Source organism: Arachis stenosperma, chromosome 2 (assembly GCF_014773155.1).
Source record: "Arachis stenosperma cultivar V10309 chromosome 2, arast.V10309.gnm1.PFL2, whole genome shotgun sequence".
Classification (NCBI taxonomy): domain Eukaryota; kingdom Viridiplantae; phylum Streptophyta; class Magnoliopsida; order Fabales; family Fabaceae; genus Arachis; species Arachis stenosperma.
In genome coordinates this window covers 10752267-10822214 of record NC_080378.1, presented here as the reverse complement: position 1 = coordinate 10822214, position 69948 = coordinate 10752267, and the positions used below count along the sequence as shown (strand labels likewise).

Genomic DNA, 69948 nt, shown 5'->3' with positions numbered 1-69948 from the left:
AGAATCTTGATCTTAATTAATATTATATAGCATTATTTATTTTTTTTATAATCCGTTGACTTTGTTCACATGATGAAAACGGAAAAACAGGATCTTGATCTTAATTAATATTATATATATAGCATTATTTATTTTTTTATAGTTTGTTGACTTTGTTCACATGAAGAATCCAAAGCCCACTGTTACCGACCAACCTTTGCACAATGCAATTAATACCACCATCAGAGCTTAGCTCTTTTTTCATCCACCTTTCAATAAGGTGCTGCCCACTTCTCTCTCTGATTTTGAAGCTGTCCATTTACAGTATTTGCTTACAATTCTATAGCTCTTGTCGTTTTGTGTAGCCAAGTAATGTTAGCTTTGGTGTGAGCTGGTAGTTGAAGAGATCTAAAGAGTGGGCCATAGGTTTTTGTTTATGGTATTTGGGCTAGATACTTCTGTTTGAAAAACACTCTCTTTTTGAGGCGTATATGGAATAATGGACTGCACTCAATTGATATGTTTTAGTGTAATTTTTTATAATATAGATTATAATTCTATTAAAAAAATAAATTAAATAAAAAATTAATTATAAATAATAATAAAATTATGAACATTGAATTTTAAATTAATATTAAGAATAAGATTATTAAGAATATTAGAATAAGAGTACGATGTGTAAAAAATATTAAAGTAATATTTAATATTTAAAAAATGTAACATATTTGATTAAATATTCTTTTATATATATATATATATATATATATATATATATATAAAATTATATTTTTTTATTTTTATTTAAAAATACATTTTATCTATTTTTATATGTTATTTTTATTTTAGTAAATAAATATTAATTTTATTATAAAATTAACTAATAAGATGTATTTAAATATCTAAATTAAAATAATAGGATAATATAAAAAAATTTTAAGTTGTCTATTTTAGTAATTTTTTATCTAAAAATATTTTTGAATGGTATAAGCCAAACAATATTTATTTTACTATAATCCATTTTGATACAAAAATTACCAAACATAAATCACTTTAACATAAATTTACTTTTGATCAAAATCAAGTTTGCAAAATCAATTTTATACAAATTGTCATTTGCAAACTGTAATCTAAATACACACTTAGTGATAGGGCAAGTTGACATTTGTGTGTGAAATTATTTTTGAAATTTTGGGTCAAAAATATTTTATCTGAAATGGAATAATAATAATAATAATAATAATAATAATAATAGTAGTAGTAGTAGTAGTAGTAGTAGTAGTAGTAGTAGTAGTAGTAGTAGTAGTAAAATGTTTTAGTAAATATGTATAAAATTTTCTTATAATAGAAAATATTAATTTCAAGACTTTAATTTGTCCATTTCAGGAGTAATACTTCAATTCGTTTTTTAATAAAATTTTTATTCCAAAAAAAAAAAAAGAGTCTGACAACTTGGTTTTTAATGTTTTTAGAATAATAGATAAATTTGGACATTTGTATTTTAATAAGAAATTATTTATTTACTAATTATGTTTAAGAAATATAGTGTCCTCTTATAAGTATTATTTGTTAAGTTTGCAGACAATTTTATTTTACAAGCACATTCTGTAAAAATAAGTAAAAAAGCAGTATTATATGTTATGAAGAGTAAGATTTTAAAATTTTAAATTAACAATGGTTGAGTGGAACATAAATGATTCATTTTGCTGTATAATAATTAATTAAAAATTTAACTTAGTATGATTAGCGATATATTATTTATTTTTAAGCTTTTATATTGATAATTGTCTTTGATTTATGAGGAAATTAATAGTAATTTGATTTTTGGTGAGAGTTTATAAATTATATTGGTCGTTTATCCATTATTTGCAAAAAAATATTATCACAAAATTATTGATTTTTTTTATTATTTAACTTAGAACAGGTTAATCAAAATACAAAATGTAGGATATAAATATCTAAAAAAATATATATAAAAAACTTATGGATTATACAACACAGGTAAATTTATAAGAAGATGAAGTATAGAATATGACGGTGTATTTTGGTTGTTAACTTGTTATTGATGTGTGTTATTTATGCAAAAACAGAAACATTGATTTCTGTTAAGAGATTAAAGTAGTCAATAAAAAAAAAATTTTCATTAATAAGTAGAAACATAACACGATTGAAATGAAGAAACAAACATGATAAAAGAAGCTTTATGGCTAAGATGAGCCTAAGGTGAAGAAACGTATTGCTTAGTGGGGTCGTAGGAAGTATCAAGGTATTCACACTTTTCTTCCAATTCAGCAACCCAGACAATACAAGCATTGTTAGCCTCTTGCAGAATTATTGCACAGAGGTAGTTGTAGTCCCTAATTTTCTCATATGTCATGTGAAGGACGGTATCGAACATGCGATAGGTTGCGTCTTGTCTTGCATCCCGCTCGACTAAAGAGTATCTTCTCTTTGCATGGAGATGGATTTCGATTGGATGGTTTGGGAGCACAACTTGAAAGCCGTAGAAATTAAAGGTCCGTCATCTTGGGTTAAGGTTTCATTTCAATAGAAAATAAGCATCACAATTGTCGCGTCATAAAAAATTTTGAGGAGCCAATTCTTCATGCTATTGTTGATGGCAAATGCCGAACTTGTAGCCTGGTTTACTAGAACTGTGTCAAAGCCTAAAAGATGTGCTCATTGTTGTTGACTATATGTATAATATAACAATGATGATGAAGACAGCGAGTTTAAAATGAATTTCATTTAGTAAGTCGAAAAATGTAAGAAATTATTTATTGTGCTATTCTAGTGTAAGTTGTCATAAAGGTAAGAGCATTGTAGAAATTTAGACTTAGAAATCTAAATATGTTGCATGTGAGAGGAAGATAAGGACTTAGACATATAGTGATATGAAGAGTTAAGAAGATAGCAGCACAACTTAAGGAATCACATGAAAGCAGCACATACAGAGACTACTCACAGTAGGATATTAGAGCACGGTGGCCGTGTGCGGTTTTCCTTGTCCTCGGTTGTGGCGGCGGTGATGAAGAGGGCGAGTTCAAAATGAACTGCATTTGGTAAGTTGAAATATGTAAAAAATAATTTGTTGTGCTATCCTAGTGTAAGTTTCTTTAAAGGTAGGAGCATTGTAGAAATTTAGATTTAGAAACTTGAATGTGTTGCATGTGAAAGGAAGATAAGGACTTAGACATATAGTGATATGAAGAGTTAGGAAGGTAGCAGCACAACCTAAGGAACCACATGAAAACAGAGCATGCAGAGACTATTCACAGCAGGATATTGGAACATGGTGGCCGTGTGGGGTTTTCCTTGTCCTCGGTTGTGGTGGCAGCGATGAAGAGGGCGAGTTCAAAATGAACTACATTTAGTAAGTTGAAATATGTAAGAAATGATTTATTGTGCTATCATAATGTAAGTTGCCCTAAAGGTAGGAGCATTGTGAAAATTTAGACTTAGAAATCTGAATGTGTTGCATGTGAGAGGAAGATAACGACTTAGACATATAGTGATATGAAGAGTTAGGAATGTAGCAGCACAACCAGTGACGGATCCAAAAAATTTTGATAGTGGGGGCAAAATATATATAACATTATAATAATTTTTATAATAAAAATATTACGTTTACATAAAAAATTAGCTATCAAATTATCTATTATAAATTTGTATATAAATACATATATCATTTAACTTATTTTTAATATGTATTTTGTATTTCAAAATTTATATTTTAAGATTTATTCTGTACAAGTGATTATTTTAGAGTTAAACCCCAAAATAGTCCCTGAGATTGACGTCGTGTACTAAAATTGTCCCTGAGATTCCAATTGCACCAATTACGTCCCTGAGATTGAGAAAAGTGCACTATATTAGTCCCTGACCCATTTTCCCTTAACGACGTGATGACATGGCTGGATGACGTGGACAGTAAGTGACACATGTCACTCCATGATTTGGCCACGTATAATGATATGATGATGTGGTGACTAGTGACACGTGGCATGCTAATGTGGATAGTTGTGCCACGTGTCACAATGTTATTTGGCCACGTGTCCGTTTGTACCACGTGTCGCAACAGTATTCGTCCACGTGTCATCCATTATGTCATCGTTGTAGATACACCAAATTAGTCCCTCACTTTGCATTAAGTGACTCATTTTAGTCCCTGAAATCGAATGTCGTGCACCAAACTAGTCCCTTCACCAATTTTTTCTCATTTTTTCTATAAATTCAAAATTCTCAATATTTTTTAATGCATTAATTTCAATTCTATTTTTTCACATGTTATTCAAATAAAAGTGTTTTTATAAAATATTTTTTCTCTTGCGAATACCCTAATCGCCGACTTGGAGTTGACGTGAAGGCATTTCAAACACCTTTACTACTATCTCTGACCTCTTTCAGAGTTTTTATAAAATATTTTTTTCCCTTGCGGATACCCCTAACCGACGTCTTGGAGTTGACGTGAAGGCATTTCAAGCTTCCCTCATACCATCTCCGACCTCTTTCGTTTAGACTGCAGAGGTCGGAGATGATAGTGAGAGTGTTTGAAGTACCTTCAATCTAGCTCATTTACACATAACGAAATGTGTATTTCATAAGAATAAAAAAATGTATATTTTAATTATTGATTTCTTGTTAAAAGCACATATTTTTTTATGAAAAAAAAATGTGTCCAATCAATCATATAATTATTTTTTTATAATAACATACTTATATATTACAAAATTTACCAATGTTAAATTATTAAAAAAATTATATAATTAAAACTAAAATTTTAAATTTTTTTATGAAAGCACTTGTATTTAAACGATATATGAAAAAATAGAATTGAAATTAGTGTATCTAAGATATTGAAAATTTTAAATTTAAAAAATATGAGAAAAATTGGTGAAAGGACTAGTTTGGTGCACGACATTCAATTTCATGGAATAATATGAATCACTTAATGCAAAGTGAGGGACTAATTTAGTGCATCTACAACGATGACATAATGGATGACACGTGGACGAATACTGTTGCGACACATGGCACAAACGGACACGTGGCCAAATAACATTGTGACATGTGGCACAACTATCCGCATCAGCATGCCACGTGTCATTGGTCACCACATCATATCATTACACGTGGCCAAATTATAGAGTGACACGTGTCACTTACCGTCTACGTCATCAAGCCATGTCATCACGTCGTTAATGAAAAATGGGTCAGGGACTAATATGGTGCACTTTTTTCAATCTCAGAGACGTAATTAGTGCAATTGAAATTTTAGGGACGATTTTAGTGCACGAGACCAATCTCAGGGACCATTTTGGGGTTTAACTCGATTATTTTATGTATACGTAGCATAATTGTTGTTTTCATTATATTTTGTTATTGTGAAATATGATTAGGTTTCAAAATATCTAATTACAAATTAAAATACTAAAATAGTAATTTAAATAATAACATATAATTTAAAATTTAATTTTTTATATTTCATATTTTGAAACCTTGACAATATAATTAAAATGTCTTTTTTTTTGTATATGTCGTTAAACAATCATTTAAAACTCAACTTTCATACAAATTAGCTCTTGATGATATTCATAGTTGAAAAAGTTCATTCAATTAATGTAGTTATTATGAAAAAAACTAAAGCTAATTTTAAAAGAAGAAACACAAATGGATAGATAATATTCTTTCGAGTCGATCTCTAAAAAAGAACACCAATCTTATCTTATTTAAATTTAAACATTGATCATTATAATGGACCTCTAATATGAAGTTTTCAAATTGGCTATTAAGTGTCGAAAGTTGAATAAAAAATTATTGTGGGGTCAAATTTAATAATTTAGTGGAGAAAAATAAATATTATTATTATATACTACTCAATAAAATTCCAAATTATAGTGGGGACGCTTGCCCCCACACCCACATGAGTGGATTCGTCCCTAAGTACAACCTAAGAAATCACATGAAAGCAAAGCATGCAGAGACTACTCACAGTAGGATATTGGAGCACAGTGGCCGTGTGGGATGTCCCTTGTCCTCGGTTGTGGTGGCGGTGATGAAGATGGTGAGTTCAAAATGAACTACATTTAGTAAGTCGAAATATGTAAAAAATAATTTGTTGTGCTATCCTAGTGTAAGTTGCCCTAAAGTTAGGAGCATTGTAAAAATTTAGACTTAGAAACCTGAATGTGTTGCATGTGAGAGGAAGATAAGGACTTAGACATATAGTGATATGAAGAGTTAGGAAGGTAGCAACACAACCTAAAGAACCACATGAATGCAGAGCATGCAAAGACTACTCATAGCAGGATATTAGAGCACGGTGACCATGTGGGGTTTCCCTTGTCTTCGGTTGTAGTGGCGGTGATGAAGAGGGCGAGTTTAAAATGAACTACATTTAGTAAGTCGAAATATGTAAGAAATGATTTATTGTGCTATCCTAGTGTAAGTTGCCCTAAAGGTAGGAGCATTGTGAAAATTTAGACTTAGAAACATGAATCTGTTGCATACGAGAGGAAGATAAAGACTTAGACATATAGTGACATAAAGAGTCAGAAAGGTAGCAACACAACCTAAGAAACCATAGGAAAGTAGAGCATGCGTGCAAAGACTATTTACTGCATGATATTGGAGCATGGCGGCCGTGTGAGATTTCCCTTGTCCTCGTTTGTGGTGGCGGCGACATCTCCTTCAGGATAGTCGCTACTATTTTAACAATCTCTTCGTTTTCTACTATGAAAGTATCGATTCTTGTTTGGGACACCTTAAGCTTAACCCACACCATCTTCTCATTTTTTTGCAATCTTGCAACCTTGTCATCCATTTGTCTTTCTCATTTTCTCCAATTTTTCCAAAAAAAATAGCATAGAAGAGTTGTCTATTTGTCTTTGGCGGGCTAGCTCATTCTATCACTTTTTGGACAGATAGCTTGCTGTGAAACTGATAACATATAGTGATTTTTATTTTTATGCATTTTTGTTTTAACTAATTAGCTTTAGTGAAAGAATTTGAATATTAAATTAAGTTAATACTAATAGAATATTCAATTTTTCTACTAGAATACAAGAAATTTTGTAATATGTTGATTAATTTTCTATTTTATTAATCTATTACAGATTTCATGATAAAAAATCAATAATTTTGTGATAATATTATTTGTAAATAATGCATAAATCAATAATAAAACTATTTAGCTCTTACCAAAAAGTTAAATTACTACTAATTTCATCGTAAATCAAGTGAATAATAGACTATTTATCAATATAAAAAATTAGAAATAAGATACAATTACTCAACTGTTGGTCATATTAAATTAATTTTTTAAATAATTATTGGACATTAAAATAAGACATTCATATTTCACTTAACTATTATTAATTTAAAATGTTAAAAATCTTGTTTTCTATAAGACATGATACTTTTTTCCTTTAATTGTGAGGAAGTGTCAACCGTGTCAGATTAATGCCAACTTTCACGTCGCTCCCTCAGAAGAATTAATTAGTATAACTTCTTCATGACCTTTTGCAAAATGGAGACTGGACCTACTTGAGCCTTTTCCTCAAGTGCCTAGACAAGTTAAATATCTCATAGTGGAAGTAGACTATTTCACAAAATGGATTGAAGCAGAGCCTTTAGCCACCATCACAGCACAAAGAAGTCGGAAGTTCCTTTATAAGAATATCATTACTAGGTTTGGAGTCCCTAACTCCATCACCACAGATAATGGTACTCAATTTACCGACTCTACATTCAGAAACTTGGTATCTAGCATGAAGATCAAGCATCCGTTCACCTCGGTCGAGCACCCTCAAGCAAATGGGCAAGTTGAGGCTGCTAACAAGGTTACATTAGCAGGGTTTAAGAAAATACTTCAAGAAGCAAATGGAGCTTGTGCTGAAAAGCTCCCCCAAGTATTATGGGCCTATCGAACCACACCTCATTCCACTACTGGAGAGACACCCTTTCGACTCGCCTACAGCATAGAAGCCATGATCCCTTTAGAGATCAACAAGCAAAGTCCAAGGGTGAGATTTTACGACGAGGTCGGCAACGTTCAAGCGCAAAAAGAAGAACTTGAGTTACTTCTCGAAGTCTGGGAACAAGCCCAAATACGAGAAGCAGCATTAAAGCAAAGGATGACGAACATATACAACAAAAAAGTCATTCGAAGAAGCTTCACCTCAGAGAACTTGGTTCTTATCAGAAATGACATCGGCGTAAACAAGTCAGGTGAAGGGAAGCTTGCTGCAAATTGGAAAGGACCCTACAAGATAATTGAAGTCTTAGGAAAAGGGTAGTATAAGGTGTCCGACCTAGAAGGATCAAAGCTTCCCAGACCATGGCACGCTTGCAATATGAAGAGATATTACAGCTAGAAGCGAACCTCGCTCCCTGATGTACTCTTTTTCCCGACTTCATGGTTTTTTCCCAAAAAGGAATTTTCCTGGAGGGGATTTTAACGAGGCATCACAGCAAGGATTAGGGGGCAGCAATTCCCACCCCTTAGTAGCAAAAGCATCTTTATAAATCCATACTACATTTAATAATAATATCTCTCTTTATATTATCTTCTTTCTCTTTAAAATTTCCATTTTCCATTATTACGATACGCACTGACTTAAACTCAAAAAAGCGCAAGAATCCGTTGACCGACCTACATGGTCGGCAAGATAAAGTGATGAGGCACAAGTTAGTGTAAAGAGGTTATAAAAGACGATTATGGCAAGCTCGGACACGATATAGCTTACGACTTACAAGTCGGAAAGCCCGAGCAGAGTAAAATGCATCGCAAGAACAACCTAAGTTATATAAACGATTCAACAGACAAAGCAAAATTGAACGTACAAGGTTAGCGTAATGGAAAACAAAGAGATGTGAGAGTTCCTTAGGGAATCAACGACAAAAGCTTTTCATAAATACTTTGCTAAAGAAAAAGATTACTTAGCAAAAAGGTTTTCTCATAACTTAAAAGGCTTTACATAGTAAAAGCTTTCTGTCCAAAAATCGAAACAAAGGTTTTTTCAAAAAAACCTTGTAAAGGCCTTAAATCATTCAACAAAAGTTCTCAAATAAACACAGCATCATCACATAAACAATAAAACGATTACTTTGTTAAAGGTCCTGCCCAAAAAAGGACGAGAAACAAAAATTGTTGTTAAAGGCACTATAAAAAGGACCCAATGTTAAGGAACCTCAAGCAAAGTATACAAATAAATATAAAAAGAGTTCATAAAAAGGACCCACAAGCCGGGCCTTAAAATAGTTTCAATCACTTCGGATCAAGAAGGGGGTTCAAATCATCACCAAGAGAGGAAGTCGGAGCTGCAGCCGTGGAAGTCAGAGGAGTCGGAAGCATCTCTTCGGAAATAGTGGTCGGAGCTTCGCCTGGATGAAAAGAAGAACTCGGCAGGAACTCTTCCATCTGCTCAACCTCAGGAGAAGGAGATTCAATAATGCGCTGCTCACGAGTCTTCAAATCAGAGTCGGTCTCAGGACGAGGAGGAGAAACTATCTCTCCAAGTCAGGAGCAATCACTCCGACTTGTTCCTTAAATACCCTAAACATCTATTCAGAACTCTCAACAATGGAGTCCTCCAAGTCCTGATAGGCCTCCCCATTCAGGTCCAGCTGTTTTTTCAGATCAAGATTATCCTAAAGGAGCCTAACATAATTTTGTTCAGCCTTCTCCTTCAACCCCTCAGTCATAGCACATTGGCCCATTAATTTTTTCTCCCTCCCCTGGAGTTGGGCAAGCTCTTCCTTCAACCAAGCATTCTCCTCCTGCAGCCTCTTCTCCTCTTCCTGATACATGACAATCCTCCCTTCAAGGTCCACTATGGATTTTTTAGAAACACTTAAGGGAGCCTTGTTAAAAATATCAAGAAGAGAAGTATAGACTCCGGCAGTCCAAATTCCCCCCCGAATCAGAAGATGGTTTCGGAGGGAAACATCATCCATAGAAAATTGACTATATGGAAGGATGTGCTTCCTCGCGAATTTTGGACCATCGAAACCGGCCTCCCCAGCAATAGAGGAACCGGTCTCCGAGGTCTTGCATTTTTTCTTCTCAGGTTCTGGAGAGGGCTGAACCGGAGGGACAGGGACAGGATGAGGAAGAGGAGGAGTAGGAATAGGATTTACCAAAATCGGCCTGGAAGAGGAGGTCCCCAAACCAGACCCATGGGAGGGAAGATTGCTAGAAGTTCTGACTTTCTGGGCGTCAGCTCGGGCGCGAGCCTTCCTCTACGCCTCCTGCACCTTCTGGTAAGAAGCGCTCGACCCACTTTTCACCATTTCTAAAATAAAAAACAAAGTTGGTTAGTATACAAGTTGGAATAAATACAAGTCCGAAGTTATCGAAATTAGCACCAAAGAGATAAAAAAAACTACCTAGCTCGATCCGTACAAAACTTGGAGAGCCAAGAAGAAATTTCTTGGTATCCAGGTTTGGAGCTCGCCCCTAAGTCTCTCGAAAAAAACCCAACAATGGCCTCCTCTATCTCATCCAAGTTAGTTAGATCATATTTCTCTATAGGGGAGGTCTCGAACCAGTACAGGGGAAATTGGGGCTTGTTATTTTCGTTTGGAAAAAAAGGGTGATGGTCCTCTACAGTCTGGATCTTGAAGAAAAGTTTTTGAAATCATGGAAAGATTCATCAAAGATGAAAAATACTTTCCGGCCCTGAATAGCTCGGAAAGACACCCACTGTTGTTTGTTTTGTTTATTTGAAGCACTGAAAGGCTTAGTCAGGTGAAAAAGGTAGAAAAATATTCGTAAAGAACTCGGGAAGTCAAGCTCTCGGCTAATGAATTGGTATATTTTTAGGTAAGCCCAAGAATTGGGGTGGAGTTGGATATGAGCCACCCGGCAATGAGATAAAACCTTTACCTCAAAGTCAGAAAAAGGGAAAGCAACCCCCAAGCGAGTGAAGAGGCGGTCATACATGAAAAAGAAGTGGGGGTCAGAATCATCAGTCCTCCCACAGAAAATCCGATCCTCAGGGTCTGGTGCTACTAACTCATACTTAAGTTCATCAGCATCAAGACTACAGATACTATGGTATTTTTAGAGTTCGGTCATAAAAACGTTATCCACTATAGAGCTTTCAGAAAGAACTGAGGCATCTACCCATTTTAAGAGAGTCTCAGGGATACGAGAAGACATTTTTCAATAATGAGGAAGTGTATATAAAAGTGATAAAACCTACAAGAAAAAAGAAACCATAAAAAAACAGGGCTCTCAAAGATAAGACACTTCTTCTAAAACAAACAGGGAAAGCAGTCAACAGCGGCAAAAGAAATTATTTTTGTAAAATAGAAAATGCAAAAATTCCAGAGTTTCTTACTACAAATAACAAAAATGCATTAAAGATACAAGACCCCTCTCCGACATACAATATATCAAGCAAAGATAAAGAAAATACTGTAAAAATGAAAAGAGGGTGCAAAGAACTAACCTTTGTGAAGAAGATAAAGAAAAATCCCAAGTACGACGCTGCAGAATAGCAAAGAGAAAGAGCCCAAGGGTTCGAGTAAGAAAATGAAGGAGCAGAAAGAGGAAACTTCAAAGAGAAGACAAAAGAAAATGAAGAAAGAGGAGAGAAAGGCATTTATAATGTGTTAGGGGCATTATCGTCAAGTGACCCCTCATTAAAGGAGCGCACCGTTACCAATGTAACCGCCCTCCACTCATAAATGCGAAAAGCCAAAGCGATAGGACAGTTCATAATTTGAAATCATGCCTTTCCAGAAACCAAAATCACGTCGGTTTTCCGACGTGATGGTAAGAAGCCAACTCGAATATTCCTAAATCCAATACTCGAATCCAACTCACAAAAAGAGATTGGAATCGAGTAGTGGCACTGTTCATACCCTGACCCAAGTAATAAGCCAGACCCAAACTAAGCTAAGAGGCCCAATCCAAAAGGTTGGCCTTCACTGTTTGACCGAGCTCCTTAAAGAGGTCAGAGTCAACGCCAGAAGGCAACCAATACTTATCTAAGTGAATAACTGCCTTCTAAAATCTCTCACCCACTTCTAGAAGAGATATCCCAACAACCCTAAGATAAAAGGACGGTTATCCACCCTCAGAAGTGGAACTACTTCAACGGTGGTTATTGGACCATCACCTGTAAATATACTGATAAACTCAGGTAAAATCAAGTTCCAATTCATTCAAAACCAGCTTACCCCTTTGCTGACTTAGGCATCGGAGTGTCTTTGCAGGTACCACCCGCCATTCTTCGAAACATACAACTCGGACGGCGGCTCCCAGACTCGAACAAGTCGGAGACCACCCTCCTTTAACGTTTGGGTCTTCCCTTCGAAGCCCAATCATCCGGTTCTAGGTAAGGTCCGGAACAAGAATCAACAATATGGACATAGTCCATTTCATTAGCTAGCTGCCCTTCTCTCTTCTATTTAAAGAATTTTTCTCTCTTCTATTTAAAGAACTAAAAATTCTGTTCAAGATCTCCAATACACCAAGTAAATTTCTCCTTTAAAATAATATTATTTTATTTTAATATTTATATTTTAATTCTATCCAATGAAAATACAATTTATTTATACTTATCAAAATAATTGATAATATAGACATATGAAACTTTAATTTTTGAAATAGAAATAAATAAAGATACAACGATGCTATTTGCATACACAAAAAACAGTTACTTGCATAAAATACATATTAAAATATAAAATACATATTAAAAATAAAACAACACAAATACTTATACGCAAATATATAATAACTAATTTTTTATGTGTATATATAAAATTTTTAGTAAAGATAATTTGACATATAAATAACTGCAAATCTTAAAATTTGTATAAATTTATAACGAATATTTTCATGTGATTAAACTTTTATTATTTCACAAAATATTTTTCTATTCATATTTATAATTATGTATTTAAAATTGTTTTATAATATTTATTAACAGCTGTTATCATTTATTTGAGTCCTCATTCTAGTTTTTGTAATTTTCAAAACCATAATGCAAACCTCGGAAGCATGATAGGGGAGCCTAAGCAAAGAAACAACTACATATGTCTTATCTCTTCTCTAAACATACAAATCATCTTTATCGAAGTTTAAACATATATGCCATTGTCAACTCTGTTCTTAGAACAATCTCTCACAACTTCTACACAAACCATACTCCTCTAAAATTTGAGGTCACTTTTATTTTCTACAAGTACAGTTTCAATAACTTCAAAATAATACACACACCTCACATCATGTACGAAAATACAAAATAATAATACTTTCATGTCACTTAAAAGCCATTCACACTTCTTCTCTGTAAGATTACAGGGAACTTTTTTCATGCACACCACATTTCAACAATAAAGAAACAACCACTTTATTATTTGAACAGTTGTTGTCATGATGTGATCCACTTTTGTTCTTGCTGCATTTGGAGTCCCATACAACCTTCAACATAAAATTTCATAAACAGGTATGTAAGATATTTGCAAAAAGTAAAAATAGTTTTAGAATCGAAAGAAAAGAAATTAAATAAGATTCTTCATGTGTTGAATTACAACCACCCAAACTAAGTCACATTTACAACGCAAGGTCTAATGCGTTTATTTTGTGTATTCATTTTCAATGTTTCTTATTTTCAGAATTTTGTGAAAAAAAAAAAAAAGAACAGGAAGTGAAAACGAAAAACAGAATTTTATTATTTTTACTGTTTTTACCTTTTTCTTCACGAAATTCTGAAAATAGAAAATAACCAAAAAAAAACACATAAATCAAGCACACCCTTCAATATTTGCTATCTCTGCAAAAAACTCACCTAGAGATACTTTGTTATAAAGATGTCAGACATGTTCTAGAAGAAGATCGAATGAGAATCAATTGTGAATTCAGTGTGTATCTAGCTTATATATCAAGTCACGTATGTATTACTCAATGTTGAATAAATCTTTTTCACAATTACTCTCTTCAAAGTATCAAAATAATTCAGGTGGAATAAACATCAACCAATTGTGGCTAATTAATATTCAAAAAGGAAAACAATCATTAGATGATGAACAGAACAGAGCCATCACTAATGAAAACTATAATCAACAACTGAACCAGTACAATTTTCTTGAATGTTTAGCTTCCAACTAGTGCACTGCAGCGCGGGAAAAAAACATATACTATGAGCAGATAGACATGGTGTAATTAGTTAATATCAGTTACCAGCATATGTAGTTCTTACCCTTGAGAATTAACTTAGCTCATTAGACAATATTCCATTTTAAACTTATTGCCCAATTAGACAAAGTGGTGTATTAAAAAACCAACATATCCAAATAAACAGTTATTTAAGTTTGAATTGGGTAGTATTGAACAATATGTATACACTTACGTATAAGTCGTGTGGGTGAGATTTTGATTGTGCTAACTTAAGGTTGCTTCCTTTCCTTTCTCAAACTGTTGCTGGATCAAAGTATTCAGATCAACTTTGGACCAATGCTCTTCATCTATATCCACAGTTCGTAGCTTGTGTGCTACCAGATTACCGTGAGAGAAAGTTTCCATGCACTTGCACTCGGTGATCGTAACATTCATCAACCACCGGAACTTTAAAGTTGAGTTCCCTGTGTAGAAGCTTCCAAGTCTTGGTAACTTGCTGAGAGACAGGTTCCAGAGTTCCGGAAATGTCAGATGGTCATCTGATTTATCACTCTCTTCATGCGCCACTATGGTTTTCAATGATTCACAGTTGGAAACAGATATCTCGTCCAACGCAACCAAACCTTTGGCAGTTAAGGATGTGAACAAATATTCCAATCTTGCACAACCCTCTACATGCAGTTCAGTCAGATGGGAGAAAGATTGTACGGTAGATGGTGCTAAGTTTGTCAAACAACTGCATTCCAAGACTTTCAAGACCTTGAGATTTTCAAGAAGTGGGGCCACCCAACTGTGCTCCAACCCTATGGATTTGAGCTTGTATAGATTTTTAAGCTCCAATTTTTTAAGCTGTGAAAGGATTTTGGTATGTTGTTCTAGCTCAGGCCTTTGCGAGTGGAATAACGCTTCAAAAGCACTCTCTATCAGGCGTAGCTTTTTTATATTTGGTAGTGGCACCTTTGTAAAGAAATCATTTGGAAATGTATCTGAATCATCATTAAAACTCTGCAAAGTGAGGGTTTTTATTTTTTGGAGGTCCACATGAAGTAGTTCTTGCTCGATCATAATGACGTCTTCCTTACTCAAGGACAGTTTCACCAAGTGGGGGGTAACCTAGGATAAGAAATCAATAAGAAATTCAGAAAATAAGGACAAAGTGGATTTAATTTACTTTTTCTAAAATTTAGTTATTTGTATGTATTGCTATTGTAATACCAAATTAATTCACTTCCTTTTATCATTGGATAGAGTATGAGATTTATACCATGTAAATTCTACCCCTCCATCCTGAAGATAATTAGTGAGCATGGTGTTTAAAGTAAGATATACAAATTAAGGTTATGCTTGATTAGAGAGTAGAAGTTTTTATGCATGAACAGAACATATCCTAAGAAACATCTATAACATATTCATAAGAAGTGAAATAAAAATTCTTTAGCATAAGAAAAGAGAAAATAGAACTTTTTAATATATCAAATTTTACAGCGATATAGTAGCTAAAAAATGAGACTAAAACACATAATTTTTATTTAAAAGGGGTAAAAATTAAGCCAACTAAATAGAAGCTCATCCTAAAAACTATATCCCACCTGTGTGTGCACGTAAATACGCGATATCTCTAAATAAGAAATGTGTGAGAACTCAGTGCGAATTGCTGGTACCAGAGATTTCTTACATACCTTTCCAGTTGAAAGGACACCATGATTTTCTATTGCTATGATATCTTGATCCTCTGGATAAGAACATGGAGAGTTTTGGAAGTTTTCTGCAAATATCTTCAGATTTTCACAGTGATAAACATTTAAATTTTCTAACAGTGGCCACTCTAGAATTTGCATTGCACTGATTGCAGAAGATATGCACCTAAGTTTTGGCAAATCACATAGCACCAACGAGGTTAACTTAGGGAACATTGCAAGATCTATACTTGCTTCTTTTGTAGCTGCTTCATCTACTGCAACAATTTCCACTAACTCCACACAATTCTTCACTTCCAATTTTCGTAGATTATCTTTGGCAACTGATGCTGGAATCAAACATTTTATGCTTTTACATTCATTGAGAGTAACTTCTTCCAATTTAAGGCTGAGACATCCTTTAGGATCCTTGTTCCAAACATGCTTCAGAGTTGGAAGCTGCTCCAAATTCAATTTCTTCAAGGGAATAACAATCATGTTTAAATCATGTGTTGATGTATCTTTCACATCAAATATTGCCTCGATGGAATCAAATTTCTTGACAACCAACTCCTCCAAGTTTCCTAAGTAAGGAATTAAATGAGATGGTAGTAATGCATTAAATGAAGATTCACAGCCTTCCATCTCCGATGAATCTAGCATTTGCATCTCGGAACAAATGCACCTCAGCTTTGGCAAATCAGAGAGTGTCAAAGAGGTTAACTTTGTGAACATAGTAAACTCTTTGTTTTCTTCCTTTGTTGCTTCATTATTTGCCAGAACAATTTCTACTAGCTCCACACAACTTCTCACTTCTAACTTTTGTAGATTACCTGCTGAAACTGATGCCGGGAACAAACTTTTTATGCTTTTACATTCATTGGCAGTAACTTCCTGTAGATTTGGAAAGCTGAAACATCCTTTAGGATCATCGCTCCAAACGTGCCTCATAGTTGGAAGCTGCTCCAAAAACAATTCCTTCAAGGGAACAATTATGCTTGAATCCTGTGTTGATCTGTCTTTCACACCAAATATTGTCTCAATAGAATCGCATCTCTGTAACTTCAACTGTTCCAGATTACTTAGGAAAGGAAGTAAATGAGATGGCAGCATTGCATGTGGTTCTTCATCTTCTCTTTCAGTAACTGATCCTGGGAGCAAACTCTTTATGCTTTTACATCCCTCAACAATAAGTTTGTTTAGAAATGGAAAACTGAGACTTCCTTTAGGATCCCTGTTCCAGACATGCCTGAGAGTTGGAAGCTGCTCCAAAATCAATTCCTTCAAGGGAACAGTTATGTTTGAATCCTGTGTTGTTCCGTCTTTCACACCAAATATTGTTTCAACAGAATCACATCTCCGCAACTTCAACTGTTCCAGATTATTTAGGAAAGGAAGTAAATGAGACGGCAGTATTGCATGTGGTTCTTCATCTTCTATTTCAGTAACCAATGCTGGGAGCAAACTCTTTATGCTTTTACATCCCTCAACAATAACTTCTTTAAGAAATGGAAGACTGAGACTTCCTTTGGATCCCTGTTCCAGACATGACTCAGAGTTGGCAACTGCCTCAAAATTATTCTCTTCAAGGGAAGTGTAACAATCTTTTCTGGATCATTTGTTGGTGTATCAGCACATGCATCTGTTCCAAATACTGTCTTAACATGATCACATTTCTGCACATTCAACTCTTCCAAACTATCTAGTAAAGGAAGTAAATGAGATGGCAACACTGCATCTGACAAAAATTTGCACCCTTCCACCTCCAAAGATTTCAATTTGCTGAAGGACCAGTATCCTGGGATGCACTCCAAACCAACCCATTTATTGTTTAGCTCAGGATAATCACCAAGAGATAAACTTCCCTGTGATTTAAATAAAAAAAGAGGAACAAAAAAAAGAATGAAATGTCAGAATTTTTTTAGTGCCAAAAACAATCAATTAAGCCTTAGCTTACAGAAAAATCACTAATAAACTACCAAACAAAAAGACTCATGATGAACGAAAAATGAAAGAAACAGCAGGGTTAAATATAATTAGGACTTAAATTTCTTGGCAGTGTAAGATTTTCAAAACTATATATAATAAAATATATGTTAATCAACTCATCATTAAGTTAAGAAATCAAGTCTTTTTTGAAAATGTAACATAAAAAGTTTACATTATAATATACAAAAGTTTACTTCATTATAAGAGATGATAATTAGACGTTTTTCAAATCACCAAAAAAAAATTAGACGTTTTTCAACCTTTAACTTTCAACTGAACACAGTTTGCACAAAAATATGAAGGCAAAAATAAAATTTTGTTCATATATGATATATGAGTCCTTACCTGATACAGGAACAAAATTTCTAAGCTGGACTTAAGATCCTCATGGAAGACCAATTCATCATCTCGGTCGTAGGAAATTTGAATTCCTTTAAAGGATTTTGCATCTATCAAGCCATCAGAGAAAATTTTCATCTTGGGGCACCGTAGTATCTCCACGTGAATCAGAGAGGGTAACTGCATAGTGGCTTTGCCTGAATAAAAACTTTCCAGCCTTCGCAAAGATCGGAACTTTATCCTCTCTAGCCGCTCAAATTTGATATCATCTGTTTCATCTTGCTCATCTTTTCCCACTACTTCTTTCATTGAGTCGCAATTGTAAATGTATATCTCCTTGAGGTGTAATAACAATCTTGCTGTTCTGGGTGTGAGTAAACATGGTAATCCATCACAGAAGCCTATGTGCAATTCTCTCAGATTGGAGCAAGATTGTACTACAAAAGATGTCAAATTTGGACACCCAGAAACATGTAACAGATGGAGCTTTAGCAGGTGCTCTGACCCGCTAATGGAGTTCAGCTCAAATAGGTTGAACAGTTGCAATCGTTTCAACTTTCCAAACATCCCACTGCTGACTCTAGAAATATCTTGAGAGCAGAATATCTCCTTGACACTTCCACAATTAGATATATCCATTTTTTCTAAATTGGGTGTCTTCTCAAGTATTTCAAAAGGAAAAGTAGAGTTCCTATTCACATCATCATCAAAGTCAAAGGATAGGTCAAGCACATTTAGAGCATCTACAAGTTGACTTTTTAACCATGATGATAACACCGAAGTATGTTTCCAATTGAGACACAATTTCTCCACCTTGGAAACAACCTATTTAAGGCAAAAACACAATGTGAAATAATTAGAAGTTCATAGGGTATGTTGCACATATATTGAATATATAATAAATAATCTTATGTTTTGATTCAAATCGTTGGTCACAAATTCACAATAGTATTTGATGCATATCTGCATGCAAGAAATAAATTCGAGTATTTTTGCATCATTGATCATAAGAGAGAAAAAAAATTGTGGAATCTAGATTTGTTACATACCTTTATGTTAATTGAAGTACTACCTTGATCCTCAACATGTGCATCATGTTGACTTCGAAATAATTCCAGCTTATTACAGTTAACTACTTCTAACACATCTAACTCGGGGCAGTCCAAAGTGAACATTGTAGAGCAAAAGCAAGTGAGGTGTGGCAACATATTAAGCTTCAGCTCGGTTAAATGAGGAAACAAAAACTTCTGTGTTTTTTCTGCTGCTTCCTCTTCTTTTCCAACAATTTCTAGCAACTTATTGCAATTATTCACATCAAGTTTCTCAAGCATCCTAAGATCCTTGGCCAGAGCTGCAGGAAATAGTGTTTCCAATTTGTCACATCCATAGACAGTCACTTGTTGCAGATTTTGAAAGCAGGAAATTCCTTGTTTATCCTTTTGCCATACATGTGCCACATTCGGTAGCCAGGCTAAGTACAGCTTCTTTAATTGGAATACTCCCCTAACATTGGCATCATTCATCTCAAAAATGGCTTTTATTTTGTGGCAATCCCGCACAGTCAGCTCTTTTAATCTCTTCAAGCAATAAAGAACATTAGCAGGAATTGCATGAGATTCAAATACACAATTCTGCAACGTCAAAGTTTCCAAGTTGTAAAACCAATCCTTTCTCGGAGCCTTTTTATCACCTTGCCAAACTTCTTGAAGATAAGGATGTTCAGAAACACTTAACCTATCCATGCCTTCAAAGAATTTCTGTAAACACGCCAAATAATTTTATCATTAACAAATAACCCAAATGGTTGACTATAAGCACAATCAAAATGCTCCTCTTATTTAGATAAAAAATCATCAGTGATTAGTTCAGCATCCTACCAAACTAGAGGAAATAATAAAATGCAAAATTCTTTAATATTTTTGGTGTGGCAATGGAAACGTTTAGAGTAATAATAGTTTAACCCGAAGTTTTAGATGAGTAATAGAGCAAATAGGTCCTTAAAAAATTTTGCAATGGACTTATTGGTTCTTAAAATATCAAATAAGTCTCTAAAAATTTTTCGCTGTTGGGATGTTTGATTTAAATCCTCTTGATGATTTAGGATGCTTTGAGAAGCCCATGTCAATTGTTCTACCTATATCCTTTGAACAATAATGTAGTTTTGCTGATATAATTAAGGTTCACAAAAAAGAATCAAAGGAGGAGAAAAATGAAGATGAAAAAATAAGATGCAAGTGATGGTATGAAGGTTCACTGCTATGATTCTAGTTAGATGATAGCATGGGCTTGATCAGGAGAAGCAGTATGAATCAAAAGCGATAAGTGAAAAGAACATCCTGAGGAAGCAAAACTTCGGCTGAGACCCATATTTCAAATGTAGATGATGAAGAGCATAATGTGTTCACAGATCACAGATGCCTTCTATATAGTTTTGAAACTTGCTATGTAGCTTCTGTTATTAGAGTTGTGTCTGAAACAAAGGCAAGACTCAAAAATAGCATTTGTTTATATATCCAATAAAAAACTTGTTCTCTGTGCACGTTTCCTTTGAACACCCTTGAACCAAACCAAATCCCTCACCCACTTGTATACTCCAATGACTTTGAATACCCTTGAACTCTCCATTCCCATCCAAGAAGAAAAATTAACCTCTTGTATATTTAATAGACTTCCAAGTTAATCTCAAACATACAAGGAATTTCCCTTATATAGCAGGCTAGAGTCGTTAAGGAAGGAATTTTTAACTGATCATAACAAAATCCAAAAGGAAAAACTGCAGAAACAGATTTTACAGGTCATGGAACAGATTATGTTTTGACTAATCATATATGCTAACCTATATCTCTAGCACATATAATCCAAGCATGCTCTTTATGCCTAGAGCAAACAAGATCAAAGCTTCACCCTTTTTAAGCAAAATAGTACAATCCATTATTCAGGCCTAAATTGCTTACTTCATGCAATAAAAAGTTGGAGCAGAAAAAAGAATTTACTTGGACTATGCTGTGAGGAATAAGAGCTCAAAGAAAGACAGAGATGGGTAGAAGATCTAGAACGGAGAAAAGGAACTGCGAGTGCACTACTGAGGCATGGGTGCATGTTATATTAGATTGACAAGACACCATTGGATGACTCGGTTTGTGGTTCATCGGATAAATTTCGGGCATACCACAACCTTTAACCCAAATTGCTTTAATTGTTTGAGTGACGAGTGAATGTTAAATGTACATTTTTATTTTTTGATATTAACACACAAATATGTTACATTCTCTTTCTTCTTGGTTCACTTTAAATACTAAAGAAAAGAGGTACACATAAGAATACTATTGTGCATATAACATATTTTTAGTCCCGCAAAAATGAAGTGAAAATTTAGACACTACTCTGACCTGTCAAAACAACTATCCATAAACGAAAATTTCACATAAGGAGATGATGAAATTTTAGTGATGATTAAAATTTGTGTAAGCTACTTTTCTAATTATGAAAGTTTTGACTGCTAAAAATTCTAATAATGAAATATGTAAACTAATTTGATATCAAAGGATTGGGTTAGTAAGTTCAACAAAATTACCCGAAATAGATAGTTTATTGAGTAGTTTCATCGGACATTTTGGATAGTTTTGTCGAATTAACCTAACTTATTATGAATAACAAGTTAGTTTATTTATATCTTTAATAAATAGAATTCTCAGTTCTCAAATCTTTTATAATCAGAAATAGTAGTTTATTTTATTTTAAATAAATGAAAACATGATTTTTTATTCAATTATCATAATGAAATTAGTGTTAATGAAAAAATTAATACCGTCTTTTATTAGAAATCAACAATTATTCTCTAAACGAATAATTTATATTTTTGTTTCTGGACAGGTACTTTGAACATGGGGAGGAGAGAGTAGTTTGTTCATATCTGTGTACCTTTTCTGCAAACATGTATTCTATTGTAGTTTGTAGACTGCCATTCCAGCACCATCTCTTCTTCTCTTTATCATGCACAACATATATCTTCTGCAGAATTGGTGTGCTCTTCACTTCTTGAGAGAAACTTTCCATTTTGGGACATGCACTCACCACCAATTTCTCCAATGATGGGAACTCGAACACACAACTCTGAGAGTTGCAAAAGCATTCTAGGCTCTTCAGAGACACAAGTTCAAGAGATTTCAATTGTTTGAAAACAATGTTGACCTTACTCGCATTTCCTTCATCTTTTTCTCCCTTGTCTTCTTCTTTATCTTCTTTCCCTTGCTCTGATACAATTTCCTTGAGAGATTCACAACCAATTACCTTCATGATGTTGAGCTGACCCAGGCTTCCAGCAGTTGATAATGACATTAAAAATTTTAGCTTGTTGCAATCAACTACTTCCAAATTTGTCAAATAAGTGAGAGATACGGATGATGGTGCTATAGTGTTCAACCGATGACAATTCTTTAAAATCAAGAACTCTATTCTTTGAAGAATTACATCTTGTTCAAAACCAATCTCCTCAAGAGAAAATAAGTTCGTTAACTTCAAGATTTTCAATTTTGGAACAACCCCTAAGCTTTCAAAGTTAGCAGGCCTTTCAAGAGGAATCAAAACTTTAAAGGAACAACCATTCAACCACAGGCTCTTCAGATTAGGATTGCTATGTAGGAAAGAATATATAACATCAGTTTTCTTTAATCTAGACAAGCGAAGCTCTTCTAAGTTGTCTCTTCGGTAACGAGTTGACGACTTTGCATGCTGCAACTCAATTTGCATGGACTTCAAATTATTGATTACCTAAATGAAATAAACGATGAAAAAAACTGTAGTTAAGTAGAAGTTGAATGTAAGAAATTATAAAAGTATATATATATATATATATATATATATATATATATATATATATATATATATATACCTTTTCAGGAAAAAGAATATGCTTTCCTTGTGCAATTGCAGTCTGTTCTCTGAACAGTTCTAGGTTGTCACACAGTTCAATAGATAGCTCATTCAGCAGTGGACAATTTAATGTATAAGCTCCAGGATAGAAACTCTTGAACTTTGGCAGCTTTGAAAAATTGATAGTGGTTAGTTTGGGAAATGGAAATTCAACAGAGACACCTGCTTCTCCCTCAGCTACAATTTCCCTCAACTGAATGCAATTCAATACCATAAGATATTCAAGATTTCCAAGATTCTCAGCCACCGAAACTGGAAATATATTTTCCAAGTTTTCACAATCATGAACATACATCTTTTGCAGATGACTGAAGTTTATCCCCTCCTTATCTTTCTTCCATCTCAAAATTTGTTCTAACTTTGGGAGTGTTTCCAAATGAACATCTTGCAGACGGATTACAACCTTAGCATCTGGGTTTTTATGATCTAGGTCAAAGATAGCTTCCATAGACTTGCAATTAGTAACCCTCAAGCTACCTAGGCTCTGAAACATTCCAACCAAGTACCTTGGAAATACTTGGACTAATTTGTCGCACTTCTCAATAATCAAAGTGTCCAGCTTGCCAAAAGAATTTATGTGGACCACAGAACTCCATATTTCATTCAAACTCTTCATGTTACTCAATTTGATATTCTTCAACTTTGGAAAGATGTTATCCTGCTTCGGCTCACCCAACAGCAAGATAATGAAATTAACAAAGATGCCAAAGGTTAAACATATCAAATAGCTCAATAGTAAGATAGACAGTAAGTATATTATAAAGGTTTTGTGGTTTGTTTTAAGAGAAGGTTGTATTCATTGGCTAATTAATATTTAAATATGTAAAAATTTAAATGTATATGTTATTTCTTGAAAACATAAAAAATTCAAAACTTTATTTATTTAGAAGCTAGGAAGGTAATTAGGAGGATGAGTTAGGATTTTCAATTAATTTTTCATATTAGAATACTCAATGAGCTTGTTTAGTTGGAAGTTATGAGTAAAATTAAATATGGAACTAATTAGTAAAAATTTCCACCCTCATTTTCCCTTAACGATCAAACATATTCTAATTAGTAAATTGTTTTTATGAATCAAATTGTAAGCCTAAAAACAATAGACTATAAACGTTAGATTAAAATGACATCACATTACCCGAAAGAGAAAATACAGAAAAAAAAAAAACCGCAAATGCTACCAACCTCCATACCTTCTTACCAATACGACCTTGCCCTTGGTGACTGATGATGCAACCCATATTGTCACATTCACTGATGAAAAGGCTTTGAAGATTCCCCAAACTCTTGGCCATAGATAATGATAATAAATATTTTAAATTGCAACAATTACTAACGTCCAAATGTATCAACTTCTGAAAATGAGAGCTTTGCTTGTCGTTCCATATGCTGTCAATTTGGATTGCCGACAACACCATTCTTTCCAATTTGGAAACCATAATCTGCCAAGCGACAGTACAAGAAAAAATAAGAATATACCACTATCATTTTATAGCAAGATGTACTGTATAGGAAATTATTTGTAAAAAACATAAGGTATCAAAAGAAATTTTATGGAAGGTTTTGGAGAAAAAAAGTGTAAAGAGCAAAGACATTTTATTTTTGTGCAATTAAGGGGTACCATGAAGTTATAATTGGAGCCAGTTTGGAACTTTGGATAAACAACTTAATTAAGTTATTCTAATTTTTTGTTCCATTTCCGACGAGATAATAATAATAATTATTGAAATGTTTATATCTTTTGTTAAGCTCTTTCTATATATACGAATTCTTCTTATTCATTTGAATATATGAATATAAATATATATTCAAGTGAATAAATAATTTAATTTCTAATAATTTTTATAAAAAAAAAACAAAGAAAAAAAAAGAAATAATTAGAATACAATTCTTTTGTTTCTTTAATATTTTTTAATTACTAAAAAAAATTGCATCTTTCGAATTTATTCTTTCAATCTCGACGATTTACAATAAATAGGTTATTATGATTTTGGGTAAGCCGCTATGGTGAAATTAAGTTATTCTGAAAAAGGAGTTTAAAACATAAGGACTTATATTAAAAGTAACTTATACATAAATTATTTTGTATTTGGTTTTTTAGTTACAAAAGTACTTATTTTAAAGAGGATTGATAAAAAGCTTTTTATTATAAGAAAAAATATTCTTTTTTAACTTCTCCATAAGCACTTTAAATAACTTTTTGAGAAGTCACAAGTTAATTTTGAAAATTATACCAAACATTATAAGTCTCTACTTTTTTACACACTAGTCTTAGAGATGTTACTAAGCATATCCAGCAAGTCGTACTATAGTATATGTCTATTGATGATATCATTCTTATAGGTGAATAGTGGAAAGATTTAAATGAGAAGTTAGACTTGTGAAGACCGAAGACAAGTATAAGAACTCGGTATCTAGAGTAAAAATGAAACATTAATATAATGGCAAGGGAGATGGAGTGATACAAGTGTGACACCACCCAATTTCCCAGTATGTGTTTGTATTATTAGTTACTAAAGAAAAGTGTAACAAAAGTATCAGGTATTCAATATACTTGATTCTCTCCTAGTCCTAGTTTGATCCCATCTTTCTAAATGCTCTCACTACTTCTCCACAACCCTTTATAGTTCCCACCTCCCTTTCATAAAAGAATGCTCACTCTCTCACTCACAGACCAGCTAGGCAAGTTAGTTACAAAATCCATCCTAGCCTATAGTTTACTCATTTACAATTAAGTCCCTAATATTTAATTTTTAATTGGCTTGGTGGTACATAACAAAAAGTTTTAGTTTAGAGGTACATGATCTAGGCATGAATTATTGCAATAAGACAAGGTATATATGGACTGCAAATAGTGAAAATTGAGGAAAACATCATACCACGAGATTTAAATATCTGGCTTATATTGTTCAAGACATGGGAAATATAGAGAGATGTAAATCATAAGATTCAATCGGGTTGGTTATTAAAGTGGAGGAGTGTTTCCGTCTTTATATTCAAGAAAAAGTTACCTTTAAAGCTTAAGTATAAATTTTGTTACACTATCATTAAACCAACTATAGTGTGCTAGACAAAGTCTTGGTGGCAAAAGGTGACTAAGATGAAGATACTTTGGTGGATGAGTTGTCATACTCAAATAGACAAAATAAAGAATAAGAACATGAGAGAGAATTATAATAATAACACATTGTTGGAGAAATTGAAAAGATAGCGAAATCTCGCTTCAGGTGGTTTGGGCACATTGGGAGAAAACCAAAAGATCAAAGCATCCAGTCAAAAAGGTAGCTTAGATGGTTGATATCCCAATGATTAGGGGCAGAGCGAAATCTAAAATGTCTCTAAATGAGTTTATCTGAAGAAATCTGAAAGTAAATGGACTAAGTTCATACATGAATCATGATAGGAAACCATGTTATTTGAACCATGTAACCACGCTTTTAGTAGGATAAGGCTTTATTATTGTTATCATTGTTGCCTTGTACAGAAAATTTCCTAAAGTTGTCAAACTTATCATTTTTCCGATGTTTATTAATTAATGCAAATAGAAAAAACTCTCTTATAGAATGAACCACCATGATAGCATACAAATGATTTGTCTATGACAAAATAACCCCAACATAACAAAACTAGAACGTGGTCCCTAAAAGACGTTAATCGTTTGAAAAAATAAACCAATCATCAATTCAAGCCTATTTTAATTAATGATAATGCTCATATTGCATGTTAAATTGTGACATAACATTTGTGTGATGGGTGGACTCTAATTAATCTTAAATCACTAATTACCAATTGAAAAAGTTCTAATTCTCTAGTATCTATTTCCCTAAGTTTGTTTTATATTGGGTTATTTTGTAAAACAATTAACACTTTTTAGAGGTCAATTGACAAATTTATTTTTTTATAAACTATGTTTCATATAGTTGATATCTTTTGCCGGTGAACGGCTATTTTCAATTTTTTTTAGATGATTTTCTCAATAACAAAATCTTGTGAATGCTATTTTGATGGTTTACCTTCTCATATATTATAATGAGAAAAGTTAGGTCAAAGGTATTTGAACCAAATTCAATGAAATCCTACATCTTTTTAACCCTTATTTTGAAAGTTGAGATATAGTAGCACCTAAAACTTAGTTGAAAATCACCTATACACTTAATATTATATTCGTTGATCACTATATTCAGTTACCAAAACTTGGGTTACGAAATTGAACTTTTTATATATCCATGGATATTTAAAACGTATATCATTTTGTTAATAAGATATGAAATAGATATTACTCTAGAAACAAAAATAGATATTACTCTAGAAACGGAACACACCTTTTCATTGAATAGTATTCTAGTCTTTCCTTCGGATGAAATGGGATCAAATCCAATAAACTCATTCAGAGAATGTAGAGCCAAATAGCGCAATTCAGGAAATCTTGAAGACTCCTCTTCAATAATATTCTCTACATGTACAATGTCCTTCGAAGGGCTACATTCAGAATCTTGAGTTGTTTCATGAGCAGGCTCTACATGAACAATCTCCTTCAAAGAGCTACATTCAGAAACTTGAATTGTTTCAAGAACAGTTAGAAATCCAACCATAGAGATTGGGAAGACATTCTTCAGTGCACTGCAAAGCTTGATCTTGATGATTTTCAGTTTACCAAAGGAAGGTTTTGAAAGTTCACAAGAAGATGAGCATATCTCCTTCAGCTTCTTGAGCTTATAGAGATCCAATAACTCTAACTTAGGGAAAGCCATCTCAGGGTGCTTCCTGTCTTTTGGGTTGATAAGGGAGCAAATGTCAGAATTGCTTACAATGAACAAGTGCTTAAGAAAGGGAAATCCTTTCAAATTCAACTCATAAAAAAGATCTTGTACGCCATTGAATTTTTCCAACAGAAGATTTTCAACTCTTTCAAACAACATCTTGATCTCATTCTGAGAATGAATGTCAAAGCCATTTTTTTGCTGTATTGCCAAGAACCGCACCAGTTCGTACTTCTCTGGCATTTTGAATTCTTGCTTTGAATATCTCCCAGAAGAGCCAATGATGATCTTGTAGTTTTGCAACCTGTCAAAGAACAAATTCTTGGGAAGATGGACAGCACTTGGGATTTGAATGTCTAAATTTGTTAGTTGATCCAGATGCCCCAACTCAGATAAGCTAGCATTTTTACTCTGGTTTTCCTGTCCTCCGTTAACCTTCCATTGAATTGAAGTGTTTCTCATGTACAACTCCTCCAGTCTGGTCATACTTGATATTACCTTAGGCGGAATACCACCAAGTTTGGAGCAATTGCTTATGTCAAAGATTTGTAGCTTAGACAAGTTCTTCAACTCAACAGGCAAGCTTTCAATATCAGATCCTGAAAAGCTTAGAATTCTTAGATTCTTCAACTCTCCAATGATGCACAAATTTTTCTCATCTATTTTGCAGTGCTCCAAACAGAGCATTCTGAGTTTTATCAGGCATCCAATTGATGAGGGCAACGGTGAGAGATGGATGCCAGTCAAAATCAAAACTCTAAGTTCTTTCATTTCTTGGAAAAAGCTATCTGGTATTTTCAAATGTGGATCATTATTGTCAATTTGAAACACTCTAACCCTGGGACATCTTATGCTTCTAGGAAACTCCTCAATGAAACCACAACGCTGTAAGAAAATATCAGTGTACTTTTCAAGTTTGTCCTCATCCGGCCATTCATCTAGTTTTCCTTTTGTCAATCTGAACACATGGTTGTCCTCGGATGCTATTGACAAAGCTGCATTGCGAACAAGGTTTTGCATTGAGAAATGATCACTTGAATAGCTGTCAGACAATAAACCTGATTGTTTTAACTTCACAAGCAACGATTGTACTCTATCTCTGGCTTCCCTTACTGTATAGATATCTTGAAGAAAACCCAAACCAATGCAGCGTTTCACCAAGTCTGCAATTAAAGCATCGTGACCCATACTAGCACAAAGCAAGAAGGTAAGCTTGAGCTCCTCATTTTCTAGAAGATTATAACTCAACCTTGTAGAATACTCAGGTGTTCCTGTTAGCCTTTGCCTTTGAAGCTTCAGACGAGTATCCTCCCAAACTGAGGGGCTCTGATTTTTCAATGCCTTTGCTGTCGTAACTATTGACATGGGCAAACCATGACATTTTTTGGTGATCTCAGCTGCTACTTTTCCAAGTTCAAAATTTTTGTCGACAATTCCAGCCCTTTTCTTGAACAAGGTCTCGGCTTCCTTGTCACTCAGGACATTAACTGAGAAGATTAAGCTTGGCTTCACACCCATTTGGCTCAACACTTGTCTCATCTCAGAAATAAGCAAAACCTTGCATCCTTTGTGACGCTCTTCTGTTTTCAGCTTACCAGAACCCACAGAGGTTTTCTCTATTTCCTCTGCAGAACCATCTTTGGGACTTTGTTTGGTCTTATTCTTGTTGGGAGGAAAATTGTCAGCAGCAGAAGATTTCCTTCCTTCCGGAACAATGAGATTCTTCTGGCAGTCAGTGTCATCACTGTAAGTCTCTGATGCAATCCCCAAGCCCAACATATCCAAATCTAGTTTCACACTCATATCATCAAGGATTATAAGCGCATTCTCCTTCTCTTTCTTCAATCTCTTCTGTATGCGAAGTGCTCTCACGTGCTCACTTTCCTCTTCCAATTTCATTCCCAGCATTTCAGCAATCTGCCCTTGAATCTTTCGAATATCAGGACTTTTTGTCACATTCACCATGATCACCACATTGAATAGCTTGTCTTTCCAAGCTTTGTTAGCAACTTCTATTACCAAAGTGGTCTTCCCAACACCAGCTGGCCCGTGAATCCCGATCGCTCTGGCGCGCGCGTCTTCAAGTGCTCTCGTAATATTCCTTGTGATTTCTTTTCTCGAATCAAAGGCCTCATAGTCAACATTAGCGAATGCAAACCCCATGGAAGATGCACCCTGACAATGAGATATGCTATCATGCTTTTCCTGTTGTAGATCTCTAATCTTGTCTTTAATATCTTGGGCTGTTTTGCTGCGACTATGCCTTGTCTCCAGATTTGACAAAGAAAGGGGATACTCCCCATTTTTTCTGTGCTCCTCTTTGAACTTTTCATATTCAGAAATCACTTCATCTACCCGATCTAACCACACTTTAACATCATTGTATATTTCTCTCCCATATCGATCTTCCTCCTCCTCAGCTTTATCATGCACCCTGTCTCTTTCTTCCTGGAGTTCCTTAACAACTCTGCTTAGGTCGTCAAACTTCTTCTCATAATTCCACACATAGTCTAGTTGATTTGTTACATACTCAGCAACCAAGTTGACCGTATATTCTTGCAAGAACTCGGGTATAGGAATAGGAATAGCCATGCTTCTTTCTGCATGAATAAAACAATTAATAATATCATATATGTATTGTGGAACAGAATGCAATTCACATATAAAAGGTTTTTTTTCATGATTTCTTTCCTGATTATTGAGAAATCCCAGCTTAAAGCTAATAATTAATATTATCAAATGTTTAAAGCAATCAAATTAAATAAAGTCAAGAAGTTAGGAATTAACATACATAGTTTGAATTAGAATAAGTTATGAATCTAGCCCAATAAATCCAATTAATGGTTTAAACTTAGTTAAAGGGGGCAAGAGACTGGTTTGCTAAAGTTTTTTCAAAGAGCAACTTTTTATCCAAAGCACAAACACCTCACTTTGTGTTTGGTAAATTAAAAAACAAAGTCGTGTATTTGCATTTGTAGTTTTGAAAGTTAAGAGTGATTTTGAAAGCACCTAAGGAGGTACTTTTCAAAGTTAACTTGTGCTTATCAAAATTAAAAAGTCTAACATAACCCTATATATTAATAAATGTTCAGATTTTACCTTTAATTAAATTATTGATACTATATTTCATTCACCGTCAAGATTCTCTCTCTATTTATATCTATTATGATATTTTAAATATTAAAAATTGTTACGAAATACTACAACGACAAAAAGGCCTTATCCCACTAGGTAGGCTCGGCTACATGGATCAAATGACGCCATTGCGCCCTGTATCATGTCTAAGATCCAACCCAGAACCCACCACAAGCTCCAACACCTCCTTAAACCCACAAAGAACAAACACAAGCAAAGCATACAATATCAAACACGAGATTATAATTATCTCAAACAGTACATATAGCAATTAGATAATCACATAGGCAAACTCAAACAATTATGCATCCCCGCTGACCATGAGCTTAGTGTTGGTTACCACTAGAACCCGACACTTTTTTACAAATGGGTGTTACTTCTCGCCGTCCCCATTTGAAAATTAGTACCCTCATGGACGTTACACATTATCGTTCCCATGAGGCGTTTGACTATCTGGTCCACAAGTAAGTGTTACATATCATCATCCTCATTGTGACCGTGTCCCTTGTCAAAATCTAGAGGTGGGAGGGACATCCATAGACCTCCTAAAAATATATAATATCAAACATCAAGGACATTAAGCAACCAAGATGAACGCAAGTCCTTGCCAGGTAATACAATCACTATCATCATACAAGCATGACAACAATCCACGTCCATGCTTAATATCAAATCATGCAAGCGAGACAAAAACTCGCGTCCTTACTTAATAAATAAAATCATGCAAGTGGGACAAAAACCCACGACCTTGCCAAATTCATCAATTGCATTCACCAACATAAATCACAAATTAATACTCCAACTATTATTCAGTCATTCACATTTATTAAACCAATCAACCCTCATTAAGAGTAAGCGTAATCAAATCATAGAGAGTCATCAGCTCCAATGTACTTGTTACTAAACTTTTAAATGTATTCAATTTTAAAGAAAGTCAGCCCCAATCTCAATTTGTCAAAACACGAAAAAATGGAGACGAAGTTGCGCTCACAGCTGGCAGAACGGACAGGACAGCAGAGCAGCAGTGGCTCAAGGCGGTGGCAGAACCATAAACGGCTTCAGCGGAAGACGACGTTGCTGACAGCAGCTCCGTGGGTGGAACAAGGCGTCGCAGAACAGGGGAGAGCTGTATAAACGGCAGGGTGGAAAACAGCAGAGCGGCAGCTCCAGCATCTTCAACGGCGGCCTCGATGACGGCGTGGCGATGGCTCGCCGTCGCCGCTCTCTCCCTCTCCTTCATCTTCTTCCTTCCCCTCTCTCTCTCTCGTTCTTCTTCTCTGCTCGCCCTCTCTCTCTCTCTCTCTCGTCCTTCACTCTTTGTTCTTCAGCTCGCGGCGGCTCCTCTCCCTGCCGCCGCCATCTTCTCCTTCTTGCTTTGGCGCTCTCCCTCACCGAGCTCTTCTCCCTCTTCACCCCTATTCTTTCTCATTCTTCTTCTCGGTGCTCTGTTCTCTCGTTCTTTCTGTATCTTTTCCTTCGTTTGTTCCCTTGCCTGGACGTGTGTGTGAGTGGAGGTAGTCGGTGCTCTTAATTTTAGGGCCAAGGTTACGATTAGGTGACAGGAGTAGGGGTATTCGCGGTGCGGTTTGGATCGGTTTTGAGTAAAAACTCATTCGATTCGAACACTAATTTTAGTTGCGGTGCGGTTTGGATTGGATGCTTTAAAAAAAATTCAATCCGATCCAATTTTAAACGATTTGAATTGGATTGGGTTTGCGATTTATAAATTAAAACAATTAAATACATATAACAAGTCTCAACATCAAATTTTAAATAATCAACAATGACATAACAAGTTTTAACAATATCTTAAAAAGCAAACGATAACATAACGATAGAAATAAAATTATAGGTTAGTTAAAATAAATAAATAAATAATATTTTGAACATAAAATATTTATTAAATAATAATAATACATGAATAATATAAAAATTTATAAAAAATTGAACATGTTATAAGTATAATTGTAAATATAATAATAAAATAATAATACATTGTGCGGTTTGGATTGGATTGGATCGGTTATGAAAAGTATATCCAAAATCCGATCCGATCCCGCGGTTTGTAAAAGATAGAATCCAATCAAATCCGAATTAGTGCGGTTTTAATCGGTTTTCGATTTGGATTGAATTGAATGAGCAGTTTAATTTGGACCGGTTTGAATTTGAACACCCCTAATAGTGGGGATCCGATGAAGAGTGGGCGTAGAGATTTTAATAAAATTTTAAATGTGAATTAAGAGTCAATGCTCAAAATGATTCTTGAATTTACAGTAGAATTTCAGTGTCGTTCTAAATTTAAAATTATCAAATTATCCGTGCAACGTAGCTTTTAGGTAGCTTTCCTCTAATTCTGTCATTACACTGTCACTGAAAAATATTTGAGGGATAACTGTTAAAAGACAATTAAAAACAACATTAAAATTCGACTACAAATTTAGAGACTACTTTAATTATTAATTTGTGAAATAATAAATAAGAGTTTAAGTATTTGAGTAAAATTAGTTTATGAATATGACATTTTATTACTTAATTCGTAGATGAGTTCAAAAACGGACTTTTTATTTTAAATAATTAAATATTTTATTTAATGAAAAGTGTCACACCACAAAGATTTATTTATTTACGTAAATAATCAAATTAGGTTGGTCTAATAGTTAGCTGCTTATATAAGTGTTGAGAATTTAAATTTTGCCGTATGCATACAACAACTCAATAGTCAACCTTTTAAATGAAACTCCAATTCACAAAAATTACTCTTTGACCTATTAGATTAGGAAATATCCTAAATAACAAAAAAAAAAATCTATTTATGCAATGTGTCGAAGATCAACACTTCAAAAAAAAAAATTTCAAAGTTCTTTGAAGCAATAAAAGCATATGATAAGCAATAAAAGCATATGATAAGCCGAGAATATGTGCACTCAAAGGATATTAATGGACTAAATGCGAGGTGGCATACAAATAGGATTAGGGGTGCAGATGATTCGACATGGTTCGAAAATTTGGTCTGATCCCGAATATTTTATGGGCTAATTTGGTGGAATTTTATCGGGTTTAGAATCGAGTAAAAGTCTTAAAAATAGACCTGATCATTATTTCGGGTCCGAATTTAGATTAAAACGAACCCGGCTTCATTCGGCTCATGTGCACTCTGAGGGAACTACAGATATATATGTTTTAAATTAATTTTAATATTATTTCATATTAATTATAAGTTTATTGTTTTATTTTTAATCACACATGTTGTATTAGAAAATAGATCAAAGAAGTATCAAATTAAAATTTATGGACAAATTCAAGTTTAAATATAAATATCAACTTTTTGCTAACAAGTTTCTTTTTTATAAATAAGTGCATCATAAATAAGTTTCTTTATAAATAAGTTTCTTTATAAATTATTGTTAAAGTTTTAAAGTTTTAAAGGCCCGGTTTGGACCCAATATAGTTGTGGCCTAAAAATGTTTAGGTTTCATCAGATTTAGAGTCGTGTTAGGGTCTAAAAAATAAACCCGGTGTATATTTAAGTCGGGTCAGGACAAATCCGGTTTCATACGACCCATGAACATCCCTAGTTAGGATATTAGATTTCAAAGTTGGTTTATCTTTCTCTTGTTTTGAGTAATAAATTATTATCCACATCCAAATAATTTTAACATTCAAGTTCATCTAAGTGATTTAAATCACGCGCTTCTTTTTTCCACTTTCTTCTCCCATCGTGTTGCTACTTCTTCTTCTTATTTCAAATTCACGCATGTGTTGTTGTTCTTCTTCTTCTTCTTCTTCTTCTTCACCCCTAATACTACATCATCTTCTTCTTCTCCTCCTTTTTTATTATTTTTCACTTTCGTTACTGTTGTCTCCAACACCACCACCACATCCTCCTCCTCTTCTTTCTTCTTCTTTTCTCATTGGAATTTTTTCTCCTCCTTCCTTTTCATCATTCTCCTCCATCATCATCATCATCATCGTCATCGACGTCGTTATCGTCATTGTCGTATTCTTCTTATACATATCGTTGTTATCATTATCGTTATTATTGTTATTTTTATTGTTGAATTTTTGTCATGTTGATGATGTTGTCTGATCCAAAATTGATTTTGGATGCGTTACTGTTCACGATTCAATCCTGTTTGTGTGTTTATTTTCGAACTGAGTTTATGTGTCGCAATCATTATGTAATTTCAGTTCATTTCTGAGTTAATTGTGTCACAATTGTGATGTAATTTTGCTTCATTTCTGAGTTAATTGTGCCACAATTATTATATAATGTCGGTTCATTTATGAGTAAATTAAGGTGCATTTGGACTCGTTGTCCTGCACAATTCAAAACACTTTCTCCTCTTTTTTCTCATCTTTTACTGCTTCTCTTTCATCTTTTTCTTCTTCTCTTCACCTTCTTATGTTATTTTCTCAAAATTATTTTTAATTTACTCCCGTGAGAGGAATAAAACCAAAAAAAAAAGAGAAGAAAGTATGAAATAAAAAAGAAGAAAAATTATATTAATGACGTTGTTTGATCCAAAATTCATTTTGGATGTGTTTTTGTTCATAATTCAGTATTGTTTGTGTGCTTATTTTCGAACTGAGTTTATGTGTCGCAATTATTATATAATTTCGATTCATTTCTGAGTTAATTGTGTCACAATTGTTATGTAATTTCGGTTCATTTCTGAGTTAATTGTGTCGTAAACATTATATAATTTCAGTTCATTTATGAGTGAATTAAGGTGCATTTGGATTCGTTGTTCTGCGTAATTCAAAACTTTTTCTCCTCTTTCTCCTCATCTTCTACTATTTCTTCTTCTTCTTTTTCATTTATTTCTTCTTCATCTTCACCTTCTTATCTTATTTTCTCAAAACTCTTTTTGATTTATTCTCTTGAGAGGAATAAAATCAAGAAAAAGAGAAGAAAATATCAAACAAAAAAGAAGAAGAAACATATTAATGATGTTGTCTGATCCAAATTTGTTTTTGAATGTGTTTTTATTCATGATTCAGTCTTGTTTGTGTGCTTATTTTTTAACCGAGTTTATGTGTCGCAATCATTATGATAAATTTCGGTTCATTTCTGAGTTAATTGTGTCGCAATTGTTATGTAATTTGGTTCATTTATGAGTTAATTGTGTCACAATCCATTATGTAATTCATTTTTGAGTTAATTGTGTCGCAATCATTATATAATTTTGGTTCATTTCTGAGTGAATTCAGGTGCATTTGAACTCGTTGTTCTGCACAATTCAAAACCCTTTCTCATCTTCCTCCTTCACCTTCTGCTGCTTCTTTTTCTTTTTCTTTTTCATCTTTTTCTTCTTTCGCATTTGGACTCTCTTAAGAGGAATAAAACCAAGAAAAAGAGAAGAAAATATCAAACAAAAAAGAAAAAAATATATTAAAGACGTTGTCTGATCCAAAATTGATTTTGGATGTATTTTTGTTCATGCAATTCAATCTTGTTTGTGCACTTGTTTTTGGACTGAGTTTATGTGTTGCAATTATCATGGTAAATTTCGGTTCATTTCTTAGTTAATTGTGTCACAATCCATTATATAATTTCGGTTCGTTTCTGAGTTAATTGTGTCGCAATCATTATATAATTTCAGTTCATTTTTGAGTGAATTAAGGTACATTTAAACTCGTTCTCCTGCACAATTCAAAATTCTTTCTCCTCTTCCTCCTTTACCTTCTACTGCAATAACAATGATAACAGTAGTAATAAAAGAATGTCGATGAGAAAAAAACACGCAAAGAAAAAAAAGAAGAAAGAGGAAAAAGGGCAGGAGGAGAAGGAGAAGGAAAAGGAGCAGGAGAAACGCAAAGAAGAAGAAGATATCGACAACGATAACGTAAATGGTATGTGCGCGTGTAATCACGCTCTTTTTAATAAGAGTGATTTTTGTTGGTGTTGAGTCTACTTGATTAAATTTAGATGATAGTATTATTTGTATGTGTAGCATATCTGTATTTTGATTTACTTAATTTCAGTGGACATGCTAGGATATTTTGATTTAATTATTTAAAAAATGTGTTAAAATAATGATATATTAGATTAACTTGATATAATTAATTAACTGACATATTAAGATAATTCGATTTAAGTAGTTAGAGGACGTGCTAAAATATTGGTATCTTAAATTATTTTAATTTAATTAATTAGTTGATATGTTAGGCCGTTGGATTTAATTAGTTAGAAGACCAGTAGTTAGAATATATTATGATATTATTAATTAATGTTGTTATTTGATTATATCCATAAATTAGAGTATTTTTTATTTAAATTATTGGATAAAGTATTGTTTTAGTTCCTAATATTTAGAGTAAATCCTATTTTAGTTTTTAATATTTTAATCATCCTATTTATATCCCAAAATATTTAAAATGATATCAATGTTATCTCATCATCAAATCTTTTACTAACATTTAACAAAATTGATGTACTATTAATAATGCTTTTGTTAAAATTACATTTGTTCAACTCTCCTGTCCTATCTTCATCCTCTTAACAAGTCCAAACTTCATTTTCCTACTCCCTTCTTCTTCCTCCTTAAACCCTTATGAGAGAATCTTTATCTTTATATTTATCTTTATAATAATGCAAGTAGGGAGCTCTTATGCTGACGTAGCGATCATACATTAAGTTTGAGAATTTATTTGCTTAGATGTTGTAACTAAAAATTTTTAAAATTTTATTTATAAATTATAACTTATGATTTGCTTAGGTTGTTACCTTTTGAATTTTTTAAATACGCTTTCTTAGGTTGTTGGGTATTTAATTTTTAATATTGTTGAATTAATTATTTGCTTAGGTATTGTCATTATATATTTTTAAAATTTTATTTATAAATTATAACTTATTATTTGCTTAGATTGTTACTTTTTAAATTTTTAATATGCTTTCTTAAGTTGTTGGGTATTTAATTTTTAATATTGTTGACCTAATTATTTGCTTAGGTGTCATTATTAAAAATTTTTAAAAAATATAAATTATTATTTACTTAGGTTATTACTTTTTTATTTCAAGTTATTTGATTAGATTATTTTATTTAGGTTGTTATTTTTTAAATTTTAAGTTATTTACTTAGGTTCAAACTTTTTAAATTTTAAATTATTTGCAGGTTATTTTTTTAATTATTGATTATTGTAGTTACCTTATATTCTTAAGTTAATAAGTTCATGTAATTATTGTGATTTTTGAAAAAAACTAATTTCTATTTAAATAAACTAAATAAAAACACAAAGAAGTATCTTTAATTTAAATTTACAAATGAATTAACTAAGTTCAAGTAATAACAATAATAATTTTATTTAAATAATAATTAGAAAGATATTTTTATCATCTTTTGAATTAAGTTAGAATTAGTTTTATCACTTAAGATTTATAACTCAGTGCAAATTAATTTTCACGTAATAACAATAACAATTAATATTTATTCAATTAGTTTTCGTGTAACAATATTTGTTTACATTATATCAGCTTTTAGTTAGTTGTTAGGATTTATATTTTAAAATCAAAATCAAAATCAGTTAGATTTTAAAAAATTCTAACTATGAATCAACTATAAAAATACGAATTAGAGATGCACAGCACTACATTTTTTTTGCTTAGTACAATTAATTACTCATCTTAATTTTTTTTTTATTTTTTTCAATGGCGGTTCCCGTTCACAAAATTGTTGAGATCTGTAAAATCTCACAAAATATTAAATAGATAATTAACAACTTATAAATAAATTAAATGAGAGTGAAAAAAATTAAAGAATTAATATTTATAATTTGAAGGAATAAAAATATTTAGGGTGTGAATTAAAACGCAGATCTTAAAAGTTTTAGCCTAAAATTGGTCAACGGACTAAAATAGTAAACCAAGCCCAAATATACACATATAAACCTCTATCACTTCACAAAATTCAAAAGTTTCATATTGAGAGAGAGAAGGAGGCGGACAAGAGAAGAGAAGAGAGAAAAGAGAATGAAACCCTAGCTATCCTCACCTTCAATCCATCATAACTTTTGCTACAGCTCCGATTGTCGTACCGTTTGTGGTCACGCATAGCTTGTCTCCTCTCTCTCCCTCCTCTTCTCCCTCTTCTCCATCGCCTCTCTCAACTCCAAAACTCTAACCCCCAACATCCCCAATCCGCCTCACCTGACAGCAAGTCAATGCTGACGTATCAGGTAACTATGTCTACATAACTTTGTCTCCTTTGTAATAGAGACAAATCGCTCCCTGAACCCCTCAACGATCTTCCTCATCCGCTTCACCCACTTCCTCTCCGCTACCACCTCCTTCCTCTCCCTCCGAAATTCTCTCTCCCTCCTCTTCTCCCTCTTTTCCATCGCCTCTCTCAACTCCAAAACCCTAACCCCCAACATCCCCAATATCCGCCTCACCTCCTTTGCAAAATCATCATCAAAATCATCACCACCGCAATCATCATCAAAATTACTGTATTCACTCCTCCTCATTCTCATCACAATCATTATCGTCATCAATAATATTATTATCAGAATCCAAAAACATAATCACACTAAAAAAGTACATTGGTCACTTGGAGAAAAAAATCTATTTGTTATTCAAAAAATTACTAGAAAAACAAAGACTAAAAAAAATAAAATTTAAGTGTTAAAATTAATAAAACTCATGATGTTGTACTGTTGTGGCAGTGGTGGTAATGGTGAATGATGAAGAAAAATGAGAAAGTAAAAAAAAATACAGAGAAGAAGGAGAGGGAGAGAGAGTTTATGAAAATATAAATTTTTCATTAATCATCATGCATAAATGATAGTGATGATATTATTAATGATGATGATTGTGAGTGCGGTGATGATAGCGAAGAGGGAGGATCGGAGGGAGAGGGAAGAGTGTGAGTGCGGTGGCGGTGGAAAAAAAAAGGAGAGGAGGAAGAAAGAGTTTTAGAAGATCGGAGATAGTTAAAGGGTTCACAGAGTAATTTGTTCCTATTACAAAGGATACTGTTACGGTGGGTAACCGGAGATTAATTGAACGAATGGCGTTGGCTAGCCCAAACGTGTGAAGGAGGAAGTTTCCGTCTGAGTATGCAGCTCGGGAGACTCCGTCCGACTTGTGTTCACGAGTGAATGGGGGGTGGTACCTGCAAAGACACTCCGATGCCTAAGTCAGCAAGGGTGTGAGCAGGCCTAGAGAGTATTGGGCTTAGAGATACCTGAGGAGTGTCAGTGTATTTATAGTGGTGAGCCAATAACCACCGTTGGAGTAGTGCCATATCTTTAGGATGTTAACCGTCCCATTATCTTAGGGAGGTTAAGATATGGCTTTATGAAGCGGTTAGAGAGATTTTAGGGGCGGTTACTCATCTGAATGAGTGCTTATCTGCCAGTTAATCTCATGTCCGACTTCTTTAGAGCAAGTCGTAGTGGACACCGACTTCTTATGTGAAGGTCGGTGCTTAGCTAAGCTTAATCTATCGGATTAGGCTTTTTAATTGGACCTGGGCCCTTATCATTGGGTCAGGGTATGAACAGTGCCCCTACTTGAGCCCAAGATCTCTTTAGGGCTTGGGTTCAAGTATTTAACTCGGGTTCGTAGCCGACTTTCATGGGTTTTGAAACCGACGTGATTATCGCGACCTTTTGTTTCTGACGGTTACGTCAATTCAAGCGTCGTGTCCGTTGGGGAAACGTCTAGGGATTGAGGGCTTTGGTAATGGTGCAATCTCATTAATGACTGCTCCGCTTTTACCATTATGTCCCTTAGCATGTTTATAAATACTTTCCCTCTCTTCCCTTTTTCCGTTTCTGCAATCTTTCAAACTTCTTCTTTCTTTGTACGTGTCGTATTCACTCGTACTACATTCTTGTGCTCCGGAGACTTTTGCTTCTTCCTACCTTCATTCCAAAAAGAGGTTAGTTTCTTTCTCCTTTTTCGCACTTTTCGTATGACTTTGCTTTCTAGAGAAATGGGTTTGTAGACTTGCGCCTGGTTCTTTTTTTTTTCTCCTCTTTTAGAGACCTTTGTTTTTTTATTTTCTTTCCTTTTCTTTTTTTTTTCTCTTTGTAGGTTTCTTCATTTTTCTTAGAGAAAGAAAATGGCCTCCGTAGATTGGGTTGACGTTACTGTTCTGGGGGAGGAGCCGTTGGTTAATGCGGAGTTTATTACTCACCTTCGCACCCATCACCGGCTCTGTACTTCGGATGAGGATGAGCCTAAATATGAGTTGCTTGTTCCCAGTTCAGAGGACCGAGTTTGTCATGGGAGAGCCAACGAAACGGCTCCCTATTTCTTTTTTATGTATGAGTGCATGATCACCCGTCTGGGCGTCTTTCTGCCCTTTTCAGATTTTGAGATGTCTGTTTTGCGGCATTGTCGGGTTGCCCGTACCCAGCTTCATCCCAACTCCTGGGGTTTCTTGAAAATCTACCAATTTATTAGCCATGCTCTGGATTTCCCGACTTCTCTGAAAATCTTTTTCCATCTTTTTCATATGACCAAGCCTTTTAGTGGGCTGAATAATAAACAACAATGGGTTTCTTTCCGAGCCATACAAGGTCGGAGGATTTTTACCCTTTTTGATGAATCTTTTCATGACTTTAAAAATTTCTTTTTCAAAGTACAAGCTGTAGAGGGTCATCACCCCTTTTTTCTGGATGATACTTCTTTTCCTCGCTTTCCTTTATACTGGCTGGAGGCCTCCCCTTGTGAGAAATATGGTCTGGATGACCTGGATGAGGTAAAGGCTGCCGTCGTGGGGTTCCTCCGAGAAGTGTGGGGGAGGGTCCCATATTTGGATACTAAAAAATTTCTCCAAGGGTCTTCTACCTTTGTCCAATCACAGCTAGGTAGTTTTTTCTGGTCTAATAAATTTCCGACTTGTTAACTGATCATTCCGACTTGTTTGATTCTTTAGCTATTGTTTTCTTTTTTCAGAAATGGCAAAGACAAACGCTCAAGAATCTTTTCAGAGAGTCCAGGAGGCTAAAGCTAAGTCTCGCGCTCGGTCTGGTGGCGCCAGGGTTATCTCTCCTCCTCCTCCACCTCGCAACATTGGGACTCTTTCCAAGCCTATTGTAATTTCTTCTTCAGCTCCCTCTCAGTCGCTCCCCGTCGTCCGACCTTCCCCTGATCCAAAGAAGCGCAAGACTTTAGAGTCTGGTGCTTCTGAGGTTAAGGCGGATGCCATTGAGTTTGTCCGAAAGAATATCTATCCCCATGTTCGTATAGGCATGGATGATATGTCTGTTCGGGGTCACCTTACCACTATGGTCGACGAGAGTCTCAAGGCGGCGGGGGTTTGTGGCAAGCTCTTGGACATCTTTGAGAAGGCTCCCCTCAGCTCTTTAGGGACGACCTCGAAGGTCGAGGAGCTAGAAGGGAGGCTTCGCTCATATCAGGAGCATGAGGGAGAGTTGAAGAAAGAAATTGCCAAGCTGAGGGAGGAGAGAGATAGCTTTCGGGAGAAGGGGAAAGCTTTGCAGGCCCAGTACAACATGGAGATGGAGTTGAGGAGAACGGCACAGGCCAGTTATCAAAGCTTATTCAAGGACCTTGTGTCCGTGAAGAACGATCTGTTGAACTCTCGGAAGGCATATGATGAGTTGGAGGACTCAATTGCTGATGGCGCCGAGGAGTCTTGGAGAATTTTCTTGGAGCAAGTCAGGGTCATTGCTCCCGACTTGGATCTTTCTCCTTTACATCCTGACAAAGTTGTTATTGATGGTGCCATCGTGGATCCTCCTGCCCCCGTAGTTGTTTCCGAGTCAGAATTGAAGACTCGTGGGCAGAGGATTATTGAGTCCCCTCCACGATCTAAGGACGCTCCGAGTTCTTCAGATGTTCCTCCGATCCCTTCATCTCCCATGGATGCTTCTGGTGCTCCTCCCGATTCTGGTGGTGGTGACCCGTCTGCTGTGAAAAAATGATCTTTGGCTATTTTGGGGGTCCGGCCTGTGGGCCCCCCATTTTTAAACTCTTTATTTATTTTGTTCTTGGTTGTGCAGTTTGAACAATTTCTTTTGGCCTTTTAAGGCCGTTAACAAAATATTTTGGCAAGTGCCCTTTTTGAATAAGGGTTTAGATTAACAAAATAAATACCCTTTTTTGGATAAGGGTTTAAGTTACCTTGTGCGTGTATGCTTTTCTAATCTTCTGAATTCCCCTTGACTTTTTCTTGAAAACCTTTCTTTTTGGCTTGTTTGTTTTTCGGAGCTTTTCGTTTAACGATTTTCGGGACATCCTTTAAACTTCTTCCTAGGTTTTCCTATCTCTTTTTGTTATCCCTTATACTCAACTTTGTTTTAGCGAGTTCTTATGACTTAGGTTATTTTTGCGATGCGTTTTTCTTCTATTCGGTTTTATACTCCGATTTATGGATCGAAGTGTTTCTGAGCTTTACTACTCGGGGTCTCGTTTCGACTTATGAGTCGGATTTGTTCCCGAGTTTTTACGATCAACTCGTATAACCTCTTTACACCGACTTGTACCTCGTCGTTTTATCCTGACGACCACTTAGGTCGATTCATGGGATTTTCACGTTTTGTCGAGCTTAAGTCGGCGCGTTTCGTAGAAAGACTTAGAAAAATAAAGAAGGATATTATAAGAGATATTGTGAATGAAAAAGATCTTTATTAATTGGGGAGGTACCTTCTTTTGCTACTAAGGGTCTTGATAGCCTATTTTCCCTTAGTCTCTACTATGATGCCTCGTTAAAAACCCTTCTCCAGAAAAAACCCTTTTGGGAAAAAATCATGAAGTTGGGAAAAGAGTACATCAGGGAGTAGAGTTCGCTTTTAACTGTAGTACCTTTTCATGTTACAAGCATGCCACGACCTTGGTAGCTCAGTGTCGTTCAGGTCGGTTACTTTATAATAACCTTTTCCTAAAACTTCATTGACTTTGTATGGTCCCTTCCAATTTGCGGCGAGCTTTCCTTCTCCCGATTTGTTGACTCCAATGTCGTTTCTGATTAAGACCAAATCATCTAGAGCAAATGTTCTTCGGATGACTTTTTTGTTGTACCTTGTAGTCATCCTTTGCTTCAACGCAGCTTCTCTTATCTGGGCATTTTCTCAGACTTCGGGGAGCAAGTCGAGCTCCTCTTTGTGTCCCCGTACATTTCCGACCTCGTCGTAGAGAATTACCATTGGGCTTTGCTCATTGATCTCTATTGGAATCATGGCTTCCACGCCATAGACTAGTCGGAAAGGTGTTTCTCCCGTGGCGGATTGGGGTGTTGTTCTGTAGGCCCATAGCACTTGAGGGAGCTCTTCAGCCCAAGCTCCTTTTGCTTCTTGCAATCTCTTCTTTAGTCCTGCCAGTATGACTTTGTTAGCTGCCTCAGCTTGCCCATTAGCTTGTGGGTGCTCTACCGAGGTAAACTGATGCTTGATTTTCATACTGGCTACTAAGCTTCTGAAGGTAGCATCGGTGAATTGGGTTCCATTATCCGTAGTGATGGAGTAAGGTATCCCATATCTTGTGATGATATTTTTGTAGAGGAATCTCCGACTTCTTTGAGCGGTGATGGTGGCCAACGGTTCTGCTTCTATCCACTTTGTGAAGTAATCTATTCCCACGATCAAGTATTTGACTTGTCCTGGCGCTTGGGGAAAGGGACCCAACAAATCCATTCCCCATTTTGCAAAAGGCCATGGAGAAGTGATACTAATGAGCTCTTCTGGTGGAGCCACGTGGAAATTTGCATGCATCTGACACGGTTGACATTTTTTCACAAATTCTGTGGCATCTTTCTGCAAGGTCGGCCAGTAGAATCCAGCTCGGATTACTTTTCTGGCTAGTGACCTTGCTCCGAGATGATTTCCGCAGATCCCGCTATGTACTTCCTCCAACACCTCGGTGGTTCTTGAGGTCGGTACGCATTTTAACAATGGTGTCGATATCCCTCTTCGGTAAAAGACATTTCTCACCAAAGTGTAATGCTGTGCTTCCCTTCGGATTCTTTTGGCTTCTTTTTCCTCCTTGGGGAGGATGTCGAATTTCAAGTATTCGACTAAGGGATTCATCCATCCGAGGTTTAAACCGACTACTTCAAGTACCTCTTGCTTATCTTTTGTCACTGAGGGTTCCTGGAGGGTTTCTTGGATCAGGCTTCTATTGTTCCCTCCTGGTTTGGTACTTGCTAACTTGGATAGGGCATCTGCTCTGCTGTTTAGATCCCGAGTTATGTGTTTGACCTCGGTTTCTGCAAAGCATCTAAGGTGCTCCAAAGTTTTTTCCAAGTACCTCTTCATGTTTGGGTCATTTGCCTGATACTCTCCACTTATTTGGGAGGTCACCACTTGCGAGTCGCTGTATATCATCACCTTTGTAGCACCGACTTCTTCTGCTAATTTGAGCCCAGCAATCAAGGCTTCATATTCTGCCTGATTATTTGAGGCTGGGAATTCAAATTTTAGAGAAACCTCAATCTGGGTTCCTCTTTCATCTACCAATATTATGCCTGCGCCGCTTCCCGTTTTGTTGGAGGATCCGTCTACATAGAGTTCCCATGTAGTCGGCTTTTCCTCTTGGTCTCCTGCGTATTCTGCTATGAAGTCGGCGAGGCATTGAGCTTTAATTGCTGTCCGAGTTTCATATCTCAGATCGAATTCGGAGAGCTCTATTGCCCATTGAACCATTCTCCCTGCAACATCCGTCTTTTGGAGGATTTGCTTCATGGGTTGGTTTGTGCGGACTCTTATTGTGTGAGCCTGAAAGTAAGGTCGTAGCCTTCGTGAGGCTGTCACTAAGGAGTAGGCAAACTTTTCAAGTTTGTGGTACCTTAGTTCAGGGCCTTGTAGGACCTTACTGATGAAATAGACTGGGTGCTGTCCGACCTCGTCTTCTTTTATCAGGGCTGACGAGACAGTCCTGTTTGCTACGGATAAGTACAAAACGAGGTCTTTCCCTGGTATTGGTCGGGTTAAGATAGGAGGTTGGCTTAAAAACTTTTTGAATTCCTGGAATGCCTCCTCGCATTCAGGAGTCCATTCGAACTGGCATCCCTTTCTTAATAAGGAGAATAACGGAAGGGATTTTAGTGCCGATCCTGCCAAGAATCTGGAAAGGGCTGCAAGTCGGCCATTGAGCTGCTGAACTTCTCTCAAACAAGTCGGACTTTTCATTTCTAGGATGGCTCTACATTTATCAGGATTGGCCTCAATCCCTCTTTGTGTTAGCATAAATCCTAGAAATTTTCCTGCCTCCACCGCGAAGGCGCATTTTGCCGGATTTAGTCTCATCCCATGCAGCCTTATGGTGTCAAAGACTTGTGAGAGTTCGGATAAGAGGTCGACTTCATCCTTGGTTTTCACTAGCATGTCGTCGACGTATACTTCCATTAAAGTCCCTAGATGGGGGAAAAACACTTTATTCATCAATCTTTGATATGTGGCTCCTGCATTCTTTAATCCGAATGGCATGACCACGTAGCAATAGTTAGCTCGGGGCGTGATAAATGATGTTTTCTCCTGGTCGGGCTCATACATCGGAATTTGATTATATCCCAAGTAGGCGTCCATGAATGACAAGTATTGGTACCCCGAGCTGGAGTCCACTAGGGTATCAATACTTGGTAGGGGATAAGGGTCCTTAGGACATGCCTTATTTAGGTCGGTATAGTCGACGCACATTCTCCATTTACCATTCTGTTTTTTGACTAGCACTACATTGGCTAGCCATGTTGGGTACTTGACCTCCCTAATAAAGCCGGCTTCCAGGAGCGCCTGTACTTGCTCTTCTACTATTAGGGCTCGTTCTGGGCCGAGCTTGCGTCTTCTTTGTTGTACAGGTCAGGATCCTGGATAAACCGAGAGCTTGTGGGACATGAGCTCGGGGTCAATCCCAGGCATGTCGGAGGCCTTCCAGGCGAAGAGGTCGGAATTATCTCTTAGGAGCTTAGTCAACCCTTGTTTTAGAGTTTCCCCTAGGTTGGCTCCTATATGAGTGTTTTTCCCTTCCTCTTCACCAACCTGTATCTCCTCGGTTTTTTCTCCCGGTTGTGGTCGCAGCTCTTCTCTGGCCTTTGCACCGCCGAGCTCTATTGTGTTAACTTCTCTGCCCTTTCCCCTTAGGTTTAGGCTTTTGATGAGCGGATAATTTGTATGCTTTTTGGCATTGTTTTTAGTATATTTTTAGTATGATCTAGTTAGTTTTTAGTATATTTTTATTAGTTTTTAGTTAAAATTCACTTTTCTGGATTTTACTATGAGTTTGTGTGTTTTTCTGTGATTTCAGGTATTTTCTGGCTGAAATTGAGGGATCTGAGCAAAAATCTGATCCAGAGACTCAAAAGGACTGCAGATGCTGTTGGATTCTGACCTCCCTGCACTCGAAGTGAATTTTCTGGAGCTACAGAAGCCCAATTGGCGCGCTCTCAACGGCGTTGGAAAGTAGACATCCTGGGCTTTCCAGCAATATATAATAGTCCATACTTTGCCCAAGATTTGATGGCCCAAACCGGCGTTCAAAGTCACCTCAAGAAATTCCAGCGTTAAACGCCGGAACTGGCACCTAATTGGGAGTTAAACGCCCAAACTGGCACTAAAGCTGGCGTTTAACTCCAAGGAGAGTCTCTACACGAAATTGCTTCATTGCTCAGCCCAAGCACACACCAAGTGGGCCCGGAAGTGGATTTTTATGTCATTTACTCATTTCTGTAAACCTTAGGCTACTAGTTTTCTATAAGTAGGACCTTTTACTATTGTATTAGGGAGCTTTTGATCATGTTTTATGATTGAACTCACTTTGGGAGGCTGGCCATTCGGCCATGCCTAGACCTTGTTCTTATGTATTTTCAACGGTGGAGTTTCTACACACCATAGATTAAGGTGTGGAGCTCTGTTGTACCTCGAGTATTAATGCAATTACTATTGTTCTTCCATTCAATTCCGCTTGTTCTTTATCCAAGATATCACTTGTTCTTCAATCTGATGAAGGTGATGATTGACGCCCATCACCATTCTCACCCATGAACAAGGTGACTGACAACCATTCTTGTTCTACAAGCATCTGAGGCTTAGTGAATATCTCTTGGATTCCTGATTGCACGATGCATGGTTGATCGCCTGACAACCGAGTGCTCGCCTGACAAACGAGCCAACCATTCCGTGAGATCAGAGTCTTCGTGGTAAAGGCAGGACTTGATGGCAGCATTCAAGAGAATCCGGAAGGTCTAACCTTGTCTGTGGTATTCTGAGTAGGATTCAATGATTGAATGACTGTGACGTGCTTCAAACCTGTAACCTACTGGGCGTTAGTGACAGACGCAAAAGAGTGATTCTATTCCGGTAGGGGAGGGAACCAAACCGGTGATTGGCAGTACTGTGACAGAGTGCGTGCATTAGCTTTCACTGCGCAGATGGGAGGTAGCTGCTGACAACAGTGAAACCCTACACGAGCTTGCCATGGAAAGGAGTAAGAAAGGATTGGATGAAGACAGTAGGAAAGCAGAGAGACGGAAGGGAAGGCATCTTCATACGCTTGTCTGAAACTCTTACACCAATGACATACATAAGTATCACTATCCTTATCTTTATATTATTTTCGTTCATCATCATATACAATTGAGTTTGCCTGACTAAGATTTACAAGATGACCATAGCTTGCTTCAATGCTAACAATCTCCGTGGGATCGACCCTTACTCACGTAAGGTATTACTTGGACGACCCAGTGCACTTGCTGGTTAGTTGTGCGAAGTTGTGTAATGCCATGGTATTGAGCTACCACGTTTGTGGAGCCATTACCGGGGATTATGAGAGTTGTGAAAAAGTATTGTTCACAATTTCGCGCACCAAGTTTTTGGCGCCGTTGCCGGGGATTGTTCAAGTTTTGAGCAAGCTTTTGGTAACAATGCCTGGGATTGTTCTAGTTTGGACAACTGACGGTTCATCTTGTTGCTTAGATTAGGTATTTATTTATTTTCGAAATTCTTGAAGATGAATTCTAGAGTTTCATGATGATTTGTTGAAATCTGGCTGGCTGAGAAGCCATGTCTAATCTGATTGGACCGAGGTTTCAACTTATCACCACAAGAGCTTGTTGATTTTCATCAATTGTGCTTTTGGAGCAGTGATCTGCTAAGGCTTGGCTGACCTTTGGTCATGTCTAGTGTTTTGGACCGAAGCTTTCTTTGAAAGCTTGGCTGGCTGTGAAGCCATGTCTAATTCCTGGACCGGAGTCTTAGACTAGCATTGCACTGATTCCTGGAATTCTCATTAAAAATTTTGATACCTTTTCCCACTTAATTTTCGAAAAATACAAAAAAATTTGCAAAATCATAAAAACCAAAAATATTTGCTGTTTCTTGCTTGAGTCTAGTGTCTCATCTTAAGTTTGGTGTCAAATGCATGTTTTTGTTATATTTTTCGAATCCATGCATATATTTCTCTGTTTTGATCTTTGAATTCTTTTGGCTTGAGTGTTTATGTGTCTCATATAGTGTCAGTAGTACACAAACTGCTAAGTTTGGTGTCTTGCATGCATTATTATTTGATTCTTGTTGCATTTTGATTATTAAAAATCCAAAAATATTTTTAATTTGTGTCTTTTCAAGTCAATGATACAAAGAATTGAAGATTCAGAACACACTGCAGAGGAATTATACAGAAAAAGCTGAGCATTCAAAAATGCCCAGTGAAGAAGGCAGACTGGCGTTTAAACGCCAGCCAGGGTACCTGGTTGGGCGTTTAACGCCCAAATAGGTAGCATTTTGGGCGTTAAACGCCAGAATGTATACCATTCTGGGCGTTTAACACCAGGATGGTGCTAGGGGGAAGATTTTGTTTTCAAAATCAATTTTTTTCAAGTTTTCAAAGTTTTTCAAAACCAAATCTTTTTCAAATCATATCTTTTCAATCAAATGTTTTCAAAATCAATTTCTTTCCTTTTTCAAAGATACTTACTAACAATTAATGATTTGATTGAACATTTTTTGCCTTTTCTATTAAGAAAGGTTTTATGTTTGAATCATATCTTTTCTTGTTAGGCAAGTCATTAATTTTTAAAATCATATCTTTTCAAATTGTTTTCAAATCATATCTTCTCAATCACATCTTTTTAAAACCATAACTTTTCAATCAAATCTTTTTAATCACATCTTTTTCAAATAGTTTTCAATCAAATCTTTTTAACTTCTAATCTCAAAATCTTTTTCAAAAATCACTTGATTTCTTTTTCACTTTTAATTTTCGAAAATTATCAATCAAATTTCCAAAATGTTTTCAAAATCTTTTAATTGAATTTTCGAAAATTTCCTTCCCTCCTTCCCACATCCTTCTATTTATGGAGTACCACTCCTTCTAAATGCACAATTCGAACCTTATCTAATTAAAGTTCGAATTATTCTTCTCTTTCTTCTTTCTATTTCTCTTTTCCTCTGACACTTAAAGGAATCTCTATACTGTGACATAGAGGATTCCACATTTTTTTTTTCTCTTCTCTTTCATATGAGCAGGAGCAGAGACAAAGGCATTCTTGTTGAAGCTGACCCTGAACCTGAGAGAACCTTGAAGCGAAAGCTAAGAGAAGCTAAGGCTCAACTCTCTTTAGAGGACCTGACCGAATTCTTCAAGGAAGAAGAACCCATGGCAGCCGAAAACAACAACAATGCCAACAATGCAAGGAAGGTGCTGGGTGACTTCACTGCACCTACTCCTGATTTCTATGGGAGAAGCATCTCTATCCCTGCCATTGGAGCAAACAACTTTGAGCTTAAGCCTCAATTAGTTTCTCTAATGCAACAGAATTGCAAGTTCCATGGACTTCCAATGGAAGATCCTCATCAGTTTTTAGCTGAGTTCTTGCAAATCTGTGACACAGTCAAGACTAATGGGGTTAACCCTGAGGTCTACAGACTGATGCTATTCCCTTTTGCTGTAAGAGACAGAGCTAGAATATGGTTGGATTCTCAACCTAAAGAAAGCCTGGACTCTTGGGAAAAGCTAGTCAATGCCTTCTTGGCAAAGTTCTTTCCACCACAAAGATGGAGTAAGCTTAGAGTGGAAGTCCAAACCTTCAGACAGAAGGATGGAGAATCCCTCTATGAATCTTGGGAAAGATACAAACAATTAATCAGAAGATGTCCTTCTGACATGCTTTCTGAATGGAGCATCATAGGTATTTTCTATGATGGTCTCTCTGAACTATCTAAGATGTCCTTGGATAGCTCTGCTAGAGGATCTCTTCATCTGAAGAAGACGCCTGCAGAAGCTCAAGAATTGATTGAAATGGTTGCAAATAACCAATTCATGTACACTTCTGAAAGGAATCCTGTGAAAAATGGGACTAGTCAGAAGAAAGGAGTTCTTGAGATTGACACTCTGAATGCCATATTGGCTCAGAACAAGATATTGACTCAACAAGTCAATTTGATTTCTCAAAGTCTGTCTGGAATGCAAAATGCACCAAACAGTACTAAGGATGCTTCATCTGAGGAAGAAGCTTATGATCCTGAGAACCCTTCCATGGGAGAGGTAAATTACCTAGGAGAACCCTATGGAAACACCTATAATTCTTCATGGAGAAATCACCCAAATCTCTCATGGAAGAATCAAGAGAGACCTCAACAAGGTTTCAATAACAATAATGGTGGAAGAAACAGGTTTAGCAATGGCAAGCCTTTTCCATCATCTTCTCAGCAACAGACAGAGAGTTCTAAGCAGAATACTTCTGACTTAGCAACAATGGTCTCTGATCTAATAAAGACCACTCAAAGTTTCATGACTGAAACAAGGTCCTCCATCAGAAATTTGGAAGGACAAGTGGGACAGCTGAGCAAGAAAATTACTGAACTCCCTCCTAGTACTCTCCCAAGTAATACAGAAGAAAATCCAAAAGGAGAGTGCAAAGCCATAGACATGGCCGAATATGGAGAGGAAAGAGAGGAAGAGGACGCCACTGAGGAAGACCTCAGTGGGCGTGTACCAATCTCCTCTGAGTTCCTCAATGAGGAACAATGGGAATCTGAGGCCCAAAATGAGACCATAGAGATTCCATTGGACTTACTTCTGCCATTCATGAGCTCTGATGAGTATTCTTCCTCTGAAGAGGATGAGTATGTCACTGAAGAGCAAGTTGCTAAATACCTTGGAGCAATCATGAAGCTAAAAGACAAGTTATTTGGAAATGAGACTTGGGAGGATGAACCACCTTTGCTCACCAAAGAACTGGATGACTTGTCTAGGCAGAAACTGCCTCAAAAGAGGCAGGATCCTGGGAAGTTTTCTATACCTTGTACCATAGGCACCATGACCTTCAAGAAGGCCTTGTGTGACTTAGGGTCAAGTGTAAACCTCATGCCCCTCTCTGTAATGGAGAAATTAGGGATCTTTGAGGTGCAAGCTGCTAGAATCTCATTAGAGATGGCAGAAAATTCAAGAAAACAAGCTCATGGACTTGTAGAGAATGTTTTGGTGAAGATTGAAGACCATTACATCCCTACTGATTTCATAGTCCTAGAGACTGGGAAGTGCATGGATGAATCCATCATCCTTGGCAGACCCTTCCTAGCCACAGCAAAGGCTGTGATTGATGTTGATAGAGGAGAGTTGATCATTCAAGTGAATGAAGAATCCTTGGTGTTTAAGGCCCAAGGACATCCCTCTATCATCATGGAGAGGAAGCATGAAGAGCTTCTCTCAAAACAGAGCCAAGCAGAGCCCCCACAGTCAAACTCTAAGTTTGGTGTTGGGAGGCCACAACCAAACTCTAAGTTTGGTGTTGAACCCCCATATTCAAACTCTAAGTTTGGTGTTGGGAGGTTCCAACACGGTTCTGAGCATTTCTGAGGCTCCATGAGAGTCCTCTGTCAAGCTAATGACATTAAAGAAGCGCTTGTTGGGAGGCAACCCAATGTTTTATAGATAACTATTTCCTTTTGTTATTTTATCTTTTTTGTAGGTTGATGATCATAAGAAGTCACAAAAACAATGAAAAAAGCAAAAACAGAATGAAAAACAGGAAGAAAAACAGCACACCCTGGAGGAGAAGAAGCTGGCGTTCAAACGCCAGTAATGCTAGCTGTTGGGCGTTTAACGCCCAGTCTGGCACCATTCTGGGCGTTTAACGCCAGAAAGGGGCACCAGACTGGCGTTAAACGCCAGAAAAGGGCAACAACCTGGCGTTAAACGCCAGGAATGGGCACCAGCCCGGCGTTTAACGCCAGAAATAGCTCAAAACGTGATTTTGAGCAACATTTGGTGCAGGGATGACTTTTCCTTGACACCACAGGATCTGTGGACCCCACAGGACCCCACCATCACTCTCTCTCTTCTTCCCCCATTCACCAATCACCTCAATACCTCTTCCCCAAAAACCCTTCACCTATCAAATCCCATCTTTCTCTTCACCACTCACATCCATCCTTCATAAATCCCCACCAACCTCACCCTTCAAATTCAAACCACTTTCCCTCCCAAAACCCACCCCTCATGGCCGAACCTTTACCCCCCTCTCTCCTATAAATACCCTTCTTCAACTCTTCACTTTCACACAACCTAAACACCCTTTCTTACCCTTCTTGGCCGAACACACCACCTTCCCCCTCTTCCTCATTTCTTCTTCTTCTACTCTCTTCTTTCTTCTTTTGCTCGAGGACGAGCAAACATTTTAAGTTTGGTGTGGTAAAAGCGTTGCTTTTTCATAACCATTTATGGCATCCAAGGCCGGAGAAACCTCTAAAAAGAGGAAAGGGAAGGCAAAAGCTTCCACCTCCGAGTCATGGGAGATGGATAGATTCCTCTCAAGGGTGCATCAAGACCACTTCTATGAAGTTGTGGCCTTGAAGAAGGTGATCCCCGAGGTCCCCTTTTCACTCAAAAAGGGTGAATATCCGGAGATCCGCCATGAGATCCGAAGAAGAGGTTGGGAAGTACTTACCAACCCCATTCAACAAGTCGGAATCTTGATGGTTCAAGAGTTCTATGCCAATGCATGGATCACCAAGAACCATGACCAAAGTGTGAACCCGAATCCAAAGAATGATCTCACTATGGTTCGGGGGAAATACTTGGATTTTAGTCCGGAGAGTGTGAGGGTGGCGTTCAACTTGCCTATGATGCAAGGAGATGAGCATCCTTACACTAGAAGGGTCAACTTTGATCAAAGGTTGGACCAAGTCCTCACAACCATATGTGAAGAGGGCGCACAATGGAGGCAAGATTCAAGAGGAAAGCCGGTTCAATTGAGAAGGCATGACCTCAAGCCCGTGGCTAGAGGATGGTTAGAGTTCATACAACGCTCAATCATTCCCACTAGCAACCGGTCCGAAGTTACCATAGACCGGGCTATCATGATCCATAGCATCATGATTGGAGAAGAAGTGGAAGTTCATGAGGTTATAGCCCAAGAACTCTACAAGGTGGCGGACAAGACCTCCACTTTGGCAAGCCCATCACCAAGAAAAGAATGGAGTACACAAGAGACCCCTCTCATCAAGAGATCCCTGAGATACCTCAAGGGATGCACTTTCCTCCACAAAATTTTTGGGAGCAACTAAACACCTCCCTAGGAGAATTGAGTTCCAACATGGGACAACTAAGGGTGGAGCATCAAGAACAATCCATTCTCCTCCATGAAATTAGAGAAGATCAAAGAATCATGAGGGAGGAGCAACAAAGATAAGGAAGAGACATTGAGGAGCTCAAGCACTCCATAGGATCTTCAAGAGCAAGAAAGAGCCGCCATCACTAAGGTGGACCCGTTCCTTGATTTCCTTGTTCTTTATTCTTCTGTTTTTCGAATTTTTATGCTTTATGTTATCTATGTTTGTGTCTTGTGATCATTAGTGTCTTAGTGTCTATGCCTTAAAGCTATGAATGTCCTATGAATCCATCACCTTTCTTGAATAAAAACGTGCTTAATTGAAAAGGAAAGAATTGCATGAATTCTGAATTTTACAATAGTTTAATTATTTTGATGTGGTGGCATTACTTTTGTTCTCTGAATGTATGCTTAAACAGTGCATATGTCTTTTGAATTTGTGGTTCATGAATGTTGGCTCTTGAAAGAATGATGAAAAAGGAGACATGTTACTGAGGATCTGAAAAATCATTAAGAATGATTCTTGAAGCAAAAAAAAAAAAAAGCAGTGAATACAAAAAAAAAGAGAGGAAGAAGGAAGCAACCGAAAAAAAAAAAAAAAGAGAAAGAAATAAGAGTTGTGATCCAAGGCAAATAAGAGTGTGCTTAAGAACCCTGGACACCTCTAATTGGGGACTTTAGCAAAGCTGAGTCACAATCTAAAAAGGTTCACCCAATTATGTGTCTGTGGCATGTATGTATCCGGTGGTAATACTGGAAGACAGAGTGCTTTGGGCCACAGCCAAGACTCAATAAATAGCTATGTTCAAGAATCATCATACTTTACTAGGAGAATCATTAACACTATCTGGATTCTAAGTTCCTAAAGAAGCCAATCATTCTGAATTACAAGGGATAGAGTGAGATGCCAAAACTATTCAGAGACAAAAAGTTAAAAGCCCCGCTCATCTAATTAATACTGATCTTCATAGATGTTTTTGGAGTTCATTGCATATTCTCTTCTTTTTATCTTATTTGATTTTCAGTTGCTTGGGGACAAGCAACAATTTAAGTTTGGTGTTGTGATGAGCGGATAATTTGTATGCTTTTTGGCATTGTTTTTAGTATATTTTTAGTATGATCTAGTTAGTTTTTAGTATATTTTTATTAGTTTTTAGTTAAAATTCACTTTTCTAGACTTTACTATGAGTTTGTGTGTTTTTCTGTGATTTCAGGTATTTTCTGGCTGAAATTGAGGGATCTGAGCAAAAATCTGATCCAGAGACTCAAAAGGACTGCAGATGCTGTTGGATTCTGACCTCCCTGCACTCGAAGTGGATTTTCTGGAGCTACAGAAGCCCAATTGGCGCGCTCTCAACGGCGTTAGAAAGTAGACATCCTGGGCTTTCCAGCAATATATAATAGTCCATACTTTGCCCAAGATTTGATGGCCCAAACCGGCGTTCAAAGTCACCTCAAGAAATTCCAGCGTTAAACGCCGGAACTGGCACCTAATTGGGAGTTAAACGCCCAAACTGGCACTAAAGCTGGCGTTTAACTCCAAGGAGAGTCTCTACACGAAATTGCTTCATTGCTCAGCCCAAGCACACACCAAGTGGGCCCGGAAGTGAATTTTTATGTCATTTACTCATTTCTGTAAACCTTAGGCTACTAGTTTTCTATAAGTAGGACCTTTTACTATTGTATTAGGGAGCTTTTGATCATGTTTTATGATTGAACTCACTTTGGGAGGCTGGCCATTCGGCCATGCCTAGACCTTGTTCTTATGTATTTTCAACGGTGGAGTTTCTACACACCATAGATTAAGGTGTGGAGCTCTGCTGTACCTCGAGTATTAATGCAATTACTATTGTTCTTCCATTCAATTCCGCTTGTTCTTTATCCAAGATATCACTTGTTCTTCAATCTGATGAAGGTGATGATTGACGCCCATCACCATTCTCACCCATGAACAAGGTGACTGACAACCATTCTTGTTCTACAAGCATCTGAGGCTTAGTGAATATCTCTTGGATTCCTGATTGCACGATGCATGGTTGATCGCCTGACAACCGAGTGCTCGCCTGACAAACGAGCCAACCATTCCGTGAGATCAGAGTCTTCGTGGTAAAGGCAGGACTTGATGGCAGCATTCAAGAGAATCCGGAAGGTCTAACTTTGTCTGTGGTATTCTGAGTAGGATTCAATGATTGAATGACTGTGACGTGCTTCAAACCTGTAACCTACTGGGCGTTAGTGACAGACGCAAAAGAGTGATTCTATTCCGGTAGGGGAGGGAACCAAACCGGTGATTGGCAGTACTGTGACAGAGTGCGTGCATTAGCTTTCACTGCGCGGATGGGAGGTAGCTGCTGACAACAGTGAAACCCTACACGAGCTTGCCATGGAAAGGAGTAAGAAATGATTGGATGAAGACAGTAGGAAAGCAGAGAGACGGAAGGGAAGGCATCTTCATACGCTTGTCTGAAACTCTTACACCAATGACATACATAAGTATCACTATCCTTATCTTTATATTATTTTCGTTCATCATCATATACAATTGAGTTTGCCTGACTAAGATTTACAAGATGACCATAGCTTGCTTCAATGCTAACAATCTCCGTGGGATCGACCCTTACTCACGTAAGGTATTACTTGGACGACCCAGTGCACTTGCTGGTTAGTTGTGCGAAGTTGTGTAATGCCATGGTATTGAGCTACCACGTTTGTGGAGCCATTACCGGGGATTATGAGAGTTGTGAAAAAGTATTGTTCACAATTTCGCGCACCAGCTTTCATTGTAGCACTTCCTTGCTAGCTTTTGATTTCCCCTTTACCGTTGCTATTCCCGCTGAGGTCGGGAATTTCATGCAGAGGTGAGGGGTAGATACCACTGCTCCGAGCCGATTAAGGGTAGTTCTGCCGATTAAGGCATTATATGCTGACCCCACATCGATGACTATGAAGTCTATACTCAGAGTCTTTGATTTTTCCCCTTTTCCAAAAGTAGTGTGAAGGGGTAAAAATCCTAGTGGTTTTATTGGCGTGTCCCCTAATCCATATAGGGTGTCGGGGTAGGCTCTTAATTCTTTCTCATCTAACCCTAGCTTGTCGAAAGCAGGCTTGAAGAGAATGTTCGCCGAGCTTCCTTGGTCTACTAGGGTTCTGTGGAGATGGGCATTTGCTAGGATCATAGTTATTACCACTGGATCATCGTGTCCAGGGATTATTCCTTGCCCATCTTCTTTTGTGAATGAAATGGTAGGAAGGTCGGGTGACTCTTCCCCGACCTGGTAGACTCTTTTGAGATGTCTTTTGCGAGAGGATTTGGTGAGTCCCCCTCCCGCAAATCCTCCTGAGATCATATGGATATGTCTCTCTGGGGTCTGCGGTGGTGGGTCTCTTCTATCCATATCATCTCGCTTTCTCTTTCCGTGACTGTCCGACTTTTCTATGAGATATCTATCAAGCCGACCTTCTCTAGCCAGCTTTTCTATCACATTCTTGAGGTCGTAACAGTCGTTAGTGGAGTGACCATATATTTTATGGTACTCGCAGTAGTCGCTGCGGCTCCCCCCTTTTTTATTTTTAATGGGTCTAAGGGGTGGCAGTCTTTCAGTGTTGCAAATCTCTCTGTATACATCCACTATAGACACTTTCAGGGGAGTATAAGAGTGATATTTCCTTGGCCTTTCGAGACTGAGCTCTTCTCTTTTCTTGGTTTCCCTTTCCCTCTCTTTTGTTGAGGGAGGGGGCCCAGGTCGTCCACTCAGGTCTCTTAGTTTGGCGTTTTCCTCCATGTTGATGTACTTTTCAGCTCTCTCTTGTACATCACTTAGAGAAACGGGGTGTCTTTTAGATATGGACTGTGAGAAGGGACCTTCTCTGAGCCCATTAACTAGCCCCATTATGACTGCCTCTGTGGGCAGGTCTTGGATCTCCAAACATGCTTTGTTGAATCTTTCCATATAGGCTCGTAAAGATTCTCCGACCTCCTGTTTTACTCCCAGGAGGCTCGGTGCATGTTTCACCTTGTCTTTCTGAATTGAGAACCTCATCAAAAACTTCCTTGAGAGGTCTTCAAAGCTAGTGATCGATCTCGGGGGAAGGCTACCGAACCACTTCATCGCTGCTTTCGATAAAGTGGTCGGGAAAGCTTTGCATCGCGTAGCGTCGGAAGCATCAGCTAGGTACATCCGACTTTTGAAGTTGCTTAGGTGATGCTTTGGATCCGTGGTTCCATCGTAGAGGTCCATATCAGGGCTTTTGAAGTTTCTCGGAACTTTTGCCCTCATTATGTCCTCGCTGAAAGGATCTTCTTCACCTAAGAGTGACTCTTCTTGTTCGTCGCGGGAGTTGTGATTCTTGAGGGAAGATTCCAGCTTTGAGAGTTTCCTTTCTAACTCTTTTCGCCGTTCCATCTCCTCTTTTAGATACTTCTCCGTTTCCTTTTGTCGCTCCCGCTCTTGTTCTAACTGCTCCAGGCGGCTGTGGACTAACCCCATTAGTTCAGTTACGTGGGATGGTCCGCCTTTTTCTGATTCTCGCTCGTCTGAGGGGTTTGCCTTCGGGTTTTTTACCCCGGAGGTGCCCTCTCTCTGCTGATCGTTAACCTCTTGGTGGAGGGTTAAGTCCACATTGTTATTACCTGCGTCCAGATTCTCTTCTTCGGAATCTGTTTCCGCATGGCCTTTTTCGTGGGATCTGTCCGCCATCAATGGATGATCTCTCGGGTCCCCGGCAACGGCGCCAATGTTACGGTGGGTAACCGGAGATTAATTGAACGAATGGCGTTGGCTGGCCCAAACGTGTGAAGGAGGAAGTTTCCGTCTGAGTATGCAGCTCGGGAGACTTCGTCCGACTTGTGTTCGCGAGTGAATGGGGGGTGGTACCTGCAAAGACACTCCGATGCCTAAGTTAGCAAGGGTGTGAGCAGGTCTAGAGAGTATTGGGCTTAGAGATACCTGAGGAGTGTCAGTGTATTTATAGTGGTGAGCCAATAACCACCGTTGGAGTAGTGCCATATCTTTAGGATGTTAACCGTCCCATTATCTTAGGGAGGTTAAGATATGGCTTTATGAAGCGGTTAGAGAGATTTTAGGGGCGGTTACTCATCTGAATGAGTGCTTATCTGCCAGTTAATCTCATGTCCGACTTCTTTAGAGCAAGTCGTAGTGGACACCGACTTCTTATGTGAAGGTCGGTGCTTAGCTAGACTTAATCTATCGGATTAGGCTTTTTAATTGGACCTGGGCCCTTATCATTGGACCAGGGTATGAACAGATACCTTACTTGATATGTCAACCGATCTTAGAAGCTGAATTGTATAAATACAAAACTGAATGTAAACTGATTTATATTTTTATAATTGTTAAGAAACACAATATTCATCAAATGATTAAAGACTAAAAAAGACTTTTATCCTATATAACTTATCCATTATATCTTTTTCTTTTTTTAAGTCTTTTCCAAAGAAATGGAAGAAATCCATAGCCTAATTATAGGCGGACTTCAGGGTTATTAACTTATTATCAAATGTTTCACAATACGTCACCAAAAAAAAAATGTTTCACAATAATATTTATTATGCATCGTTAGAATTTTTTTTCTTTACGTATATTTCAACACAGATAACTCGGTTACTATACGCAAACAAACGCATTTCTCGCCTATCCTTTCAAAAATTTTAATTATTTACACAAGAGGAGTGCTAGATCACTAATAAATTTTGTCATTTATAGTCATTATTAATATTTTTAATGGTGTAAAATTTCATCTAATGATACTGGATTATTCACTTTTTTTTTACTGATTAAATAGTGACTAAATTTTAATAAAAATACTGATCTCTTAAATTTTTTCTTTACACAATAATTAAGTTACCGTGTACAATGTCTCAAATTTCTTTTTCTTTGTTCAGTTTTTCATACTGCACCGTTAGGGTGTGTTTGGATTTGCGTTGGAGAAGAGAGAAGCGCGTTTGAGCTTCTTGAACGCTTCATCTTTGTGTTTGGCAACATTTTTATCCTCTAAACGCAGAAGTGATTTTCATCTTCAACCCACGTTTACCAAAAGCTATAAATTCTAGCTTTTCCATTTAACTTTTCACATTCAATTAAAATTATGTTCTATGTACCAATTATGTCCTTCATTATTCATATGTTTATTTTTTTTATGATATTTTTTCTAATACTCGTTTATATATATTATTGTTTTTTATAAAACTTCTAATTTTTTTGTTTATATGAACTTTTTTACTGTTATTGTTATTTCTTTTTTATATAGAATATTTTTTACTATGATTCTATTAATTCTATTAGAGTACTAAAAAAATATTAAAATTTATTTAAATATTTAAAAATAAAATTATAAGATAACATAAAATAATTATTTAAATTCATGTCCTTTTCTGTAATTTTTCATCTAAAAGTGATTTTGAATAATATAATCTAAACAATATTTAGTTTACTATAATTCATTTTGAATAAAATAGCCAAACATAAATCACGTTAATACTAACTCACTTTTGATCAAAATCAATTCTATAAAATCAATTTTATACAAACCTCAGTTTGCAAACGGTAATCCAAACACACACTTAGTACTTGCAGTGGCTAAACCCCACACTAGAAAAGGATTTGAGAATTGAATGGCGAATCATTGTGAGTTCTTTTATACTTAGTTACCTTCGAGCTTTCGCTAGTTTTGTGGTTGTGTTCTATTGCCTTTAAATTATGCACATCAAGTGATACTGCTAATTGAGGTAAATAATTCAAGTTCGTTTTCTGTGACCTACTTCGTTCGAGTCTTGATTGGCTTGCAAATCTAGAATATGTCATCCGCTTAGTTTGTTAATTTGGATCGGTGTTTAACTTTATCAAATTTTCTTAATTACAAAAAGAAAATGTAAAAAATAGAATAGAAAAAGAAAAAGAAAATTACCATCTGTATAATAAAGCAAAACCGCAATCACAATCCGCTACATACACACAACCGAGTTGAATTGAATTACGGCAGGTTGACTTAAACTTCGTGAGTCAGCTGTGAAATATAAAACAAAAGTCAAGATAATTTCATACTATATATACAAGATAAATTATATATATATATATATATATATATATATATATATATATATATATATATATATATATATATATATATATATGAACAATGTCGTGCACCCTCTCTTAATTGTTTTAATTTGAGCATAATTTGAGCATAGTGTAAGTTATAACTAGGAGTCACTGCTTGATTCATCAGTGGGTGTAATTTATAGGAGTGGAAATTCAGGTGTAGTCGACTTCAGGTGAAGTTGATAGTTGAGAGTTGTTAGATGAATATTTAATCAAATCAGTCAACTTCACGTAAAATCGACTCCACCTGAATTTTCACCGTAATTTAATTACCTATTAGTTGTACGTAATGCTATTTATGACTTGCTTGTATCATAAGCACTCATGTTTAGATGCCATGCGATGCAATACATATACACTCGCATAGGTAGTTACGTACTGTAGCGAATTAACTTACCTTTGAGTTTATTAGAAAAAGGAAAAAAAAAAAAAAAGTGGGCTCCAATTTGTGGAGAAGTAGCTCCAAGTCATTAGGTGGCTAAAGGTACAAAAAATAAAGTTGTCTGCCACTATTGAAAGAAAGTTATGAATTTTGTGGGTGACAAAGGTTTGAACGCGGGTCCCATGTTATCTTTTGACTATTTATTATTAGTAAACATTTGAGAAATAATTTTAGTTAACGACAAAAAAAAGGTGTAAAATTCTAATATTTAGATTAAGTCTTATTTTATTTTTAATATTTAAAATATTCTATTTTTATCTCAAAAATTTTATTTTATTTTATTTTTAATTAAAATTAATATTTTTTCAAAAAAATATTTTTAATAAAATTTTTATAAGTATAATTAAAAAATAAAATACTTTATTCTTAAAACTTAGAAATTTTACACTAAGTAGATAATTTTTTATAATTTTTTTTTGTCAATAACAATTTTTTTTTAAAAAATAAAAACAAATATTTTTAATCCAATTTTCTAAATATTTATTTATATGTTCTCACCAGAATAACCGATTAGTCTAAGAAGTAAGAACACACAAACTGGGATTGTCATTTTCTTTAGTTACAGATCAGCAATTCAGCATGTATTTACTGAATAAATTCTTATCTATACCAAGTATAGCAAACTTGTTATTTGTTAATATTCCCCCTCTCATTTATCCTTCCAGCCAAATACTAAAAGAATTACTACCTTCTTTCCAATTTTCTTCATCTCTCTCCTTCCTTTCAATTTCGTTTCAGACAACGAAGGATAAAGAGTTGCCTGGGAACTGAGGATAAGCAAGGCAAATTACATGAGCAGAACTCAACCATTAGATATGAAATAATTATGCTCATGAATAATCCTATATACATATAATACTAACACATTATATATTGTCCATAATAAAAAAATCAGAAAGGTAATAATACAATTTCAGGATTATTGAAGAACTACTCTTGTCAATTCTACAAAAGTGAAAGAACGTAATAAAAGTTTTAAAGTAGCTACATTTTTTTTAAGAAATATTAAGAACTAATATATTTCTTTTATATTTATTTTACATTTGAATCAGTACTAATGAATTCTTCTTTTTTCTTTTCACTAAAAATATTTGTCATTAGCCTTTTTATTACTTTTTTTTTTTTAATGTTCTATCATTAGATTTGCCTGTGTAAGAGAGTATCTTTTTTAGTGACAATAAAAGAGCAACACGAATCTAGGTTTATCTCCTCTTTAATTTTATAATCTATTCATCAATCCTTCTTATCATCTTATGTCACTCTTTTAGTAGTGTTTCCTTTCTACAAGCATGTCTCCCTCTTTTCTCTTTAATCTTTATACATTTTTAGAGATGGTTGGAATTTCAAACACAAGAAGAAAAAGGAGAAGGATTTTAAAAGTAGAGTGTAGTCTCTATTTTGTTCTTTAAATCTTTTCTTGCTTTCTAAAATATCAACTCACTAATTATACCGCGTAAATTTACATAATATCCATTTTAACACTCTCTTGTAAAAATATTATTTACACACCAATACAAAATCAGCTATTAAAATAAATCATTCATTTTCAATTTGTATTTATATTTTAATATATATTTTATATTAATAATCAATTTTAATAGATAATTTTAATATAATTATTTTTAGTAGTTGATTTTAGTATACGGTTAGCATAACTACTCTCTTATTATGCATGACCGTACCCTCTCAAAAGCAAGGGTACAGAACAAGATGGATGAACTGCAATAAATTAAGTAAATAATTTTAAAAAAGAAACGGTATAATAATCCATGCATGCTCCAATACTCCTTAACTTTTGAGAGATTAATTAATTAGTATAGAAAAGTCAAGATGGTATAAACAAGATCACAAGATATATAGAGAAACAAACCTCCATCAGCAGCTAGAAGCTCCTAATATAATGATGAAGGCAGAGAAGAGCAGCGTAAAGAAAATGGCTAGAGAGAATCCTGCCAAATTTCAATTAAGTTCCAAGAATCACTTCAACGCAGTGAGAATAACAACCTAAGGTTTATAGCAAAACTAGGGCAGAAAAAGTGAGGAATCATAAGAATTATTGTATCTGCTCAATTATTGATTAGTAATTATGGGGAGTAGGGACTGATTGGTTGTTGTTACGTACACAATGACTTGATGGTGGGGGTGATGATGATAGTGAGGTAATTTGTCATCATGTAATTATATTAGTGTTACTAGTCAAGTCCTATTTTATTAATTACAAATTCCTGATATTATACGATTTTCTCTTAATAAAATCAAATAATATAAATAAATAACAAAAATAAAATTGAAAAAGAAAGAAAAAAGAACAGTATACTAGTAAAGTACAGAAAATGTAAAATACTTTTGAAAGATTTATACAACAAAAATTTCTCAATAAATTTCAAATTGTAACAAAAGTATCCCGACATGAAAATTCTGTATTTACTTTAAGTCGGGATATTTTGTCATGATTTAAAATTTTTTAAATGGATATTTTTATCGTTTTAATTTATTGGAGATATTTTTATCAACGAATGAATTTTTTAAGGTTATTTTTATAGTTTATTCAAAAAAAAAGCAAAAAAAATAAAACAGAAAATAAACTATCAAAAATATCTCTAAATTATTAAATTATTGACACAAGTATCTTCCAAATTTGAACGACAAGAATATTTTCAAAATATTTTATAAGAAAAAAATAACCAAATCAAATAATTTTTAACAAGTGATAAATGATTTTTGTATTTGTCAAACTATTTATACATTTTATTTAAAATTTTGTGAGAATATTTAGATAAAAAAAGGAGAAGATTGCAATTTGATCATCTAAATTTTTAATTTAAAAAAATATTTTTGGCTATTTATAAAAAAAATGAAGAAAACTCACTTAGTGTAAAATCACCAAAATTTAAAGATAAAAGTATGTCATTTTTCTAATCATATTTACAAAAATTGCATCAAAAGCCAATTTCTAAATTCTTTATAAAGAATATATATTTAATGGTTAGGTATTCTTGTCACGTTTTAAAATATTTTAAAAAAGATACTTTTGTTAGTAATTTCATAATTTAGCACATTTAATTTATTTTGTGATTTATTCTAAGAGTTTAATTTTAATATATTGACGGTATAAAATATTTTATGTAGTTATTTAATTATATATGTTTTTTTTTTTGTGATTATTCATGCGATTAATGTAAAAAATAATTATTTTTACTGATGTAACATTACATAATTAGATAAACGTGTAAAATTATTTTATACTGGTAGTATATTAAAATTAAATTTTTACTCTAAAACAAAACAAAACAAAAGTGCATAATCCCGTGCATGATGTATTTTTACAATCCATAATGTTAGAGAGACGAAAAAATAGAATTTGCCTTATTTAATATTCATTAATTGTCGCAATAATTAATAAATGTTAAATAAGACAAATGATGATTGTTTTTGACTAATTTTCTTTAGTTACTAAACATTTTTGTTTTACAATTAAATTGCATGTACACAGTGGCGGAGTTTAAAATAAAATTTGGGGGGTCAGATAGAAGATAATTGTCAAGATGCTTTTGATATAAAGCCCATTTAAGATAAGCTCGTCTAACCTCATCTCTTTGATTTGGGTGATATTGCCAAATTTGAAGCCCTTTTTCAGTGTCTCGTTCTAAAGAATTAAGGTCAAACTCATCAGATACAACTCTTTGAACTTTTGAAGGTTGTATCTCACTTTCTTCGTGATTCATTAAAGTAGAAGAACTATCTACAAGTGTTGATATTGTAAAAATTATATGTTCTCCTTCTTGAATATTAGTGTAGGAGATGTTTGTCTTGAGACTAATATGGGAATGAAGCTGCTACTCAAAGATGTTAGACACGCTCCAGATGTTTGCTTGAATTTAGTTTCACTTAAAAGGCTTGATAATGAAGGCTTTGTAAACACTTTCGGCTTTGGACAATTGAAGCTTATTAAAGGCAACTTAGCAGTGGTGGCTCGAGAAAAAGGTACTTCAAGTTTGTATGTGATGCATGCCATGATTGCAAGAGGTAGTGTGAATGCGATTGAAAGTAAAGAAGTTTGTAACTTGTGGCACAGACGACTTTGTCATATTAGTGAAAAAAAAACTTAGTTACTTGGCTCGAAAGGATGCTTTTTCCGGTTTGCAGAATGCAGAATTGGAGAAATATTTTCATTGCATGGCTCGCAAACAAAGAAGATTATCCTTCAAAAAGTATCAACCTTCAAGAAAATCAGACTTCTTGAAATTGGTGCACTCCAATATTTGTGGTCCTTTGAAGGTATGGTCTTTTAGTGGAGCTATTTACTTTATTACTTTTATTAATGATTATTCAAAAAAGCTTTGGACTTATGCTTTAAAAACAAAGAACCAAGCTTTGAAAAAGTTTAAACAATTCCAAACTTTGGTTGAGAGGCAAACAGGTAAAAAGTTTAAATGTATTCGCACTGATAATGGTGGTGAGTATTGTGGACCATTTGATGAGTATTGCAAGCAGCAAGGCATTAGGCATGAAAAGACACCTCATAAAACACCTCAGTTAAATGGTTTAGCAGAAAGGATGAATAGAACATTGATTGAAAGAGTTAGGTGTATGCTTACAGAAGCTAAGCTACCTAAAGTCTTTTGGGGGTGAATCGCTACTTACAGCGGCTCATGTGATTAATCTAAGTCCTACAATTGCTTTGGACAATGATGTTCTAGATCATGTTTGGTCGGGTAAAAATGTCTTTGATGAATAGATTTTTGATGGTTTAGAATTTCACAAATGAAATCTCGTTGCAAGTATAGTTTCTAAACCAACACTAATCCTTTCATACAAAAATTTGTTTGTCACAAGTAACAAACCCCTAAAATCTATAAACCGAAGTATTGAACATCAGGTTGTTCTCCCTAGAAATTGCAATAAAGTGTTCTTGTTATTGGTTATGAGATATTTTGGGGTTTTTGAGATTTTAGACAAGAAATATAAATGGCAAAGAAAATAAACTAACAACTAACAAAGCTCTTGGCAAGATATGAGAACTAGAAGTCCTATCCTAGTTATCCTCCTCAATTGTGACCACAAATTGTTCATTGCTACCACTAAGTTAACCTCTAACCAAGGAAGAAAGTCAAGTGGATGAATTAACTTGATTCCACAAGTCCTAGCCAACTCCCAAGGGAAAGACTAGCTTTAGTGGTATCCAAATCAATTAGCAACTTCTAATTATCAATCAATAAAGGAATTAGATAACTCAAGCGTCACTAATTACTCTACCTAGGCCAAGAGAAATAAAATATATACTAAAATACAACCAAGTATTTCATCAAACACTTGGAAGGTACAAAGGAAAAGCATAGTAAATTGATAACAAGAGTAGAATCTAACAACAATTGAATGTAAGAAATCAATAACAACAATCAAAAGGAACACAATTATTATGAATTACCTCAAATGGAATTGGAAGAAAGTAGAAGAGACAAGAGTAGATCTACAACAAAGTATTAGAACAACATAAAGGAAATTACAACAAAAGAATAGAAGAATGATGATTGCAACAACAAGGAATTGAGAAGAAGAAGTAGAAGAAAGCATGAATGAAAACCTAGATCTAAGAACTAAACCTAATTCTAATCCTAATCCTAATTCTAGAGAGAAGTTAGAGCTACTCTCTCTAGAAACTAACTCTAACTACTTCTAAAACTTAAACTATGACTAATGATAAAAAGTTTGTTGATTCCCCTTCAATCCTTGGCTTAAATAGCATCAGAAATGAGTTAGATTGGGCCCACAAGGCTTCTAAAATCGCTGGCCACGAGTTGCATTAAGTGAATCATGTGCCACCATCGACGCATACGCGTACAGTATTCGTACGCATCCTTATACATGTAGCAACAATGGCAAATCTTATATTGTTTCGAAGCCCCAGATGTTAGCTTTCCAACGCAACTAGAACCGCCTCATTTGGATCTTTGTAGCTCAAGTTATGATCGAATAAGTGCGAAGAGGTCAGACTTGACAGCTTTGCAATTCCTTCATTTCTTAATGAGTTCTCCATTCCTACATGCTTTTTCTTCATTACCTCAATCAAATCTTTGCCTCCTAAACCTGAAGTCACTTAGCAAACACATCAAGACATCTAATGGAATCAAGGTGAATTAAATTTAGCTATTTTAAGACCTAAAAAGCATGTTTTCACTCTTAAGCACAATTAAAGGAGAATAACTAAAACCATGCTATTCCATTGAGTAAATGTGGGAAAAGATGATAAAATCCCTCTAAATTCAACACAAGATAAATCCTAAAAATGGGGTTTATCAACCTCCCCACACTTAAACCATAGCATGTCCTCATGCTAAACCAAGAATGAAACAAGGAGTATGAACATTTATTTGATGCATCCTATCTATATGAATGCAACTAAATGTAAAATGATTCTACCTACTTAGTTAAAAGTAAATCAATCTCCAAGACATACATGCACAAGTAGGGCCAAGATCATATGACGATTCATGAATCCTACCAATTCAAGTATAAAAATGAAGCTCAAATAGACTTGCAAGAAGAACGCTCATGAAAGCCGGGAATCAAGGAATTGAGCATCGAACCCTCACCGGAAGTGTTTGCACTCTATTCGCTGGGTGTTTAGGGTTGATTCACTCAATTCTCCCTTAATCATGCTTTCCAAGATTTGTTTTTCATCTAACAATCAACAATTATTCAATGCATGCATACAATTATCATGAGGTCTTTCCTTTAGGTTGTAATGGGGTTAGGGTCAAGGTAAGGTCATATATGGCTAGTGGACTAGGATTTGAATCTTTGATTAGCTTAAACTTTCCCACCTAACCTATATAATGACCTATACAATTAAGTACTAATATAACTACGCATTCCTCACTTTTTCACATACTCATGCATTCTCTTTTGGTTTTACAACGCATATGCATTGAACTTTATTGAACTTTACTTTGGGGCATTTTGTCCCCTTTTTATTCTTTCTTTTTTTTTTTATTTTTCTTTTATTTTTCATTTTTTTCCTTTTTCCATACTTACTTACTTTTTCTTCTTTCTTTTTCTTTTATTTTTCTCATTTTTTTCTTTCAAACTTTGTACAAGAACATCAATGCATAAGGTCTATACATTTGATTAACACATGAGTATGTACCCAATTTCCAATATTTATAACAAAAATACAAAAACACACCCTTTTATCCCAACCAATGTCCCAAGTTTTTCCACTTTTGAATGATACTCACACACACTAGCTAGCCTAAGCTAATCAAAGATCCAAATTAAGGACATTTATTATTTTTTGCTTTAAGGCTTGTAATGTGCTAAATTAAAGAACAAGTGGGTTAACCGTAGGCTCAAAATTGGCTACAATGGAAGATAGAAGGTAGGCTATTTGGGTAAGTGAGCTAATGAAATGATGGCCTTAATCATATAAATGCATGAATACACAAAATAATGGAAATAGAGAATCAAACAAAACAAAGATTACAATCATAGGAAGAGAATAATGCACACAAGAAGGAAGATAAGTGGTTATAAGATGTAACCACGCAATTAGGCTCAAAACTCACAAGCTTGTGTTCTTAGCTCAAAAACCATGTTCCAAAATAAATTCTTTCAAGCAAGTTCAACAAAAATATTTTTTCAAATTGGTAGGGTGCCCTAAAACAGTTTCTTGGAAAGAAAATCATCACCCTAACCAAGTAGTCCTAACGAGAAAGAAGTGGTAAAATATGCACAAATTATAACTAAACATGCAACCTATCATGCAATGCAACAACTAGCTAACATTAGTGTTGAAAAAAAGGAAATTATTACTCATGGAGATCGGTCGGATGACCTCCCCACACTTGAAGATTGCACCGTCCTCGGTGCATGCATAGAAGAGCAAGGTGGACGGGTTGCTACAACTGATGAGCTTTTTCAAAGGATTGTGCGGATGA

At 35.6% G+C, this 69948-nt stretch overlaps 2 protein-coding genes across 3 annotated transcripts; both read right to left on the bottom strand.

Annotated features, from left to right (window-relative positions):
• Window positions 1-12963: 12963 nt before the first annotated feature.
• Window positions 12964-17257, bottom strand: LOC130961962 (uncharacterized). Its single transcript, XM_057888018.1, has 3 exons — window positions 15790-17257; window positions 14343-15223; window positions 12964-13414 (listed from the first exon to the last, which is right to left on the bottom strand). Exons 1-2 carry the CDS (start codon window positions 16897-16899, stop codon window positions 14375-14377), a joined length of 1959 nt encoding a protein of 652 aa, XP_057744001.1. The 5' UTR covers window positions 16900-17257; the 3' UTR covers window positions 12964-13414; window positions 14343-14374.
• LOC130961961 (uncharacterized) lies at window positions 17256-64099 on the bottom strand. Of its 2 annotated transcripts, XM_057888016.1 has the most exons (10): window positions 63882-64099; window positions 62700-62778; window positions 61376-61474; window positions 27366-30403; window positions 24237-24485; window positions 23006-23704; window positions 22036-22884; window positions 19164-19871; window positions 18121-18939; window positions 17256-17651 (listed from the first exon to the last, which is right to left on the bottom strand). In XM_057888016.1, exons 4-10 carry the CDS (start codon window positions 30393-30395, stop codon window positions 17256-17258), a joined length of 6750 nt encoding a protein of 2249 aa, XP_057743999.1. In that variant the 5' UTR covers window positions 30396-30403; window positions 61376-61474; window positions 62700-62778; window positions 63882-64099. The 2 variants fall into 2 exon arrangements, with proteins under 2 accessions (XP_057743999.1, XP_057744000.1); XM_057888017.1 differs by lacking the exons at window positions 61376-61474; window positions 62700-62778; window positions 63882-64099 and adding an exon at window positions 31930-32637.
• Between the last annotated feature and the right edge of the window lie 5849 nt (window positions 64100-69948).

Bases quoted from the DNA above. Each gene is read 5' to 3' on its own strand.
- LOC130961962 (XM_057888018.1), bottom strand. From the start codon at position 16,899: ATGCTGCCATCTCATTTACTTCCTTTCCTAAGTAATCTGGAACAGTTG. The intron at 15,224-15,789 runs GTATGTAAGAAA...TTCTTATCCTAG, and splicing joins GTGTCCTTTCAACTGGAAAG to GTTACCCCCCACTTGGTGAA.
- LOC130961961 (XM_057888016.1), bottom strand. From the start codon at position 30,395: ATGGCTATTCCTATTCCTATACCCGAGTTCTTGCAAGAATATACGGTC. The intron at 19,872-22,035 runs GTACACAGATAT...GCGTGTTTACAG, and splicing joins AATACATGTTTGCAGAAAAG to AAATTCTTTGAAGGCATGGA. The intron at 18,940-19,163 runs GTATGTAACAAA...TGCCTTAAATAG, and splicing joins GTACTTCAATTAACATAAAG to GTTGTTTCCAAGGTGGAGAA.